Consider the following 72,089-nt stretch of genomic DNA (forward strand, 5'->3'; position numbering starts at 1 on the left):
ATTTGAAAATATGAGAATGCATAACCTTAAAATGAGAATTTTGAAAGAATGGCCGAAGCCATACCGCACCTGGGCCTCAGACAAGACCGCACCCACGGTGTATTATTCAGAATTTTGAAGTTTGGCCGTAGCATTACCGCACCCGCGGTAAGAACAAGACCGCACCCGCGGTCGATCAATTTCAGAAAATGAAATGCTGCCAAAACATGAGCGCACCCGCGCTAAGAAACTTAGCGCACCCGCGGTGCTGCATGCGAGAATGCCACCCTTGCTTCTTAACTTGACACATTGTAATGCCCGGAAATTTAATCCTAATAATCTGTAATTATTGAATTATAATTTGATATGATTATGAAAGGATTAATCGGGACACGCAATACAAGTACGTGTGAAAAGTGTGTGCATGTGTGAGAAGGACTCACGCACTTGCGCGAGCCAATGCGCGCACATGCGCGGACCAGGCAATAGGCTTCGCGCATATGCGCGGAGTGACTGCGTGCATATGCGCGAAGGAGGCAGTAGCATGCCTACATTTCGATTGACCTCGTGCATATGCGCCGATAGTGTGCGAGCATATGCGCGAGCCAGTGTGCAAGACACGCGCGGATATTTTGTTCTCGCGCATATGTGCCGCAATGAATCGCGCATATGCGCGAGACGTGCAATAGGCACACTCGGCCACTTGGATATATATATATATATATATATATATATATATATATATATATATATATATATATATATATATATATATATCGCACATGCAAAATGAATCTTCAGAAATGAAATAGGAAGGAAAACAAGAATCCAGGGAAAGCTTCGACTTTTGTTAGGAGAATTCGATTCGCGAGAAATCCGTCCGTCCAAATCGTAATCCGACTTCGACACGGTAATCCAATTGACGTAGGCTACAAATTGACATAAATTTTGCTACGTTTTGACATGCTTTGAAATTATACTATTGTCAGAAATGAATAGGATTCAGATATGATGTTCTTGATATGTTAGACATCGTATAATCGAAGTCAGATTAAGAAATAGACTGATTATGAAATTGTTATGAATTTTCAGTGTTTAATCAGTTGATCTTGGACAGATATGGATTATGGATTGATTTTAGATTGAATTGGATATGGGTTATAGATTGTAACTGTTATCTGGTGAATTGGTATTGACGGGGATATTGAGATTGTACATTTATGCCGTCAATTTTGAATTAAATCCAGATTGATCAGATTGTTATGGAATTGACTGGTATATTGATATGAGATTATTGATATTGTCAGTACCAGACAGATTGTGAGTTCGGTATTGCGAATGAGCCAGAAACCGACGAAAGAAAGGCATAAGTCAATTTGGTATTGGGAGATGGACTTGAGTCGGTTTAGACTTGGGTTTCCCTAAATCACATACATTACTTTATTGCATTGATATTGCATTGATTGATTGATATACTTGTTTTCTTGAGTTATAGATTACAGGTATTCGAAGAGTAATCTTATGACAGAAGTGCCGTTAGTGGTGGGATCACCACGGGCACATTGCACGATGTCATAAGATTGTGTATTGGCGGATGTGCCAAAGTCTTTCACTGGATGTTTGGCTATCGATGTGGATAGGATGGTGGCTTTTTCTATTACTGTTAATCAGTATTGTATCGATGTGGATAGATTAGTAGGTCTTCTATTACTGTTAATCGATGTCATATCGATGTGGATAGAATTAGAGTTGCTTCTATTACTGTTAATCGGTACTATATTGATGTGGATAGAATAATAGCTTCCTCTATTACTGGTAATCGATACCGTATCGATGTGAATAGAACTGGAGTCTTTTCTATTACTGTTGATCGATAGCATATCGGCGTGGATAGAACTGGAGTCTTTTCTATTACTGCTAGTCGATATATGCATGCCAACTTCTGGAATCGGGATCCCTAGACTAGGACTGAGTCTAATCTGAATGATGTAGCTACGAGTATTGTCGACAGTTTGATATTGATTATGTTTCAGACTTTGTTATATATATCTGTTACCTGATTACATGCTTTATATTGTTTATATGATTGCATGTTTCGTTGATTTATACTGGGAGTATATTCTCACCGGTTTATCCGGCTGTTGTCTTGTCTGTATGTGTACTTGACAACAGGTGGGACAGGATCAGGGTCCAGGAGATGAAGAGAGAGATCGTGATTAGAGTGGTGGCACCGGACTTGGACTAGAGATAGGGCTGAACACTTGATAGTAGTTGTCAATGAAAGCGGACCGGTTACGGTGGCCGGAAACGCAACGGAAGCATAAAAATCAAATTTTTAAGGGAAAATTTCGGCCACCATTAGAAGTTGTGCAATATTTACAAAAATCTCAAAAACATACATAGGGTGTTGAGAAAATTACCTATCAATCACAAGGATTGATTTTATGGCTCCAACTAAGGTGTAAACACCTTAGCTCTTGAATGGCATGAAGATCTACAAGCTCTCCTCCAAAACTTGAAACTTTCCTTCAAAATAAGGCCCACCACTAACTAGGTAAATCCCCTCTTAATTTGCACTAGAAAACTAAGAGGATTTTTCAAAGAAAAGTGTGTGTATTCTTTAACAATTGAAGAACACAAAAATGGAGAAAACTTGGAGAGAATTGGTGTAGGAATTTCGGCCATCATACATGTGTAATGAGGGAGGAGAGACTAGTCTTGGGGTTGCAAAAAGTTGATTCAAAAAGTTGCATGCCAACCATTATTTTAATCAAAAGTATTCCCCAACTCTTCACCTCCCATGCATGCATATTATATAGTTTTTAATCAAATTAAAAACTTTGGACTAAATTTAAATATCTCAAACACATTTGAGACTATTTAAACATTACTTGAATTTACCCAAGTCCCACTAGTTAAATAATTATTTTAATTGAGCTCTACAAGACTCAATATTATTTAATTAATCCAACACTTGAATTAAGTTAATTATTTGGGCTCTACTAGGCCCACTAGTGTTTAATTAATTCAACACTTGAATTAATTTAATTTAGTCCATAATAATGTTTATGAAAATCACAATTTTCAAAAACATTAGTCACTTGGCCAAATTTTAATCTAGGAACACTTCCATAAATTAAAATTTATATTTCTCTCATAGAAGTCATACTTCTATTTTTCTTTACACTTATAAACTCATTTATAAGTCGTTCAACACATTGAACTATTTTCTCCTTTATAGAAGTCATACTTCTAATTTTCCTTACGCTTATAAACTCCTTTATAAGCCGTTCAACACATTGAACTATTTTTACTTCTCATCGGGATTTACAAAGCTAGTACTTGTGTGGCCCTCAATGGTTCATTGATACAACTAGCCGTGGGTTCACATCTCCATGTGATTCGGACTAAACATGTCCTTATTCGAGCATACCCCAATTGCTCCATTCTTACTTATCAACTCCTTGATAGTAAGAACGTCAGAACTCAAGTCTGATAGTACCCAACCAATCACGTTAAACGCCTAGCAGCATCGCTTACGTGATTCCCTAGGTATCACATGATAGTGCCTGCAAGAACCATTCAATTATGGTTAGCGTACAGTACGGTCCCTTCAACTCATATATCCCGATCGATTCGACAACCATTGGTTTATCGAGAGTTGTCCAAGAATCGATACTATGTGTCATGTCGTAGTTGCATCGATGGTGTAATCTATGAAACCCCTTTCATAATTACAACCATACTCTGGCCAGAGATTTCGATCTACATACACATGATAACACATAGGATATCCATACCCGAAGGTAAGCGGTGAATCCCCGACTACAATGCATCGACTCCTATGTGTTTCGACAGAACACCCAACCTTGCCACCTGATGACCCCATGAGAGTCGGTAAACAAGTCAAAGTGTAATTCTAGCACATAGAGTCTCAATGTTGTCCCGGGTCATAAGGACTAATTCTGTACAACCATAAACCAGGACTTTTCCACTCGATAAGTGAGAACCACTTGGAAAGTCCTTTTATGGAGGGTTGTTCAGTGCACTCTACAAGGAGCACCTATCTGCATGTTTGGACATCACAATGTCCCCTACCAATGAAACATGGTACTCACATCGCAGATACTAGTCTCTAACTCGAGCGGCCTATATCCTTCTTAGTGGCGGCTGAATCGACTAGGAACCGTTTAGAATATACAGTATTACAAATATGAGTTTCATGATACTCATCATATGAGCATCTCATATTCTTTCTACTATTCGTATATTCAAGGGCTTTATCTATGCAGCTAGCATGGGTATACAGATAAAGATTTGCCAAAATAATAATTTCAAATATTATTAAAATAAAGATTGCTTATACATAGAGTTTCATTGTGAACACTCGGCCAACACTTGGCTCGACGGGCACCTACTCTAACAATCTCCCACTTGCACTAGAGCCAACTACCCATATGCTTAAAACCCATTGATTCGCGATGCTTGTCGAATAATGGTCCAGGTAAAGGCTTAGCTAGTGGATCAACAACATAATCTGCGGAGCCGACTTTGTCAATAGACACTACTCTTCTTTCCACAATCTCTCCGAGGATGTGGTACTTTCTCAATACGAGTTTGGATTTCTGATGAGACCTTGGCTCCTTTGCTTGAGCTAAAGCTCCCGTGTTGTCACACAACACCGGGATAGGAGCAACTCCATTAGGAATGACGCCCAACTCTTGGACGAAATTCCTTATCCAAACAGCCTCTCTTGCTGCATCTGATGCAGCAATGTATTCGGCCTCTGTGCTGGAATCCGTAATATTGTCTTGCTTGGAACTCTTCCAAGAGACAGCAGCACCATTGAGCATGAATACAAAATAGAGGTTGACTTCGAGTTATCGATATCGCTTTGGAAGCTAGAGTCGGTATAGCCTTCCAATTTCAGTTCTCTACCCCATAGACCAAGAACAACTTATTGGTCCTTCTCAACTGCTTGAGGATGTCCTTCACAGCTTTCAGGTGTGGAAGACCAGGGTTCGATTGATATCCTTTCACTACACATAGTGCAAATGCCACGTCAGGACGTGTAGATATCATCCCATACATGATATTACCAATTTCCGAAGTATACGGAATGCGTGTCATCGCCACTATCTCTGCATCTGTCTTGGGAGACAGACTTGGATATGGACACGCCATGACACACAGGTAGACGTCCTCTCACGGACTCATCCATCGAGAACCGCTTCACGATGGTATCATGTATGTGGACTGGGTGATACCAAGCCATCTTTTCGATCTATCTCAATAGATCTGTATCCCAATACAAAAGATGCTTCACCCAAGTCCTACATCGAGAACTCACTCGCTAATCATATCTTAGTTGATTGCAACATTCCTACATCATTCCCAATGAGTAGAATGTCATCAACATAAAATACCGGGAATGTCACAACACTCCCACTGACCTTCTTATACACACAGGGTCTCTCATGATTCTTAGTAAATCAAACTATTTGATTGTACTGTCGAATCTGAGGTTCCAACTCCTAGATGCCTGCTTTAGATCATAAATAGATCTTTGAAGTTTGCATACCATATGCTCACTTCCGATAGATGTAAACCCTTCAGGTTTAGACATGTAAATAATTTTCTTAAAATCCCCATTTAAGAAAGTTTGTCTTGACATCCATCTGCCATATCTCATAGTCATACTATGCAGCTATGGCTAATAAAATCCTTATGGACTTGAGCATTGCGATTGGGAAAAGGTTTCCTCAAAGTCAACTCCTTGTCTTTGAGTACACCCTTTTGCCACCAATCGCGCCCTGAAGGTCAACACCTTCCCATCCTCCCCAAGTCCCTGTGGGAACAGTTCCCTCAGGTGGATCCACAAGATCCTACACTTGGTTCGAATGCATGGAATTCATCTCAGATTCCATTGCTTCAAGCCACTTGGATGAATCGGCATCAGATAACGCTTTCTTGAAGGTCCTTGGATCACATCCATGGTTAGGCTCATCATGGCCCTCTTCAAGAAGCAGACCATACCTCATAGGTGGTCTCGAGACTTTCTCGTATATGCTAGGAGCTTGTATCTCCTCTCTTGGCTCATCGGGTGTGGGTTCTATAATTGTGGGTTTCTCTCGAACCTCTTCGAGTTCTATCATCTGCCTTTTTCTATCCAATAGAAAATCCCTTTCCTAAAAGGTTGCATTCCTAGAAACAAACACCTTTGTTTCTTGGGGATGATAGAAATAATATCCAACTCAATTCCTTGGATATCCCACAAAGTAACATAAAATGGATCAACAATCCAATTTATCTCCCACTTTCCTGCTTCACATAAGCAGGGCTCCCCATATTCTAAGATAAGAATATTTGGGAGGCTTACCCATCCATATCTCATATGGTATTTGCCTTTGAATGGACATTTAGTAGAATATCTTTTACTTTTAAGTTATGGAGATCGTTTTTCAAGTTCTCAAGTACCAATTAAACATTCATTCTTGTAAATGTTGCAAACACCTTTGCTAAATAAACAAGAATATCCATTTTTATCATAATAGAAATGGAAACAATGTTTTACAAAATTAGGTACAAACAAAACATCTCACAAAATTAACTTAAACTATTGTTCAACAATAAGTAAACATCCTCAATAGCCTTGGCAGCAACTCTTGCTCCATTGCCCATTCTCAAGAAGGTCACACCTTCCTTAAGCTTCCTACTTCTTCCCATCACCTGTAACCCATTACAGAGATGTGAGTCACAACCGGTATCTAATACCCAAGAAGTAGAGTTAATTAAAATGTTTACTTAAATCTAGAACATACCGTTTCCAGAACACTTCTGGGCAAGATATTCTTTGCAATTTCGCCTCCAATGTCCAGGCTTCTTGCAGTGATGACATACATCATTAGTCTTGTCAGCCTTAACTGGTCTGGCTGCCTCAACAGGGTTCGGAGATTGCCTCAACAGGGGCACGTTCTTCTCGGGACGTTGGAAAGAACTCTTCTTTCCCTTCCCATGTGGATCAATCTTCGTACCAGATGAAGAACCCACATAAAGAACCAACTTCTCTTTCTTGATGGTGGATTCAAACGTAACAAGCATGTTCACCAACTCCTCAAGGGTCGGTTCCATCTTGTTCATGTTGAAATTCACCACAAAAGGATCAAATGAGCTAGGCAGCGATAACAGCAACACGTCGGTGGTCAACTCCGAAGGCAAGATCAAATCCATGCCAACGAGCTTGTCCACGAGCCCGATCACCTTTAGGCCATGCTCATGGACCGAGGCCCCATCTCGCATGCGCAAAGTGATCAGCTCCTTGACGGTTGCATGCCTAAGAGGACGCGTTTGCTCTCCAAAGAGCTCCTTGAGGTGCAAATGAATGTCAGCAGCATTCTTTGCACCCTCAAAACGCCTCTGTAGCTCATCGTTCATAGAAGTCAGCATATAACACCTAGCTATCAAGTCATGGTCACACCATTCCTCGTAAGCCTGCAATTCCTCAGGAGTGCAGTCAGTCGGAGCCTCAACAGGGGGCGACTGAGTCAGTGTATATGTTACCCTTTCCGAATTTAAGACTATTTTCAAATTTCTTAGCCAAGTGAGGTAATTAGGTCCAGTTAATATGTGTTTGTCGAGTATTATAGATATCGAATTGCGCATCGAAGACATTGTTGATTTGTACTGAAAAGTAAAAACAGATAAATGTTGATGACTATTTAAAATATTTGGTAAGATATAAAGTATGGACTTTAACTTTATAAATTTTTACTCCCACTGTTTTAACATCTTTCACTACCCTCTAGTGAAAACGGGAAACTCTTTCCTCAGTAGGTACGTAAGGTCCAATTAGCGAATTGTGATCCCGAATAATATCGGCCATCACAATTCCTAAAAGGTAGTTTCCAATTGCATCGCCATGCAACCCTCTACGTATACTTTTGTCTCACGTTTGATTAGGACCCAATAATATGACGTCGTTCATCTTTACGTGTCAAGCCTAACCCATCGATATTGAACCTTAATGGACGGTCGCCATGAGTTCCCTCAATAATATGAGCCGAAATCATGGGAGTTCCACGTAGTTCACATCACCATGTCAATGGATGTCACAGCTTTCCGGCACCCAGGGCCCCCTCAATAATATGAGCCGAGCCCCGAGTACGGGTAGCGTACATCATGCACCCATTGTCGATGGAAGACAAGGAAATTATAAACAAATTTATAATTCCCCTTTTCGGGCTTGATATTAATTTTGAATCTTATTCAAAATGAGGGTTTTTAATTTTGAAAGGTCTCATCATTAATTTTATTTTAAAAGCTCGCCATGTTTGATCGTATGTTTGCCGGATTCATGCAACTTTGTTATTATAATAATAATAACGCACATACTCATTATTTATAACATATCATGCATATATTATAAATAGAAAACAGTACAAGGATTATCAATCGCCCCAAAACTAATGGCCCGTGTGAGCTAAACACGGGCCTAGGTCCAATCCTAGGGTAAATGCACGGGATGCAAATGCAACTATATTATTACATTAGCATCCAATATTACATGTCTTCGATCTTCATAATCACCAAGGCCACCATCTTCCAATCTTGATCTTCCACTATTCTAATATTTACAATTAAATATCCATGGCACATAGGGATACATCTCATGGGGTGGGAACGGGCCATAAACCAAGCCCACTTTAAATTGATAATTATTACAATCATACAACACAAATATCCTAGCATACACCTAGCAAATTGGGCTTGGGCTTTTGATCATCCTTCATGCATAATATCACATATCATACACCATCAATTAATTATCACTATAATTAATTGATCCAATATTATATATCTTGATCCAATCACTAACCGCCACAATTATAAATTAAATTAACAAAGTATACAAACACCTTTGTCTACTTTCAAATTAATTTATTTATAATCGAATTTCTTGTAAATCACAATTTACTATAAATAATTAAAGTCCTACTTCAATTATTTATTTTATGAGAAAATATGTGCAACAATTGTAAATTTAAACTTAAGGGCCCAAAAACCATTTTACACCAAAAATATTTTGGCCCATTTAAATTTCACAAATTATGTTGTCCATCCAATGGCCCAACATCTCAAGGCCCATGACACTAAGATTCACCAAAACACTTTTGGAAACCCTAGCCGTCATCGCCGTCGCCGGAGCTCCGTCGCCGGATTCCGGCAACAACAAAAAAATTTTTTTTTTTATTTTAAAAAGACATTTCGGGCAGCCCCTTGGGCTGCCCCTCGGCTGCCCGAAATTTTCGGGCAGCCCCTTTCGGGCAGCCCCTCGGCTGCCCGGAAAAACATTTTTTTTTTTTGTTTTCTTCAAAAATTCGGCCTTGATGATTTTCTTGCACAAAAAATCTCAAACGGTTAGAAATCGATCTCAACATAATATTATGCAAATATTACACAAAATCCGTAACCTAAGCTCGGATACCACTTGAAAGCGGACCGGTTACGGTGGCCGGAAACGCAACGGAAGCATAAAAATCAAATTTTTAAGGGAAAATTTCGGCCACCATTAGAAGTTGTGCAATATTTACAAAAATCTCAAAAACATACATAGGGTGTTGAGAAAATTACCTATCAATCACAAGGATTGATTTTATGGCTCCAACTAAGGTGTAAACACCTTAGCTCTTGAATGGCATGAAGATCTACAAGCTCTCCTCCAAAACTTGAAACTTTCCTTCAAAATAAGGCCCACCACTAACTAGGTAAATCCCCTCTTAATTTGCACTAGAAAACTAAGAGGATTTTTCAAAGAAAAGTGTGTGTATTCTTTAACAATTGAAGAACACAAAAATGGAGAAAACTTGGAGAGAATTGGTGTAGGAATTTCGGCCATCATACATGTGTAATGAGGGAGGAGAGACTAGTCTTGGGGTTGCAAAAAGTTGATTCAAAAAGTTGCATGCCAACCATTATTTTAATCAAAAGTATTCCCCAACTCTTCACCTCCCATGCATGCATATTATATAGTTTTTAATCAAATTAAAAACTTTGGACTAAATTTAAATATCTCAAACACATTTGAGACTATTTAAACATTACTTGAATTTACCCAAGTCCCACTAGTTAAATAATTATTTTAATTGAGCTCTACAAGACTCAATATTATTTAATTAATCCAACACTTGAATTAAGTTAATTATTTGGGCTCTACTAGGCCCACTAGTGTTTAATTAATTCAACACTTGAATTAATTTAATTTAGTCCATAATAATGTTTATGAAAATCACAATTTTCAAAAACATTAGTCACTTGGCCAAATTTTAATCTAGGAACACTTCCATAAATTAAAATTTATATTTCTCTCATAGAAGTCATACTTCTATTTTTCTTTACACTTATAAACTCATTTATAAGTCGTTCAACACATTGAACTATTTTCTCCTTTATAGAAGTCATACTTCTAATTTTCCTTACGCTTATAAACTCCTTTATAAGCCGTTCAACACATTGAACTATTTTTACTTCTCATCGGGATTTACAAAGCTAGTACTTGTGTGGCCCTCAATGGTTCATTGATACAACTAGCCGTGGGTTCACATCTCCATGTGATTCGGACTAAACATGTCCTTATTCGAGCATACCCCAATTGCTCCATTCTTACTTATCAACTCCTTGATAGTAAGAACGTCAGAACTCAAGTCTGATAGTACCCAACCAATCACGTTAAACGCCTAGCAGCATCGCTTACGTGATTCCCTAGGTATCACATGATAGTGCCTGCAAGAACCATTCAATTATGGTTAGCGTACAGTACGGTCCCTTCAACTCATATATCCCGATCGATTCGACAACCATTGGTTTATCGAGAGTTGTCCAAGAATCGATACTATGTGTCATGTCGTAGTTGCATCGATGGTGTAATCTATGAAACCCCTTTCATAATTACAACCATACTCTGGCCAGAGATTTCGATCTACATACACATGATAACACATAGGATATCCATACCCGAAGGTAAGCGGTGAATCCCCGACTACAATGCATCGACTCCTATGTGTTTCGACAGAACACCCAACCTTGCCACCTGATGACCCCATGAGAGTCGAAAAACAAGTCAAAGTGTAATTCTAGCACATAGAGTCTCAATGTTGTCCCGGGTCATAAGGACTAATTCTGTACAACCATAAACCAGGACTTTTCCACTCGATAAGTGAGAACCACTTGGAAAGTCCTTTTATGGAGGGTTGTTCAGTGCACTCTACAAGGAGCACCTATCTGCATGTTTGGACATCACAATGTCCCCTACCAATGAAACATGGTACTCACATCGCAGATACTAGTCTCTAACTCGAGCGGCCTATATCCTTCTTAGTGGCGGCTGAATCGACTAGGAACCGTTTAGAATATACAGTATTACAAATATGAGTTTCATGATACTCATCATATGAGCATCTCATATTCTTTCTACTATTCGTATATTCAAGGGCTTTATCTATGCAGCTAGCATGGGTATACAGATAAAGATTTGCCAAAATAATAATTTCAAATATTATTAAAATAAAGATTGCTTATACATAGAGTTTCATTGTGAACACTCGGCCAACACTTGGCTCGACGGGCACCTACTCTAACAGTCAAACCCTAGTTTGAATAAATGTTTGTGATACAGGAATTGTATTTTATATACTAATATGTATATATGGTTTGATTTCACTACGTTCCTCATTTTAAAAAGAAAAATTTTTAGCCCCTGTTTTATAATTGATTAATTAGTCCCAAAGATGATTAAGAACTTGATTAGCGTTCGGGTCCCCACAACAGGTGGTATCAGAGCGATAGATCCCTTAGATTGAGATAGAAGCTAGTGAGCGGGGTAGATTGATTTTCTTTCCTGCTTTTGATTGCTAGCATGATTCCTGTTTTAATATATGCTACCTGAATTATCTGATATTGATATGGTATTGTATATTATTGGAATGGATCAGCTGTAAGATGATCCGAGGAGGATTGAAACTGGTAAGTGGTATTTGGAATTACTAACCTCTTCGATTATCAGATATGCCTCCGAGAAGGATACCAGAACAGGGAAGTACATCGAATCCTCCTATGGATGTGACCCCTACTCCAATGGAGCAATTGTTGAAAAGATTTCAGTCATTCCATCCACCGACTTTGAAAGGGACGGAGAATTCCGTGGAATGTGAAAGTTGGTTGGACGAGATTGAATCGTTGTTCGAATCATTGGAATATACTGAAGAAAAGAGAGTGAAATTGATCGGACACCAGATGCATGACGTTTCTAAACACTGGTGGAACACGACAAGACGGGCTTTGGAATTACGAGGTACGGCCATTACCTGGAATGTGTTTAAGACTGAATTTTATCTACGGTTCTTTCCAGTTTCAAATAGGAAGGACAAGGGAGCCGAGTTTGCAAACTTGAAACAAGGCCAGTTAAACATTGAGGATTATGTGGCTAAGTTCTCTACTCTGCTCCGATTTTCCCCTCATGTGGCTGGGAGTGATGAGGCCGTTGCAGACCAGTTCATAAATGGTCTAAATCCTGAAATCTTTACCATGGTAAATACCGGAAGGCCAAACAATTTCACTGATGCTCTGAATCGAGCCAAGGGAGCTGAAGCCGGATTGATAAGACAGAAAGAGGCTTCGTTTGTGCCTTCAGTACCGATTTCACAGATGCCTCCACCATTTCCTCGATTTGAGAGCGGCGGTGGAAGTGGGAAGAAAGAATTCCTGAAAGCTAAAGGGAGGAAATTCAAGAAAGCTGGAAGTAGCTCCTCTAGTTCGAGTGGCTCTAGAGAGACTGGTCAGGGTCAGAGTTATACCAGACCTTACTGTAGCACTTGTGGAGGGAAGCATTCCACTGAACAGTGCAGAGGAGTGTTCGGCAACTGCCGCATCTGTAAACAGCATGGACACTTTGCTCGAGTGTGTCCACAGAGAGGTGCACAGGGATCACAGGCAGCTGAGTCATCTGGATCAGTGGCCCAGACAGGGAGACGACCCTCTGCCGTTCATTCCTTTCAACCAGCACCGTCTACTCAGTCTCAGCTGAGGCCAGGAGGGGGCCAGACAACGAGCCAGCCTCCTCGACAGCAGGCCCGACTATTTGCTTTGACTGAGGAGCAAGCACAGGATGCACCTGATGATGTCGTGGCAGGTAACTGTTTTATTTTTGTTTATCCTGCATATGTACTGATTGACACTGGCGCATCGCATACTTTTATTTCCGAAAGATTTGCATTGAGCCATGCATTACCTATTGAGTCATTGTCTGCGGTAGTGTCTATTTCTTCTCCGTTAGGGACAGGGTTGATGTCTGTGAAAAATGTTAAACCTTGTAGACTGCAGTACGATGGACATATGATTGAGCTAGACTTTATTGTGCTTGGTTTATCTGACTTTGATTGCATTATCGGTATCGATATGTTGGCCAAGTACCGAGCTACAGTCGATTGTTTCCACAAGATTGTTCAATTCAGACCTGAGATGGCTGAAGAGTGGAAATTTTATGGTAAGGGTTCTCGTTCTAGAATTCCTTTGATATCTGCAATGAATATGACTCGATTATTGCAGAAGGGAGCGGATGGATTCCTGGTATATTCAGTTGATTTACTGAAGAAGAGCCCATCATTGGCGGATTTGCCAGTGGTGTGTGAATTTGCTGATGTCTTTCCAGATGAGATTCCTGGATTACCTCCGATTCGAGAGATAAACTTCAGCATTGAGTTAATGCCAGGAACAGTTCCGATTTCGAGAGCTCCATACAGGATGGCACCGATCGAATTAAAAGAGTTGAAAGAACAGTTGGAAGATTTACTAGCCAAGGGGTATATCAGACCGAGTGTATCTCCTTGGGGTGCTCCAGTACTGTTCGTGAGGAAGAAAGACGGGTCGATGAGACTTTTTATCGACTACCGGCAACTGAACAAGGCAACGGTAAAGAATAAATATCCCTTGCCTCGTATTGATGATCAGTTTGATCAGTTGCAGGGTTCATCTGTGTATTCCAAGATCGATCTGAGATCTGTATACCATCAACTGAGAGTCAGGGACTCTGATATCTCAAAGACTGCATTTAGAACCAGGTATGGACACTATGAATTTATTTTCATGCCATTTGGTTTGACGAATGCACCGGCGGTATTTTTGGGATTGATGAACCGTGTCTTCCAGAAATATTTGGATGATTTTGTTATCATATTCATTGACGATATATTGATTTATTCAAAGAATATGATTGAACATGCTAATCATCTGAGGACTGTGTTGAGAATTCTGAGGGCTGAAAAGTTGTATGCGAAACTGTCAAAATGCGAATTTTGGTTGAAACAGGTAGTGTTTTTGGGTCACATTATATCAGGAGATGGTATATCTGTTGATCCTAGTAAGGTTGAAGCCGTGATTGGTTGGCCGAGACCTACGTCTGTACCAGAAATTCGCAGTTTTATGGGTTTGGCAGGGTATTACCGACGTTTTATCCAAGATTTTTCGAGTATTGCCAAGCCTATTACACAGTTAACTCAGAAGAATGCTCCGTTTAATTGGTCTGAGGAATGTGAGACCAGTTTTCTTGAGTTAAAGAAGAGATTGACCAGTGCGCCTGTGTTGACGATTCCTTCAGGTACTGGTGACTTTGTTGTTTATTGTGATGCATCTCACCGAGGATTGGTTTGTGTTTTGATGCAGATTGGGTTGTGTTTTGATGCAGCGAGGACATGTAATTGCTTATGCCTCAAGACAGCTGAAACCCCATGAAACTCGTTACCCAATTCATGATCTTGAATTGGCAGCCATAGTCTTTCCATTGAAGATATGGCGACATTATTTATACGGTGAGAAATTTGAAATCTATTCTGATCATAAGAGCTTGAAATATCTGTTTTCGCAATCAGAGTTGAATATGAGACAGCGGAGATGGCTAGATTTATTGAAAGACTTTGATTGTGAGATTAAATACTATCCGGGAAAGTCAAATGCAGCAGCTAATGCACTAAGTCGAAAGGTATGTGCACTATCCTTGTCGACTATTGGTGTTTCGAATTTAATTGAAGACTGCAGTTTGTCTGGATTAGTATTTGAGACAGATTGGAGACCAATAAGATTATATACTATTCAAGCTGAACCAGAGCTGATTTTGAGAATTAAAGCAGCTCAGAAAGGTGATCAGAATATACAGAAGTCGATTGCTATGGTCAGAGCTGGACATCGATCGGAATACCAGGTTCAAAATGGTATTTTGTATGTGAATAATCGTCTTGTTGTGCCAAATGTTTCGGATTTGAGACAGTGAATACTGACAGAAACACACAACAGTCGTTTTAGCATTCATCCTGGTGGCAGAAAAATGTATAATGATTTAAAGACATAGTATTGGTGGAAACAAATGAAATCTGATGTGACTGAATTTGTAGCCAAGTGTCTGAATTGCCAACAAGTGAAAGCTGAAAGAAAGAAACTAGGAGGATTGTTGCAGAGTTTGTCCATTCCTGAATGGAAATGGGATCACATTTCCATGGATTTTGTGACGCAGTTATCGAGATCCTCCCGAGGTTGTGATGCGATTTGGGTCGTGATTGATCGATTGACCAAATCAGCATGTTTTATTCCATACAAAATGACTTACAGATATGATCAGATGGCCGATATTTATGTTCGAGAAGTGATTAGACTGCACGGAGTGCCAAAGTCGATTGTTTCAGACCGTGATCCTCAGTTTACTTCGCACTTCTGGCAAAGTTTGCAGCAAGCTCTAGGTACAAAGCTACATCTAAGTACCGCATATCATCCACAGACTGACGGACAGTCAGAACGAACGATTCAGACATTGGAAGATATGTTGAGAGTTGTAGTGCTTGATTTCAGCACTAATTGGCAAGATGCATTGCCACTTTGCGAGTTTTCGTACAATAACAGCTATCAAACGAGTATTGTAGTATCCCGATGCCTAATTTGAGTTAATTATTGGATTAATTATATTTCGATGGGATCGGAAAGACCGAACAGAGTTCGGATTGTCTGAAGAGGGTTTGGATCGTCCGATCAGGGTTCGGATCGTCCGAAGACAGGTGGCTGGACACGTGGAAGACATGCAGAGTTTGGATCGTCCGATCAGGGTTCGGATCGTCTGAAGACAGGTGTCTGGACACGTGGAAGACATGCAGGGTTCAGATCGTCCGATAAGGGTTCGGAATGTCCGAAGTGGTCAGTATTCGGATCGTCCGAAGTGGATCGGATCGTCCGATCGTTGTCTATAAATAGAGGCGCGAGGCTTCACTTTTTACTCGCCAATTCCGAGTGTTCCAGAGCGTTTTATTCGTTTCTGATGGGTTTCTAGTCTTTTCCCGAGGTTCAGGCACTAGCGGGGAGCTACTGGTTTTGTAGCGGAGCTGTGCTCTAGTTGGGAGCTAGCGGCATCAGTGGGCTGATTACGGACGCAGGCTTGATTCTAGGGCTGATTGCTAGGATCTACTGGTTTGAGGTACGAAAGTACTATCCGAGATAGCAGGATTGAGTATGCTTTACTATGTGTTGCATGTTTATATGTTGCATTATTATCTGTCATATGATGCATGGTTTATTATGCGGCATTTGCATAATCATGTTGAGCCTGATTATCTTTGAGATAGCCTGTTGAGAGGGTGCTCAGCCCTCGTTTGTTGTGGATGGTTGGACCCCGTTGGCCGACGGTGGTCAGGTCACCGGTATATCCACAGGTTTATTTTGGTATGGGAGCCACCTCCTGGTGCGACGGCGCAGAGTGCTACATACCTTGACGTCATTTACCTGAGCAGTATTTCGTTATACCCAGATCCTGGTATCCAGTACATTTTGCATACATGCATGTCATAGTCTTGTATACTCATGCTTTCGGTACTGAGCGTTTTATGCTCACGTCCTCGGTTTATCTCTGTTTTGGACACCCTATTCGATGGGGCAGGTCTCAGGTTGGACGGTCCAGGAGGGAGTGGACAGAGAGCTAGCAGAGGTTGACCTGTAGTGGTTGGTATTTATTATTGGATTTTAGTTCGATCTGGTTGTTTAAGTATTTTTGTACTTACAGATTCGATTGGGTTGTATTTCCGCTGTATTATCTGATTCAGTTTAAATGTTAATTTTTGCATGCTTAAGTTCTGATTAGTAGGTGATTCTGGAACGGGTCACTACAAGTATTGAGATGGCTCCTTTCGAAGCATTGTACGAAAAGAAATGCAGATCCCCATTGTATTGGGATGATATCTCTGAAGTTCCTGAGACTGGACCTGATATGATCAGAGATATGACTGAGAAGGTAAAGCTGATTCAGAAGAAAATGAAGGCAGCTCAGGACCGACAAGCCAAATATGCCAACCTCAGACGACGGCCGTTGGTATTTGAGGCTGGAGACCGAGTATTTTTGAAAATTTCACCTTTCAGAGGAGTTGTCAGATTTGGCAAGAAAGGAAAATTGTCTCCACGATATGTCGGACCCTATGAAATTCTCGAAAAGATAGGAGATCGTGCCTATCGACTTGCGTTGCCGCCTTCATTGTCAGGAATACACGATGTCTTTCATGTATCAATGCTGCGGAAATATCTCCCTGATGATTCACATGTTATTCAACTAGACGAGACTGAGCTAGATGAGACATTGAGTTATGTCGAGAAACCGATCCGGATTATCGATCGTAAAGAGAAACAACTCAGAACAAAGATGATTTCTTTGGTGAAAGTTCAATGGACTCGTCATGGCACTGAAGAAGCTACGTGGGAGACTGAATCTGATATGAGACAGGAATTCCCAGCATTATTTCACTGATGTAATTTTATTCGGTTTGAATTACATACCTTCTTAATGATATGATTTGATTATCGATGATTTCGAGGACGAAATCGTATCTTAGAGGGGGAGAAATGTAATGCCCGGAAATTTAATCCTAATAATCTGTAATTATTGAATTATAATTTGATATGATTATGAAAGGATTAATCGGGACACGCAATACAAGTACGTGTGAAAAGTGTGTGTATGTGTGAGAAGGACTCACACACATGTGCGAGCCAATGCGCGCACATGCGCGGACCAGGCAGTAGGCTGGGCGCATATGCGCGGAGTGACTGCGCGCATATGTGCGAAGGAGGCAGTAGCATGCCTACATTTAGATTGACCTCGCGCATATGCGCCGATAGTGTGCGCGCATATGCGCGAGGCAGTGTGCAAGACACGCGCGGAGATTTTGTTCTCGCGCATATGCGCCGCAATGAATCGCGCATATGCGCGAGACGTGCAATAGGCACACTCGGCCACTTGGCTCATTGCATGTGCGAGATATATATATATATATATATATATATATATATATATATACATGCAAAATGAATATTCAGAAATGAAATAGGAAGGAAAACGAGAATCCAGTGAAAGCTTCGACTTTTGTTAGGAGAATTCGATTCGCGAGAAATCCGTCCGTCCAAATCGTAATCCGACTTCGACACGGTAATCCTATTGACGTAGGCTACAACTTGACATAAGTTTTGCTACGTTTTGACATGCTTTGAAATTATACTATTGTCAGAAATGAATAGGATTCAGATATGATGTTCTTGATATGTTAGACATCGTATAATCGAAGTCAGATTAAGAAATAGACTGATTATGAAATTGTTATGAATTTTCAGTGTTTAATCAGTTGATCTTGGACAGATATGGATTATGGATTGATTATAGATTGAATTGGATATGGGTTATAGATTGTAACTGTTATCTGGTGAATTGGTATTGACGGGGATATTGAGATTGTACATTTATGCCGTCAATTTTGAATTAAATCCAGATTGATCAGATTGTTATGGAATTGACTGGTATATTGATATGAGATTATTGATATTGTCAGTACCAGACAGATTGTGAGTTCGGGATTGCGACTGAGCCAGAAACCGACGAAAGAAAGGTATAAGTCAATGTGGTATTGGGAGATGGACTTGAGTCGGTTTAGACTTGGGTTTCCCCAAATCACATACTTTACTTTATTGCATTGTTATTGCATTGATTGATTGATATACTTGTTTTCTTGAGTTATAGATTACAGGTATTCGAAGAGTAATCTTATGACAGAATTTCCGTTAGTGGTGGGATCACCACGGGCACATTGCACGATGTCATAAGATTGTGTATTGGCGGATGTGCCAAAGTCTGTCACTGGATGTTTGGCTATCGATGTGGATAGTATGGTGGCTTTTTCTATTACTGTTAATCAGTATTGTATCGATGTGGATAGATTAGTAGGTCTTCTATTACTGTTAATCGATGTCATATCGATGTGGATAGAATTAGAGTTGCTTCTATTACTGTTAATCGGTACTATATTGATGTGGATAGAATAATAGCTTCCTCTATTACTGGTAATCGATACCGTATCGATGTGAATAGAACTGGAGTCTTTTCTATTACTGTTGATCGATACCATATCGGCGTGGATAGAACTGGAGTCTTTTCTATTAATGCTAGTCGATATATGCATGCCAACTTCTGGAATCGGGATCCCTAGACTAGGACTGAGTCTAGTCTGAATGATGTAGCTACGAGTATTGTCGACAGTTTGATATTGATTATGTTTCAGACTTTGTTACATATATCTATTACCTGATTACATGCTTTATATTGTTTATATGATTGCATGTTTCGTTGATTTATACTGGGAGTATATTCTCACCGGTTTATCCGGCTGTTGTCTTGTCTGTATGTGTACTTGACAACAGGTGGGACAGGATCAGGGTCCAGGAGATGAAGAGAGAGATCGTGATTAGAGTGGTGGCACCGGACTGTTAGAGTAGGTGCCCGTCGAGCCAAGTGTTGGCCGAGTGTTCACAATGAAACTCTATGTATAAGCAATCTTTATTTTAATAATATTTGAAATTATTATTATGGCACATCTTTATCTGTATACCCATGCTAGTTGCATAGATGAAGCCCTTGAATATACAAATAGTAGAAAGAATATGAGATGCTCATATGATGAGTATCATGAAACTCATATTTGGAATACTGTATATTCTAAACCGTTCCTAGTCGATTCAGCCGCCACTAAGAAGGATAAAGGCCGCTCGAGTTAGAGACTAGTATCTGCGATGTGAGTACCATGTTTCATTGGTAGGGGACATTGTGATGTCCGAACATGCAGATAGGTGCTCCTTGTAGAGTGCACTGAACAACCCTCCATAAAAGGACTTTCCAAGTGGTTCTCACTTATCGAGTGGAAATGTCCTAGTTTATGGTTGTACAGAATTAGTCCTTATGACCCGGGACAACATTGAGACTCTATGTGCTAGCGTTTCACTTTGACTTGTTTACCGACTCTTATGGGGTTATCAGGTGGCAAGGTTGGGTGTTACGGTGAAACATATAGGAGTCGATGCATTGTAGTCGGGGATTCACCGCTTACCTTCGGGTATGGATATCCTATGTGTTATCATGTGTATGTAGGTTGAAATCTCTGATCAGAGTATGGTGGTAATTATGAAAGGGTTTCATAGATTACACCATCGATGCAACTACGACATGACACATAGTATCGATTCATTGACAACTCTCGATAAACCAATGGTTGTCGAATCGATCGGGATATATGAGTTGAAGGGACCGTACTGTACGCTAACCATAATTGAATGGTTCTTGCAGGCACTATCATTTGATACCTAGGGAATCATGTAAGCGATGCTGCTAGGCGTTTAACATGATTGGTTGGGTACTATCAGACTTGAGTTCTGACGTTCTTGTTATCAAGGCGTTGATAAGTAAGAATGGAGCAATTGGGGTATGCTCATATAAGGACATGTTTAGTCCGAATCACATGGAGATGTGAACCCACGGCTAGTTGTATCAATGAACCATTGAGGGCCACACAAGTACTAGCTTTCTAGATCCCGTTGAGAAGTAAAAATAGTTCAATGTGTTGAACGGCTTATAAAGGAGTTTATAAGCGTATGGAAAATTAGAAGTATGACTTCTATAAAGGAGAAAATAGTTCAATGTGTTGAACGACTTATAAATGAGTTTATAAGTGTAAAGAAAAATAGAAGTATGACTTCTATGAGAGAAATGTAAATTTTGATTTATGGAAGTGTTCCTAAATTAAAATTTGGCCAAGAAAATAATGTAATTGAAAATTGTGATTTTCATAAACATTATTATGGACTAAATTAAATTAATTCAAGTGTTGAATTAATTAAACACTAGTGGACCTAGTAGAGTCCAAATAATTAAATTAATTCAAGTGTTGAATTAATTAAATTATATTGAGTCTTGTAGAGCTCAATTTAAATTAATTATTTAACTAGTGGGACTTGGGTAAATTCAAGTAATGTTTAATTAGTCTCAAATATGTTTGAGATAATTAAAATTTAGTCCAAGGTTTTTAATTTGATTAAAAACCATATAATATGCATGCATGGGAGGTGAAGGGTTGGGAGACTACTTTTTGTGTTTTCAAAGCATGGCATGCAAAAAAGTGATTCTACCTTTTTCAACAACCAAGGCTAGTCTCCCCCCCACTCCATTCTCTCCCTCATGGCCGAAATTCCTCTTGCTTTTCTCTCCATTTTTCTTCATTTTTGTGTTCTTCAATTTGTTGAAGAAAACACTATCTTCTCTTTGAAAAATCCTCATATTTTTCTAGTGCAATATATGAGGGGATCTACCTAGTTGGTGGTGGGCCTAATTTGAAGGAAAGATTCAAGGACTTGGAGGAGGAGGCTTGTAGATTGTCTACCTTCAAGAGCTTAGTTGTTTGACAACTAAGTTGGAGCCATTACATCAATCTATAAGATTGATAGGTACATTTCTAAACACACTATGAATGTCATTTTTGTGTTTTTGTATTTTCTACACAGGATTCATGAGGTGGCCGAAATTTTGATACAAAATTTTGATTTTTTTGAACTTCCGTTGCGCTTCCGGTCACCGTAACCGATCCCCTTTCACGGACTTGGACTAGAGATAGGGCTGAACACTTGATAGTAGTTGTCAAACCCTAGTTTGAATAAATGTTTGTGATACAGGACTTGTATTTTATATACTGATATGTATATATGGTTTGATTTCACTACGTTCCGCATTTTAAAAAGAAAAATTTTTAGACCCTGTTTTATAATTGATTAATTAGTCCCAAAGATGATTAAGAACTTGATTAGCGTCCAGGACCCCACACACATGGCATATATATATATAGAATTTCGAAATGAGTCATTCTTTCTTCATTCCAGCAGATGAGAACCGAGGAACTCTCCATAGCTTCAAGATCTTTGAGAATAAAAGCAAGATTGTGCAACTTTTATCCATCTAAATTTTGATATAAGTAGAGGTTATTGGTCCTTGCATCATTGGCTACAAGAGGATGTAAGTTTCTTATCGTTTCAGCATGTCTCGAAATATACATGTTGGGGAAATGTTGATATGATTATGATTATGTGTTCTTATGCTCATGGTGAGGGTAGAATTGCTACCGGATCGATTTTCAGATACCGTATGACATTGTTTCGATTTTTCAGCATATTTATTGAGTTGAGATGGAATAATTTCAGTATGATATTGTGTTTTGATGAGATTATGAATTGTTGATATTGAGCTTAGTATTGTTGAGTTATCGGTATCGAGAAATCACGCCGTTATGCCGTCAAATTATATTGAAACCGATTTCAGCTTTGTATATTGAGTTACTTGAGATATATATTGATGAAGTCCATATTGATTATGCCATTTCAGATTTGTATTGGCTATTGTGAACTTGAGATTTCGACTACGACACCGACTATTCGACAAGAAAGGTATAATTCATGTGGTCATGGGATTGCACAACTCGATTCAGATTTGATACGAGTTTCCCTAAATCACATACTAGATTGTTATTACATTTGATTATGTAATGTCTTGTTTATTGATTTATATTCGAATCCTGAGATAGGAGATATTGGCAGATTGGCCAAAACTAGACGTTTCGGTGTATCGACGCATAGGAGAAGATTTATTCTATGTGTAGACCCTCGATACAGAGTTGACCGAAGTCTAGGAATAAGATGTACCGTCACCCCGAGTGGTTGGGTAGGTGACAGACCGTCTTATTCACACCGGGATCCCTAGATTAGAAACGAATCGAGTCAAGAATTTGATGTTGAATACAGACTTGTATTCCTTTACATGTTTAGATTTTGATTCATGTTACTTGATATATGCTATCTTTTTGTACATGATTATTACACTGCATGCATACATGTTTTATACTGGGATTTGTTCTCACCGGAGTTATCCGGCTGTTGTCGTGTCTGTATGTGTGCATGGCAACAGGTCGGGCGTTGAAGATTTCTATTGTTTTTCTATTAGACTTGTACTAATTATGTTTATAGTCGGAATCTGAACACTAGTGTATGATTGTACTAAACAGACTTGTATGTACATGATGTTGTTTAATTACTATGGAGACAGATTATGTTTTAGTTAAACATTTGAATTAATGTTAAAAGCAAAATTTTGACCCACATTTTCGAGCAAAGATCCAATAAATCCCACCAAGAATTGAGTTAGAGCCCGGTCCCCACAACAGGTGGTATCAGAGCAGTAGGTTCTGTAGACTGAGATAGAATAGAATGAGCGGGGTAGATCGAGTCATCTTCCTTGCTTTTGATGTGCTAGCATGATTTATTGCTTTCCCTATTATATGTTGTTGTATTATCTGAATTGATTTACAGCATTTTAAGCCTGAATCAGAACCGATTCTCGATCAGAGGTTATGATCAGAGGAGGGCTGAGACAGATGATATCGATTATGTACTAATCAGTTTGATAATCAGATTTATGCCGCCTAGACGTATATCACAGCCAGAGCAGGGTAGCACATCCGGTGCACAGATGGATGTCACCGCTACGCCGATGGAGACCTTACTGAAGAGATTTCAGTCTTTCCATCCGCCTACCTTGAAGGGCACAGAGAGTGCAATATAATGCGAGAGCTGGCTTGATGATATCGAGATGTTGTTTGAGTCTTTGGCATATACTGATGAGCGACGTGTGAAATTGATAGGGCATCAGCTGCAAGAGGTTGCAAAGAGCTGGTGGTTGACTGCGAAGAGAGCCTTGGAGCACCGAGGCATTGATATCACGTGGAAAGTCTTCAAGGATGAGTTTTATCAGCGCTTCTTCCCCGTCTCCTACCGAAAAGATAAAGGAGCTGAATTTGCGAATCTGAGGCAGGGACAGTGGAACATTGAGGAATATGTTGCTAAATTTTCTGCATTGCTTCGATTTGCACCTCATGTGGCATGGAACGACGAGGCAGTGGCCGATCAGTTCATCAATGGGTTGAATCCAGATGTCTTTACCTTGGTAAACACTAGGAGACCCAATACTTTTTCCGAGGCACTCAACCGAGCGAAGGGAGCAGAGGCTGGCCTGATCAGGCAGCGAGGCACTTCTTACAGTGTTCAGGAACAGAGACAGCCACAGCCTACCGGCGTTCAGTTTCCACCACCTCCTCCTCGCTTCGATAGTGGATCTAGTAGTAGTGGTAAGAAGGAATTTCTGAAGGCTAAGGGCAAGCAGTTTAAGAGGTCTGGGAGTAGTTCATCGAGTTCGAGTGGATCTTGACAGAGAGGTCAGGGTTCAGATTACAGTGGTGCGTATTGCAGTTCGTGCGGAGGGCGACATGCCACGGAGCAGTGTCAAGGAGTTATGGGACGCTGCAACGTCTGTAGGCAACAGGGACACTTTGCCAGAGTTTATCCCTTGAGAGGTGCACAACGATTCCAGAGTACAGGGTCATCAGCACCAGCGCCACAGATGGAGAGACAGGCATCCTCTGTACACTCTTTCCAGCCACCATCTACACAGACCCAGCAGAGACCAGGAGGTAGTCAGACAGTGAGTCAACCTCCTAGACAACAGGCTAGGGTGTTTGCGCTGACAGAGGAGCAGGCGCAGGAGGCACCAGATGATGTCATTGCAGGTAACTGTTTCCTTTGCGGTTATCCTGCATATGTGTTAATAGATACAGGTGCATCTCATACATTCATCTCTGAATGTTTTTGTGGGGACCCGGGCTCTAACTCAATTCTATTGGGATTTAATTGGATCTTTGTTCGGAAATGTGGGTCAAAAAAATTGCTTTTAACATTAATTTAAATGCATAATAAAAGCATGATATATCTTTATAATAATTAAACAACATCAGATACATACAAGTATGTCTAGTACAACCATACAACTAAGGTTCGAATCTCAAGTACAAGTAGTTCAAATCTAAACAGAAACTACTAGTAATCTGCTGCTACACCCGGCATCACCACACTATCAACTCTCTCTTCCTCGTCGTGACCCTAATCCTGCCCCACCTGTTTCCATGCACACATACAGACACGACAACAGCCGGATAACTCCGGTGAGAACATATCCCAGTATAAAACATGGATGCATGCAATGTCATAAATCATGTACAAAAGCATAGCATATATCAATTAACATGAATAAAATCTAAACATGTAGAAGAATACAAATCTGTATTCAACATTTAAATCTTGACTCGACTCGTTTCTAATCTAGGGATCCCGGTGTGAATAAGACGGTCTGTCACCTACCCAACCACTCGGGGCAACGGTACGTCTTATTCCTAGACTTCGGTCAACTCTGTATCGAGGTCTGCACATAGAGTAAATCTACTGCTATGCGTCGATACACCGAATCGTCTAGTGTTGGCCAATCTGCCAATATCTCCTATCTCAAGACTCGAGTATAAATCAATAAACAAAACATTACATAATCAATGTAATAACAATCTAGTATGTGATTTAGGGAAACTTTTATCAAATCTGAATCGAGTTGTGCAATCCCGTGACCACATGAATTATACCTTTCTTGCCGAATCGCCGGTGTCGTATTCGAAGTCTCGAGTTCGCAATAGCCAATACAAATCTGGAATGGCATAAACAATGTGCACTTCAGTCATATACATCTCAAGAAAATCAATATACAAAGCTAACATCGGTTTCAATGCAATTCGACGGCATAACGGCGTAATTCTTTGATACCGGTAACTCAAGAACATCATACTCAATCACAATCAACTCATCATCTCATCTAACATCTATATACATGCTGTAATCTGTATATTCTCAATCCAACACATGCTGGAAAATCGAACGTATAGCATACGGCGTCTGAAATTCGATCCGTTTACGTTTCTACGATGCTTAGTATATCAAGAACACATAATCTATGTCAAATCTGAATTCTTCCAACACATAATTTTCAAAACATGCTGGAATTGAACAATACTTACATCCTTTCGTAGCCAACGATGCAAGGAGCACAAATCTTAACTCGGAATATAAATCGGATGGCTAAATCATTCAAACTCCCAAGTTAAAGATCAAAAGGATGAAAGCTCCTCCCTCTAAGCTCTCTCTCGGTTCTTGAATCTGAATGAAGGAGGAAATGAAGACACATATCAAATATTGCATGCAAAGGGACGAGTGTTATGTTTTCCAAGTGACACGCACTACCGCGGGTGCGGCAGTGTAAGGGCGCGGGTGCGCTGAGCTTTCGGCAGCCATGCCATTTTCTAAATTTCACTCACCGCGGGTGCGGCTCTTGCATCACCGCGGGTGCGGTTTTGCTTCGCAAAATCTCCCAACTTTCTATCACCCACACCGCGGGTGCGGTAGTCTTAGCACCGCGGGGGCGGTGTAGCTTCGGCCATGCTTCAAAAATTCCACTCTAAATGTCATGCATTACCATAGCTTCGAGTCAACATCAATGACAACAGATAATTCTCGAGCCTTACAGTTTTGCATTATTGCATTCTTTGTCTGTAGAGTCGATGTCTACTGTAGTGTCTATCACATCTCCGTTGGGAAGTGGTCTGATATCTGTGACTACTGTTAGACACACTATGCTTCAGTTTGAGGGGCATGAGATTGATCTAAATTGTGTAGTACTTGGGTTAGCTGATTTTGATTGTATAGTTGGCATAGATAAGTTAACCAAGTACAGGGCCACTGTCGATTGTTTCCACAAGATTGTCAGATTCGGACCCGAAATGACAGATGAGTGGAAATTCTACGGAAAGGGTTCCAGATCACGGATTCCCTTAGTATCTGCTCTGACCATGAGTAGATTGCTTCATAGAGGAGCAGAGGGCTTTCTCGTATATTCAGTAGATCTACTGAAGTCGAGCCCAGCATTGGCAGATCTGCCAGTAGTTTGCGAGTTTGCAGATGTTTTTCCTGACGAGATACCGGGGTTACCTCCAGCCCGAGAGGTTGATTTCAGTATAGATCTTATGCCCGGTTCTGTTCCTATTTCGAGAGCTCCGTATAGGATGGCACCGATAGAGCTGAAAGAGTTGAAAGCACAGTTAGAAGATCTTCTGTCCAAGGGATATATCAGACCCAGTGTATCACCTTGGGGTGCTCCGGTGCTATTTGTTCGAAAGAAAGATGGTTCGATGCGATTGTGTATTGATTACAGACAGTTGAACAAGGCAACAGTGAAGAACAAGTATCCTTTGCCGCGCATCGATGATTTATTTGATCAGTTACAGGGATCTTCTGTATACTCGAAGATTGATTTGAGATCAGGGTATCATCAGCTCAGAGTTAGAGACGTTGATATTCCGAAGACTGCATTCCGAACCAGGTATGGACATTACGAGTTTGTTGTTATGCCTTTTGGTTTAACGAATGCACCAGCGGTATTTATGAGTTTGATGAACCGCATCTTTCAGAGATATTTAGATAATTTTGTGATTGTGTTCATTGATGATATTTTGGTATATTCAAAGAGTCTGACTGAGCATGCAGATCATCTGAGGATTGTATTGCAGATTTTGAGAAAAGAGCAGTTATATGCCAAACTGTCCAAGTGCGAATTCTGGCTGAAACAGGTTGTCTTTTTGGGGCACATTATATCTGGAGATGGTATTGCAGTAGATCTGAGTAAAGTTGAAGTTGTGATCAGTTGGTCGAGACCGACTTCTGTGCCGGAGATACGCAGTTTCATGGGTCTAGCCGGGTATTATCGTCGTTTTTTTCGAGATTTCTCCAGTATAGCGAAGCCTATCACCCAGTTGATACAGAAGAACATGCCATTTGTGTGGTCCGAAGATTGTGAAACCAGTTTTGTAGAGTTGAAGAAAAGGCTGACTAGCGCGCCTGTCTTGACGATTCCTTCAGGTACAGGTGAGTTCATTGTATACTGTGATTCATCTTACAGAGAGCTAGGGTGTGTTCTTATGCAGCGAGGGCACGTGATAGCGTACGCCTCTAGACAGTTGAAGCCGCACGAGACCCGTTATCCGATTCATGATCTTGAATTGGCGGCGATTGTCTTTGCACTCAAGATCTGGCGCCATTATCTGTACGGCGAGAAATTTGAGATCTATTCTGATCATAAGAGCCTGAAATACCTCTTTTCTCAGTCAGATTTGAACATGAGGCAACGACGATGGCTTGATCTGCTAAAAGATTTTGATTGCGAGATCAAGTACTATCCAGGGAAGTCGAATGCAGCGGCAGACGCCTTGAGTCGAAAGGTATGTGCTCTTTCCTTGTCGACAGTAGGTGTATCGAATTTAGTAGAGGATTGTTGCTTGTCTGGGTTGATATTTGATACCGAGAGTAGACCGTTGCGACTTGCTGCGATTCAGATTGAGCCAGATCTGATTTTGAGGATCAAAGAAGCACAGAGAACTGATCCGAGCATTCAGAGATCGATTGATATGGTCAGAGCTGGTCATATATCAGAGTATCAGGTTAGAGATTCTATTTTGTATGTGAATAACCGTCTAGTAGTGCCAGATGTTCCCGATTTGAGACGACAGATCATGGCAGAGGCACACGGTAGTCGGTTCAGTATTTATCCTGGTGGCAGAAAGATGTACAATGATCTGAAGACACAATTCTGGTGGAAGCAGATGAAGACAGATATTGCAAACTTTGTGTCTAAGTGCCTGAATTTCCAGCAGGTGAAGACAGAAAGAAAGAAGCCCGGAGGTTTACTTCAGAGTTTGTCTATTCCTGAATGGAAATGGGACCACATTTCCATGGATTTCGTGACGAAGTTACCTCGATCTTCGCGGGGCTGTGACTCGATTTGGGTCATCATTGACAGACTGACCAAATCAGCGTGCTTAATTCCGTACAGAATGACCTATCGACACGATCAGATGGCAGAGTTATATGTCAGAGAGGTCGTCAGACTGCACGGTGTGCCGACGTCAATCGTATCAGATCGTGATCCACGATACACTTCTCACTTCTGGCACAGTTTGCAGCAGGCTTTGGGTACAACTTTACACCTGAGCACTGCTTATCATCCTCAGACAGACGGACAGTCAGAGCGGACTATCCAAACTTTAGAGGACATGCTGAGAGCTGTAGTACTAGATTTTGGTACTAGTTGGCAAGATTCATTGCCGTTGTGTGAGTTTTCATACAACAACAGCTATCAGACTAGCATTGAGATGGCACCGTTCGAAGCTTTATACGGAAAGAAGTGCAGATCTCCGTTGTACTGGGATGATAACTCTTAGGTAGTGAGATGACCGAGAAAGTGAAGATCATTCAGAAGATAGACAAGCGAAATACGCCAATGTCAGACGTAGACCGTTGATATTTGAACAGGGAGACAGAGTATTTTTGAAGATTTCACCCTTCAGAGGCGTTGTCAGATTTGGCAAGCGGGGGAAATTGTCTCTTAGATACGTCGGTCCGTATGAGATCCTTGAGAAGATTGGCGATCGAGCTTACAGACTTGCTCTTCCTCCTTCTTTGTCGGGAATACATGATGTTTTTCATGTATCGATGTTGCGCAGATATATGCCAGATGATTCTCATGTCATTCAGCTGGACGAAGCCGAGCTAGATCAGACTATGAGCTATGTTGAAAAACCGATACAGATTCTTGATCGGTAAGAGAAACACCTCAGAATAAAGATCATTCCGCTTGTAAAAGTTCAATGGATTCGTCATGGCATCGCAGAAGCGACTTGGGAGACAGAGTCTGTTATGAGGCAGAAACATCCCGAGCTATTCATATGATGTGAGTCTTCCTTTCAATTTTGATTATACTGTTTTGTATATACTTGCATGATTACTTGTTTACGAGTTCGAGGAAGAACTCCTGTCTAAGAGGGGGAGAAATGTAAGGCTCGAGAATTATCAGTGGTTATTGATGTTAGATTTGAAGATATTAGAATGCATAACCTTAAAATGAGAATTTTGAAAGAATGGCCGAAGCCATACCGCACCTGCGCCTCAGACAAGACCGCACCCGTGGTGTATTATTCAGAATTTTGAAGTTTGGCCATAGCATTACCGCACCCGCGGTAAGAACAAGACCGCACCCGCGGTCGATGAATTTCAGAAAATGAAATGCTGCCGAAACATGAGTGCACCCGCGCTAAGAAACTTACCGCACCCGCGGTGCTGCATGCGAGAATGCCACCCTTGCTTCTTAACTTGACACATGGCATATATATATATATATATATATATATATATATATATATAGAATTTCGAATTGAGTCATTCTTTCTTCATTCCAGCAGATGAGAACCGAGGAACTCTCCATAGCTTCAAGTTCTTTGAGAATAAAAGCAAGATTGTGCAACTTTTATCCATCTAAATTTTGATATAAGTAGAGGTTATTGGTCCTTGCATCATTGGCTACAAGAGGATGTAAGTTTCTTATCGTTTCAGCATGTCTCGAAATGTACATGTTGGGGAAATGTTGATATGATTATGATTATGTGTTCTTATGCTCATGGTGAGGGTAGAATTGCTACCGGATCGATTTTCAGATACCGTATGACGTTGTTTCGATTTTTCAGCATATTAATTGTGCTGAGATGGAATAATTTCAGTATGATATTGTGTTTTGATGAGATTATGAATTGTTGATATTGAGCTTAGTACTGTTGAGTTATCGGTATCGAGAAATCCCGCCGTTACTGTGACACCTTGACCCGTTACAATTAAAATAAAGCGGAATTTAAAATTTTCTTTCAAATGGAAGGAGTTTCAAAATATATTTCCAAATATCATCAAAAGTATTAACATGATCAACTAAATGATACATCAAAATACAAAACAATCATTTTAATGATCATGTACAAAATGTTGCTAGCAAAACAAACTTCTTCCTTCCAATCCTCGTATGCATATGACCCCAATCCACAGTCAACGTCCTGGCCCGTCGCTCTTATCTGCATCACATGAATAAACTGAAATGAGTATAAAACTCAGCAAGTGGAACTCTTACATAACAATGATCATATCATACTCTGAAAACATAGCTTTGAAATCATTAAATACCATCAACTCTGAAACAAGAATATCATAGCAATAGCATAACAATGAGATGGTATTTCTCTTTACTCTGGTTGGATTGATATCAATAGTAACTCTGTCTGTGGTGCTCGTATCCCATCGATATAAATCGACAACTCTGAGGGATATAAGCCTATGGGCGTTGATCAACTAATTGCATGCAATCTCTGACTATGTATCTATCAATCCATAAATCAATTTGAACTCTCTCTTTGACATTTCATCAAACACTTTGAAAGCATTAATCTCTTGTATTCCCTTTTCAATAATTGAGACATAAAATGCCTCCAATATGTATAACAAGTGTATCAATACATAACCATTAATCGAATGAAGGGAATAACACTTTAAAATCATTAGAACACCATACATATAATATCATGTGAGCACAAAGGATGAAATTCCACTTACAACCAACATGAACACCTTCAACTAATCTCTTGGTTGAATTCCTACAACAATAAATCATATATAACACCATCAAGAACCCAATAATCCCACAATCAAACCATTTAATCCAAAATACCAACACAATCAACAAGCCCATATTATCTCTCATACCAAAACCAAGAATAACTAAACCAAAATGCTTACCTTATCTCCTTGAACCAAAGATAACTTAGTTCTCTCAACAATAATCCACCAAGAGACTTGAATCAAACAAAGGAATTGAAAGGAAATGAGGAAACCCTAGCTCCAAGGAGAGAATTTCGGGAATGAGAGGAAAGACATGAGGGAAATGACTAACTTATTGGCTTAGAAACTCTTAAAAACGTGTTTTCTACGCCCCCGACACGGACCACGTGCCTCCCTCCGTGTATAGGTCCGTGTACACTTTGAAAATCATCCATTTATCCTGACCAGACCCGGACCCCGTGTAGGGGTCCGTGTGGGGTCCGTGCACCCTCGGTCCAAGGGCCAAAACTGCCCTTTTTCTTCCGAATTAGCCAAAGTGGTAAACATGAAAGTTGTATCCCTATGTCTTGTCTTGAATCCCTCCGAATTTCAGATCATTTGGAGGTCTGAGTGAAAAGTTATGCCCATTCTCCCAACATGTGTCACTGGAGGAACGACGAAACGCTCGACACACTTCGGGTCTCTTTTGGCTTATCATCCACAATGATTTGAACAAAACTCAAAATAAGAAAGTTACACCCCTATGTCTTATCTAATCACTCCAATTGGCCTCATACCAATTGGCTCAACATACGAATTATCATGAATTTAATCGTAATGCCGCTACAATAGCACTACACATCATCTATAACCAACCATACTATAAATCCTAAATCGAAACTCATAACATCCAAACTATACTTAAATTTGACCAAGTAGTCAATAAAATTATGAAAACTTAAACCATACCGTACACCAAGCTCGGCTATTACAGTTACGCCGTCAAATTATATTGAAACCGATTTCAGCTTTGTATATTGAGTTACTTGAGATATATATTGATGAAGTCCATATTGATTATGCCATTTCAGATTTGTATTGGCTATTGTGAACTTGAGATTTCGACTACGACACCGACTATTCGACAAGAAAGGTATAATTCATGTGGTCATTGGATTGCACAACTCGATTCAGATTTGATACGAGTTTCCCTAAATCACATACTAGATTGTTATTACATATGATTATGTAATGTCTTGTTTATTGATTTATATTCGAATCCTGAGATAGGAGATATTGGCAGATTGGCCAAAACTAGACGTTTCTGTGTATCGACGCATAGAGCAGATTTATTCTATGTGTAGTCACTCGATACAGAGTTGACCGAAGTCTAGGAATAAGACGTACCGTCACCCCAAGTGGTTGGGTAGGTGACAGACCGTCTTATTCACACCGGGATCCCTAGATTAGAAACGAATCGAGTCAAGAATTTGATGTTGAATACAGACTTGTATTCCTTTACATGTTTAGATTTTGATTCATGTTACTTGATATATGCTATGCTTTTGTACATGATTATTACACTGCATGCATACATGTTTTATACTGGGATTTGTTCTCACCGGAGTTATCCGGCTGTTGTCGTGTCTGTATGTGTGCAGGGCAACAGGTGGGGTAGGATCGGGGTCTCGAGCTAGATGAGGGATTGACGATAGCGTGGAGATCTTGGGCGTTGAAGATTTCTAGTGTTTTCCTATTAGACTTGTACTAATTATGTTTATAGTCGGAATCTGAACACTAGTGTATGATTGTACTAAACAGACTTGTATGTACATGATGTTGTTTAATTACTATGGAGACAGATTATGTTTTAGTTAAACATTTGAATTAATGTTAAAAGCAAAATTTTGACCCACATTTTCGAGAAAAGATCCAATAAATCCCACCAAGAATTGAGTTAGAGCCCGGGTCCCCACATGCTCTGCTCTGATTATCGAAATCAAGTGCTGAACATTCTGATCAAATTTCTGAACTACTGTAACTCTCGAATTCAGCTCTGCTTCAGTTGTAACTGTATATACTCTCACCGGCTCACAATAATCTGTATCAAATACTGATTCAAAATAACAATAGTATTAAATCAGATTCAGACTATAAATAATCTATACTAATCTAGTAAGTTCAATAAACTTATAAAACTGCAATTTCTGGCAATAATATCAATTCTGATTAACTGATCACATCTTCTGACTATCTATATCAAGTGCTATATCATCTGCAGATATAATATGCCCCAAACAATACAATCTGTATCAAATACTGATCTAGAAGCAAACAATTCTCAAGTAGTTCAAAGCACAATCAGATCAGATAATATGCCAACTCAGACAAAATAAATTTCTGACATCTTTTAATTTCTGATATCGGTGTTGTTCTCAGCCACTGATCACAATCTAAACTGTATCAAAATCAATCAGTATACTATCTTCAGCAGCCACTGATCACAATCTAAACTGTATCAAAATCAATCAGTATACTATCTTCAGATATCTCACATTCTGAATACAATCTGTTTCAAGCAGGATTCATATCTGAATAATATCTCTGAACACAGGATTTATCAATCTATAGAAAGAACTGAACATTTCCAAGAGAAGCACTAAATCCGATGTAACTATTGGCCAGTACTCTTCTATTGATCTTTCAATTCACTCTGTGTCATTCTGTACATTCAATATCATTCTGTACAGAATTCTGATAAACGAACAGTACCTAATCTCAATTCAATTCTGAAGTCTATCTTTCAATTCTAGGCAAATCCAGAATCTCATCTGGACAATCATCAGCCAACTCGTACATCATTGGTAAATCTGCCAATGCTATGCTCGATTTCAGTACGTCTACTGAATACATAAGGATGCCATATGCTCCTTTCTGTAATAATCGAGTCATAGAAAATATAGATATCAAAGGAATTCTTAATCTAGAATCCTTACTGTGAAATCTCTACTCATCGACCATCTCTAGTCTGAATCTTACCATTTCTGGAACAAATTCTACAATATTTCTGTCTTTCTGTACTTGATCATTATATCACCAATATCAATAATGCAGTCATATCAGACAACACAAGTACATCACAATCTAACTCGATCTCATTCTTATCTTACTGTAGTATACACTATTTCACAAAAATATCCGATATCAACATTTCCCCAAAGGTAAGGAAATTAATACTACAGTAAAAACAGACCCAACAGATACAGCATATCTCCATGCAACTCAGTAAAAAAAAACACTTTTCATAACGAATGCATTAGTATATATCAATACATATGCAATATAGTCATAAAAGAAAGACCAGTACCTGCCACTATATCATCAAGTGCCTCTTGGGTCTGTTCCTCAGTCACTACTACCAGATGGTCCTGATACATGAAATCTTCGGGAATCTCTCTGTGGACAAACTCTAGCAAAATGTCCCGACTGTCTACAGATATTGCATCTACTAAGTACTCCTTGACAGTGCTCCGTGGGATGTCTTCCTCCGCAAGTTCTGCAATATACTCCAGTATAACTTGGACTGGAAACACTGGAGCTAGATGAACCACTCGGTTCATTTCCCAATTTCTTAAACTTTTTCTTCTGAATTTTCAGCGATTCTTTCTTTTCACTACTGCTGCTGCCAATCTCAACTCTGGAAGGCAGTTGTTGTGAACTCAGTGCTGGAAGGTCACATGATGCTCCCTTTTGTCCTATCAGAACTGTTTATGCTCTTTTGGCCCTATTCAATGTATCAGCAAACCTAATAGATCGTTTCAAATTCACCAATGTACGTATCTCTTGATTCAATCCCTGAATAAACTGACTAGATATAGCATCATCATTTCTAGCCACAAGAAGGGCAAAACGTAGCAAGGTGAAGAACTGTGCCAAGTACTCCTCAATACTCATCTGACCGTGTCTCAGGTTTGCAAACTCTTCACTTCTGTCCTCTCTATACGATACGGGGAAAATTTTTTGATAGAATTCAACCTTGAAAATTTTCCACGTAATCACTGAACGACTCTGTTCTAAGGCTCCTTTGGTTAGTAACCACCATCTTCTTGCAGTCTCTTGCAACTGGTTCTCAATCAACTTGATTCTATAATCATCTGTGAAATCAAGAAATTCAAATAACATTTCGGTGTCCTCAAGCCAATTCTCACAATCTACTGACGTCTCAGTACCCTTCAGAATCGGCGGTTGAAACGACTGAAATCTCTTCAACTGTGTTTCCATCTGAGTTTCGGACATATCTGTCTGTTCACTTGAAGTATTACCTCTTTCCGGAATTCTTCGGGGAGGTATATCTGATTACCAAAAGCATTAGTAACCCAATACAAAAAATCTGTTCTAATCTTTCTCTGATCATCTTACTGCTGATCAAGAATCAAATCTGATTCATATTCAGTGATACATAATACCAATTCCAATCAAATAATCAGGTAAACATGTATCTCAAAGCAATAACACATAGTTTCATGCTAGCACACATGTAAGTCAACACGATAATAAATCACATGCTAGCAATCACATGCAAGGAAAGAAAACTCATCTACCCCGCTCATTCTCTTCTATCTCAATCTAACTCAGTCAAAAGGATCTATCGCTCTGATACCACCTGTTGTGGGGACCCGGGCTTTAACTCAATTCTGTTTGGGATTAAAATGGATCTGTGAGAAAATGTGGGTCAAATTTTTCGCTTTTCAACATTAATTCTAATGTATATAAATAAGCATAAGGTCTTTAATTATTTAACAAACATACAACCATGTCTTGTTTTAATACATCAATACAACTAGTGTTTAATACAAAATACCAAAATACAAGTAGTCCAAGTTTAATAAAAGCCACTAGTCATCTTCTTCGCCCGTAGTCACCACGCTATCTCGAACTCATCTCTGTCGTGACCCAGATCCTGCCCCACCTGTTGTTATGTACACATACAGACATAACAACAGCTGGAAACTCTGGTGAGAACAAATCCCAGTATAAAACATGTATACATGCATATGCATAATAAAATCATAAAACACCATATCATGCATGTAACATAAATCATGGGTTCCATAATCTATGAAACCAATATATAAAAACATGCTGTCTAATTCAAATCATGTCTAGACTCAGTTCGACTCTACTCTAGGGATCTCGGGGTGAATAAGACGTCACTGTCTGTTACCTACCCTCCCAATCGGGGTAACTGTACGTCTTACTCCTAGACTTCGGTCATGTCTGTATCGAATGTCTACAATCGGAGGAAGTCAGCTCCTATGCGTCGATACACCGAACGTCTAGTTCTGACAAGTCTGTCAATGACTCTCCTATCTCAATGCTTGAAAATAAATCTATAAACACAGCATTATCATATCAAGAGATTTGAATATAATTCTATTAACAATTCAAAACATATCAAAAGATACAATAGTAAATCTAGTATGTGATTTTGTTGGGAAAACTCCAATCAAATCTGATTCGAGTCGTATCTTCCCCACAGTCACATGAATTATACCTTTCTTGTTGTTGCAACAAATCGAAGTCTCGAAGTCGATATCACATCTGTCAATCAAATCTGAAATGGCAATGATCAAAGTGCATTCTATCAATTTCTAGTCCACAATACTGCATATAGAACAAAATATTCAATCTGAATACAATTTAACGGCACAACGACGTGATTTCTCAATACCGATATCTCAACAACAACATAATCAGTCACAATCAACTCATACTCCCATCAAAACACTAATATCTACTCTGAAATCTGTACATGTTAAATCATATATATGCTGGAATTTCATACGAATCGCATACGACATCCGATAATCAATCCGTTTACGATTCTACAACATTTATAATTCCAAGAACATATTCTAGAACTCAAATCATGATTCCTCTCATATCTGAATTTCGAAATATGTTGAAAATGAATCGTACTTATGTAAGGTCCGAGATTATAGAAATGATATTATTTTAAACCGAGATTATTGAATTAGAGAATTATGGAGTGTTGAATTATATTCCAAGATGTTTGAACTTATTTAGGATTGAAATTGAATCGAAAAGATTGAGTAGGGGCCAAATTGCAAATAGTGGAAAGTTGAGGGACTAAAGTGCAAATATGGAAATTTTGGTTGGACACTTTTCTTGCCAAGCTTATTAACGTGTAACCCTTCATCCTTGTCACATTTTTCAGCATGAAATTCAAAACTCCATGGATGATATCTCCAAGTTTTGTTGTTTTTATCATAGAAAATTGATTTTGCAAGATCCGGCCTCCGATTTTCGATCCGAGCATAGTTCTGCGCTCCTCTCATCAAGAGCTACTAGAGGATATAAGTTTCATTGAATTCCAACATGTTTCGAAATCTAGATGTTGGAGGAATTGTGATTTTATTATAGATATGTATTCTTGAGTAGCTAGAGATCATAACACCGTAAACGGATTGATTATCGGATGTCGTATGCAATTGTTGAAAAATCCAGCATGTTGGCCGAAATTACATGGTGCTGAATTATCGTGTTTTGGATGGGTATTGTTGTGGATTATTAGTTGTTGATGTTAGTGGATTGTTGTTTGAGTTATCGAGATACCGAAATTGCGTAGTTATGTCGCCGAATTTGATATAGAATGAAGTTAATCAATTTCATGTCTTGAGTTGAGGTTGATATTGATAATGTGAAGTTCGAATTGTGCTTGTTCAGAATTGGTGATGAAGATTCGGACTTGAGATCGTAGCTTCAAAACCCGAAGAAAAGGAAGGTATAATTCAATGTGGTATTGGGAGATGGACTTGAGTTGGTTTGGACTTGGGTTTCCCTAAACCACATACTTTACTTTATTGCATTGATATTTGCATTGATTGATTGATATACTTGTTTTCTTGAGTTATAGATTACAGGTATTAGAAGAGTAATCTTATGACAGAAGTGCCGTTAGTGGTGGGATCACCACGGGCATATTGCACGATGTCATAAGATTGTGTATTGGCGGATGTGCCAAAGACTGTCACTGGATGTTTGGCTATCGATGTGGATAGGATGGTGGCTTTTTCTATTACTGTTAATCAGTATTGTATCGATGTGGATAGATTAGTAGCTCTTCTATTACTGTTAATCGATGTCATATCGATGTGGATAGAATTAGAGTTGCTTCTATTACTGTTAATCGGTACTATATTGATGTGGATAGAATAATAGCTTCCTCTATTACTGGTAATCGATACCGTATCGATGTGAATAGAACTGGAGTCTAATTATTTCTGTTGATCGATACCATATCGGCGTGGATAGAACTGGAGTCTTTTCTATTACTGCTAGTCGATATACGCATGCCAACTTCTGGAATCGGGATCCCTAGACTAGGATTGAGTCTAGTCTGAATGATGTAGCTACGAGTATTGTCGACAGTTTGATATTGATTATGTTTCAGACTTTGTTACATATATCTGTTACCTGATTACATGCTTTATATTTGTTTATATGATTGCATGTTTCGTTGATTTATACTGGGATTATATTCTCACCGGAATTATCCGGCTGTTGTCTTGTCTGTATGTGTACATGAAAACAGGTGGGACAGGTACAGGGTTGAGGAGATGAAGAAAGATCGTGATTAGAGTGGAGATTCCGGACTTTGAGTATGATGTATAATAGGGTTGGAACACTTGACATTAGTTGTTAAACCTTAGTTTAGTTGAATGTATGCAGTACAGGACTTGTATTTTATTTTATACTGATATGTATATTAGTTAGATTTCACTACGTTCCGCACTTTAAAAGGAAAAAAATTTTAAACCCTGTTTTATAATTGATTAATTAGTCCCAATGATGATTAAGAACTTGATTAGCGTCCGGGTCCCCACAACAGGTGGTATCAGTGTAGAACCCAATTTCGTACACGCAAAACCCATGCATTTATTTAAATTATTTAAGCATTTAATTTATTTTGAAAGAGTTTAGTCATGCATAATTTATTTAAATGCACTATTTTAAATTAAATTATGTTATGTGATGCACGTTAAAATGTTTTTCGAGTTTCATGTTTCAGGCGATCATTCGAGGCGGGATTGAGGAAAAGACCCGGGGACGATTTTTGGCAATTTTAAGGATGGTATTTTATTTTAGTTGAGTTTGGGGGTATTTTAAATAATTTATTGAGTTTTAGCATTTTTAAGCCTAATTTATGTATTTAGTAATTTTAAGACTTTAAAACTTTTAAAAGTTTAACAGTTGTGCACTTTATTTTATTAGGGGATTTTATTTAAAGATGAGTATAGTTAATATTTTAACTAATTTATTATTTGTGTCAACCTTTTTAATTAGCATTTGATTAGCATGTTATTTATTTTAATTAAGCAAAACAAATTCCCTAATTTGAGCACAAAACTCACGCCTACACACACACACACACTTTTACACATACTAAAAATCGTTTAACACACACACACTTTCACAAAATCAGATTTTTTATCATTTGGAGAAAAGAAAACTAGGGTTCTTCATTAGCATAGCAGCCGTCCACCCCCTCTTCAAATCCCAGCATTCTTTTAGCAAACGTTTATTGGATGATGGAATATTTTAACGATATTTATGTGAATGTTGGGTGACGTCCGTACAAACGTTTTATTTGAATAAAATTTTAAATTTTTCCGCAAATTCCAAGTAGTTAAGTACGGTACGTTACAGTTGGTATCAGAGCGGTGTTCTTGTAAAGGGTTAGGCCTACTGCCAGTCGCAAGAAGCTCTCAAAGTCACACCTCAAGTCTGTAAGTTTTAAAAGTTTTGAGTTATGCTATGTACTATGCATTAAGTCATGATTTCAGCATATATATGTTTTAAGTTCAAATTACGTGCATCTTTTGTCATTGGCATTATAATCATGCATGTTGGGTTTACGTGTTGGGTAAATTATGTGAAACAGTATGCCTCCTAGACGTGAGATTAACCGGGAAGGTAGGGAGGAGGACAGAGAGCCTCGAGGCGAGGAGAGAGCCAATCCTCCACCACCTCCACCACCCGACATGCAGGCCCAGATGATGGCCGGAATGACTCAGTTCTTTGCCCAGTTTATGGGTAACCAGACAGTGGCTGATGCAGGGGCGAGACCCAGAGCTGAGGCTGTCTATGAGAGATTCAGCAAGATGCACCCAGACAAATTCTCAGGGACGACGGACCCATTGATAGCAGAGGGATGGGTTAAATCCATCGAAGTAATCTTCGATTTCATGGAGTTGCAGGATACTGATCGAGTGAGGTGCGCTATCTTTCTACTTCATGGGAGTGCAAGAGTTTGGTGGGAGAGCGCATCCGTGATAGTTAACCTACAGACTCTCACGTGGAAAGGGTTCAAGGAGGTGTTCTACTCCAAGTACTTCACTGAGGAAGTGCGTACAAAACTGATTGGAGAGTTCATGACACTACGACAGGGAGATAGCAGCGTAGCTGATTATGTGCAGAAGTTTGAGAAGGGTTGCCAATTTATGCCCTTGATCGCTAATGATGCTCAGGCCAAGGTGAGACACTTTCTCCTTGGGATGCGGCCGATCTTGCGCCGTGACGTGAAGGTAGTAGGGCCTATGACCTATGAGGTCGCAGTAGCGAGGGCGTTGGAGGCAGAGCAGGACATGAGGGAGATTGAGAAGGACCGCCTGGGCAAGAGGCCCTTTCAGGCACCGCAACAGCAGCAACAGTATCAGCAGCGGCCACCATTTAAGAAACCTTACCAGGGGCAGCCTGGAAAGAAACCTCACCATGGCCCACAGAAGGGCAAGGGTCCGATGCAACAGCAGGGGGCGCCTCAGAAGCCCGCCGCTTACCCAATATGTCCTAAATGCAACCGCCAACATCCAGGACCATGCTTGTATGGATCAGGCAAGTGCTTCAAGTGTGGTGCAACCGACCACATGCTTAAGGAGTGTCCGCAGTGGAAGCAACCAACCCAAGGGAGGGTTTTTGCCATGCATGCTCAGGAGGCAGATCCAGACACGACTTTACTGACCGGTAAACTTTTCTACCTAAGCTCAGTAGTATTTTGCCTTGCATGTGGAATTTTACTTGGGATTATTAGGATGCTAGTGTTGTTTGGATATATTTGGGTTATTATCTTGTTAGCATTTTGGGAATGACATAGGACATTGAATTTTATTATGCGTAAGGTTAACGTTAGTATTTTGGATATAAGTCGTGTTGTGCTAACGTATCTCAGGGAACATTTTTATAAAGAGATTAGCTACCACTGCACTGATAGATTCAGGAGCCACTCACTCCTTTATATCAGAGACCTTTGCTAATCACCTGGACATCAAGTCCATCGGTCTAGACTTGAACTTCTCAGTGACAGTCCCATCAGGGGAAGAGTTGTTAGCTACCAGTGTGATCAGGGATATCGATCTAGAACTACAGGGCCACCTAGTGTATGCCGATTTGATCGTTTTGCCGATGCCAGAGTTCGATATCATTTTGGGTATGGACTGGCTGACTAAGAACAGAGTTCTAATCGATTTTCAGAAGAGGTCAGTGTTGGTCAGACCGCTCGGTATGGAGCAGTTTTTATTCGAGCCGGTTAGATGGAGAAGTTTTCCTCGTATGATTTCGTGCATGCAGGCGAGGAAATTACTTTCAAAGGGATGTCAGGCTTTCTTGGCCAGTGTTATAGCAGCGCCTGACGTGCCCACTCCTTCTATTTCGGAAGTGCCAGTAGTCAGTGAATTTCCAGACGTCTTCCCAGACGACGTCGCAGGCCTTCCACCAGATCGAGAGGTGGAGTTTTCCATTGACCTCATGCCAGGTACAGTGCCCATCTCTAAGGCACCGTACAGATTAGCTCCAGCAGAGATGCTAGAACTCAAACAGCAGATTCAAGAGCTCTTAGACAAGGAGTTTATCCGCCCGAGCTTCTCACCGTGGGGCGCACCAGTACTCTTTGTGAAAAAGAAGGATGGGAGCATGAGACTGTGCATCGATTACCGTGAGTTGAACAAGGTAACGATCAAGAATAAGTACCCGTTGCCTAGGATCGAAGATTTGTTCGATCAGTTGCAGGGAGCTGTCGTGTTCTCCAAAATCGATCTTCGATCAGGGTATCACCAACTGAGAGTAAAGGATGCAGATGTGCATAAGACAGCTTTCAGGACCAGATACGGGCATTACGAGTTCTTAGTGATGCCGTTTGGATTGACCAATGCTCCAGCTATTTTCATGGATCTCATGAACCGAGTATTCCAGCCGTTCCTCGATCAGTTCGTCATAGTGTTCATTGACGATATCCTCATATACTCGAAGAGCCATGAGGAGCACGACCAGCACTTGAGGACAGTTTTGCAGACTTTGCAGAGCCGTAAGTTGTATGCAAAATTCAGTAAGTGCGAGTTCTGGTTGCAGAAAGTCGCGTTTTTGGGGCATATAGTGTCTAGTAGAGGGATTGAAGTGGATCCAGCCAAAGTGGCAGCTGTCAAGGAATGGGTAGAGCCAAAGAGTGCATCAGAGATCCGCAGTTTTTTGGGTTTAGCGGGTTACTACCGTAAGTTTATTCGGGGATTTTCGTCTATAGCAGTGCCACTCACTTCACTAACCAAGAAAAATGCTAAATTTGTGTGGAGTGATGAATGTCAGAAGAGCTTCGACACCTTGAAGCAAGCTCTCATTTCAGCACCGGTGTTAGCCATGCCATCAGGGCAAGGGGACTATGTGTTATACACCGATGCATCTAAACTCGGTTTAGGAGCAGTGTTGATGCAGCAGGGTAGAGTTATAGCTTATGCTTCCAGGCAGTTAAAGGTGCATGAGAAGAACTACCCGACTCACGATTTGGAATTAGCCGCCGTTGTCTTTGCATTGAAGATTTGGAGACATTACTTATACGGCGAGAAGTGTCAGATTTTCACCGATCACAAAAGTCTCAAATATTTCTTCACGCAGAAAGAGCTGAATATGAGACAGAGACGGTGGTTAGAACTTGTGAAAGACTATGATTGCGAGATTAGCTACCATCCGGGAAAAGCTAACGTCGTAGCAGACGCTTTGAGCAGAAAAGTGGCATTCATAGCACAATTGTCAGTTCAGAGACCTCTTCAGTCTGAGATTCAGCGGTTTGGTCTAGAGGTTTATCATAAGGGCAGAGCTCCTAGACTGTCTAATCTGACAGTCAAATCTGACTTACTAGACCGCATCCGAGCAGGACAGTCCTCAGATGAGCAACTACAGAAATGGAGACTGAAGGACGAAGCTAAGGGCAGTGTTTTGTACACAGTGTCAGATGGTATCGTGAGATACAGAGGCAGGATGTGGGTGCCTAGTGTTGATTCGATCAGACAGGATATTCTGACAGAGGCACACGCGTCTCCGTATTCTATTCACCCAGGAGGTACCAAGATGTACAAAGACCTGCAGATTCTGTATTGGTGGCCAGGGATGAAGAGAGACATCCGCAGATTTGTATCTGAGTGCCTCACATGTCAGCAGGTAAAGGCAGAGCATCAGAGGCCAGCAGGTTTGCTTAAGCCCCTCCCTATCCCAGAGTGGAAATGGGAGAAAATCACTATGGATTTCGTCGTTGGGTTACCTAAGTCAGTCAGAGGTTTTAATTCTATTTGGGTTATAGTGGACCGACTCACTAAGTCAGCGCACTTTCTGCCAGTGAAGACGACTTTCTCCATAACGCAGTATGCGGAGCTTTATATTAAGGAGATAGTCCGTTTGCATGGCTTCCCAGTTTCAATTGTGTCCGACAGGGACCCAAGGTTTACATCGTCCTTCTGGAAGAGCTTGCATGCCGCCATGGGGACGAAGCTACTGTTTAGTACGGCCTTTCACCCGCAGACAGATGGCCAGTCTGAGCGAGTGATCCAGATTCTGGAGGATCTGCTAAGAGCCTGTATGATTGATTTTCAAGGAACTTGGGAGTCTAGACTACCTCTAGTGGAGTTCACATACAATAACAGTTTCCAAGCATCTATTGGTATGGCTCCCTATGAGGCGTTGTATGGTCGGAAGTGCAGATCACCAATTCATTGGGATGAAGTTGGTGAGAGAACAGATCTAGGTCCCGAGATAGTTCAGCAGACTGCAGAAGTGGTAGTCAAGATCCGTGACAGAATGAAGACTGCCCAAAGCCGTCAGAAGAGCTATCCGGATAAGAGAAGAAGAGAGCTCGAGTTTGTCGTTGGGGATCACGTATTTGTCAAGATAGCACCCATGAAGGGTGTTATGAGATTTGGGAAAAGAGGCAAGTTGAGTCCGAGGTTTATTGGACCGTTCGAGATTTTGGACAGAGTTGGAACATTAGCTTATCGTGTAGCCCTTCCGCCGAATCTGGCCGGGGTGCACAATGTGTTCCACGTCTCGATGCTGAGGAAATATTTAGCTAATCCTTCGCACGTCCTGAGTTATGAGCCTTTGCAGCTTACTCCAGATTTGTCTTACGAGGAAAGACCGACTCAAATCCTCGACCGACAGGAGCGCAGACTCCGGAACAAAGTGACTAAGCTAGTCAAAGTTCGGTGGTTGAACCAATCTGTGGAAGAAGCCACTTGGGAGTCAGAGGCAGACATGAGACTTCGCTACCCGGAGTTGTTTGGTAAGACTTAATTTCGAGGACGAAATTTATATAAGTGGGGGAGGAACTGTAGAACCCAATTTCGTACACGCAAAACCCATGCATTTATTTAAATTATTTAAGCATTTAATTTATTTTGAAAGAGTTTAGTCATGCATAATTTATTTAAATGCACTATTTTAAATTAAATTATGTTATGTGATGCACGTTAAAATGTTTTTCGAGTTTCATGTTTCAGGCGATCATTCGAGGCGGGATTGAGGAAAAGACCCGGGGACGATTTTTGGCAATTTTAAGGATGGTATTTTATTTTAGTTGAGTTTGGGGGTATTTTAAATAATTTATTGAGTTTTAGCATTTTTAAGCCTAATTTATGTATTTAGTAATTTTAAGACTTTAAAACTTTTAAAAGTTTAACAGTTGTGCACTTTATTTTATTAGGGGATTTTATTTAAAGATGAGTATAGTTAATATTTTAACTAATTTATTATTTGTGTCAACCTTTTTAATTAGCATTTGATTAGCATGTTATTTATTTTAATTAAGCAAAACAAATTCCCTAATTTGAGCACAAAACTCACGCCTACACACACACACACACTTTTACACATACTAAAAATCGTTTAACACACACACACTTTCACAAAATCAGATTTTTTATCATTTGGAGAAAAGAAAACTAGGGTTCTTCATTAGCATAGCAGCCGTCCACCCCCTCTTCAAATCCCAGCATTCTTTTAGCAAACGTTTATTGGATGATGGAATATTTTAACGATATTTATGTGAATGTTGGGTGACGTCCGTACAAACGTTTTATTTGAATAAAATTTTAAATTTTTCCGCAAATTCCAAGTAGTTAAGTACGGTACGTTACAATCAGAGCTATAGATCCTATAGATTGAGATAGTCAGAACTGATAGATCCTTTAGACTGAGACAGAAGAGAATGAGCGGGGTAGATTGAATTTTCTTTCCTTGCATGTGATTGCTAGCATGAGAATTATTTCAATGTTGAATTACATTGCGTGTGCTAGCATGATTTATTGCTTTCCCTATTACATGTTGTTTGTTATCTGAGTTGACTACAGCATGTAATTACCAAGACTGAATCAGAACCGAGTCTGAATCAGAGATATATGATCAGAGAAGAGCTGAGACGGATTATATAGATTGTTTATTGATTGGTTTGATATTCAGATATACCGCCTCGGAGATTTCCAGAAAAGGGCAGTAATTCGAGTGAATAGATAGATGTATCAGAAGTTCAGATAGAAATGCAGTTGAAAGAGTTTCAGTTATTTCAGCCGCCGATTCTGAGTGGTATCGAGACGTCTGAAGATTGTGAGAACTGATTTGATGACATAGAAATACTGTTTGGTTTACTTGGTTATTCAGATGAACAGAGAATTAAACTGATATTTCACCAGTTACGAGAGACTGCCAGGAGTTGGTGGATTACCATTAAAAGAATGTTAGAACAGAGAGGTACAGTGATTTCGTGGGAAATATTCAGAACTGAATTTTATCGAAGATTTTTCTCATTTTCGTACCGAGTGGACAAGAAAGCAGAATTTGAGAATTTGAGGCAAGGTCAACTGAATATTGAAGGGTATGTTGCTAAATTCTCTACTTTAATGCGTTTTGCTCCTCAGGTAGCTGGGAATGATGAAGCTGTAGCGGATCAATTCATCAGAGGATTGAACTCAGAGATAGTTGCATTGATGAACATACAGCGACCTCACCATTTTGCTGATGTCTAGAGTAGAGCGAAGAGAGCGGAGGCGAGTTTGATTAGACAATTAACAAAGTTGTGTGTGAAGCAACCCCAAACACAGCAATCCCCTCTTCGAGTTGATCGTGGAAACACGAGTGGAAAGCAAGATCTGCTGAAAGCTCAAAAGAAGCCATTCAAGAAGTTAGGGAGTGGTTCATCTAGTTATAGTGATTCTAGTTCGAGTTACACTGGAGTGTACTACAGAACTTGCGGAGGAAGACATCCCACAGGACATTGCCAAGGAGTGCTTGGTCGTTGCAATATTTGTAAACAACCAGGGCATTTTGCTAAGGTTTGTCCACAAAGAGGTCCCCGAAGATCTTAGAGGGCTGGACCATTTGGATATGTGATTGAGGAACAAACCCAGGGCACACTTGATGACATAGTGACAGGTACTGATCTTTTATGATTATGTTGCATATGTATTGATATCTACTAATGCATTTCTTAAGATTATCCTGGAATGAGTTGCATGGAGATATGCATTATCTGTTGGGTCTGTATTTGTGGGGACCCGGACGCTAATCATCTTCTTAATCGTTTTTGGGATTTAATTATCTGTTCTGATAACCAGGGTCTAAAAATTTTTCTTTTTAAAATATAAACGCGGAAGGTAATGGCATTTAAAAATATACACATCTGTATAAAATACATTTCAGTATTAAAATACAATAATCTAGTCTAAGGTTCAACTACTAAAGTCAAGTAATAAAACCAAGTCTACTGTAAGTCCGAAATCACCACGCTAACTCGTCTTCTCTCATCGTTATCTCGACCCTGATCCAGCCCCACCTGTTTTCATGCACACATACAAAACAAGACAACAGCCGGATAACTCCGGTGAGAATAAATCCCAGTATAAGACATGGTACGCATGTATATAAACAAACTAATTCATAAAACATGCCATCATGTATAAAAACAATAACGATGGGCCCCATGATCTAGGAACCACATCCATGTAAGCATGCAGTCCTAATCAAATCATATCTAGACTCGACTCAATCTATAACTGTGGGGACCCGGACGCTAATCATCTTCTTAATCATTACTGGAATGTAATTATCTATTCTGATAAACAGGGTCTAAAAATTTTTCTTTTTAAAATATAAACGCAGAAGGTAATGGCATCTAAAAATATACACCTCTGTATAAAATACATTTCAGTATTAAAATACAATAATCTAGTCTAAGGTTCAACTACTAAAGTCAAGTAATATAACCAAGTCGACTGTAAGTCCGGAATCACCACGCTAACTCGTCTTCTCTCATCGTCATCTCGACCCTGATCCAGCCCCACCTGTTGTCATGCACACATACAAAACAAGACAACAGCCGGATAATTCCGGTGAGAAATAAATCCCAGTATAAAACACGGTAAACATGTATATACATAAAAGACTTCATGAAACATGCTGTCACGAATACAATCAAAACCTTAGATTTCATAAGTTATGAAATCTAATCAAAACAAGCATGCCCTTCAAATCAACTACACATGCATATAATCAATCTAAATCATAAAACATGCTAGCACAACTAGAAGCAATAATGATGGGTCCCATGATCTAGGAGCCACATCTATATAAGCATGCAGTCCTACACAATCATGTCTAGACTTGACTCGATCTAAAACTCTAGGGATCCCGGTGTGAATAAGACGTCACTACCTACTCACCAATCGGGGTAATGAACATCTCATTCCTAGACTTCGGTCTGAGCTGTATCAACGGCGGCAATAAGAGTAATGCCTACTCCTATGCTGAGATACACCGAAACGTCTAGATATTTGACAATGCCTGTCAAAGACTCTCCTATCTTAGATGCAATGAATATCAATATGTAAACAACGTATAATCATATTCATAGCTGAATATCACACTGATCATACCTGCTTGAATACAATTCTGAAATCAAAGCATAAACATGTCAAAATATAAAGAACAAGCTAGTATGTGATTTTGTTGGGAAACTCAAATGAGATTTCATCTGAGTTGGGACTTCCCGACTATCACATGCATTATACCTTTATCTTCCTGGTCTGAGGAAGATGAAGTCTCGAAGTCAAACTTGTCCATCCCTGATCTGAAACGACAATAACAAATACATTGTGTCAAAGTGTAGTTCAAATCACAATCTGTTCTGAACAATACCCAATTCAGTATTAATCGGATCAATATCTGAACAAACTACAATCTGATCATATCAATACTATCACAACATAACATAAACCAATACTGAATCTGATCAATCTGCGCCAACTGATGTTTAGACGGCATATCAATATCATGTCGATAACCCGACAACCTCAACATCACAAATAACCTATCAGAACTCGGAGTCAATACCATAATATCATTCTTCTAATTCCAGCATATGAATGTCTAACAAATGAATCTTCAGAAATGCTGAAATATATAATACAGACATACGGTATTATTTCCTCTATCTGACTTCACATAACTACTGAATAACCTATCCAGACCCATAAGACTAATCCTCTATTCACCATTAAATCAAGAATACTACCATTTAGTTTGAATTCTCAGTCAATACCTTCGAAAATTCATAACAATTGTATAATCAATCTATTCTTAAATCTGTCTTCGATTATACAATATCTACGGTAGTAAAAACACCATATCTGAATCATATACAGTTCTAACAACATCATAAATTCAATTCTTGTCTAAACGTAATAAAACTTACGTCCTTGCGTAGCCTGCGTTGATAGGAACACGGTACCGAAGTCGGATTTCAATTCAAATAGCCGGTTTACTCGCAAATTGATTTCCAAATTGAAGAACAAAGTTCCCCCCCCAAAGTCTCGATTTTCTTCTGAAAATCTGAAGGGGACGAGTTCTATATATATATTTTCCGTGCATGCAACACAAGTGGCACACCCTTTGCATTCCACGTCTCGCGCTCGGGCGGTCAAAAGTTTCCGCCCGGGCGAGTAACTCTCGGCCCTCGCCAATCCAAGCCACCTCGCTCGAGCGGTCAAAAATGTCCGCCCGGGCGAGTGATTCTCGGCCCTCTCCTCCTAGACACTCTCGCTCGAGCGGTCAAAACTGTCCGCTCGGGCGAGTGATTCTCGGCCCTCTTCTCCTAAACACTCTCGCTCGAGCGGTCAAAACTGTCCGCTCGGGCGAGTCACTTTCGCCCAACAATTTACAAAAATCAAATTTTGAATCTCCAAAATGATCTGGTTGCATTCATATCTACTCAACATCGATAATCTCAAACTATCGTGTTCTAAAATCATTCGAGTTCGTATAATCTCTATCATGATATTTAATCAATGTCTGATTAAATAATCAAATCTCGGGCATTACATTTCTCCCCCTCTTAGATCTGAGTTCGTCCTCGAACTCTCAACCAAGTGATCCAAGTCTATCAGCAGAACTGTAGAGTAGCGTTTAATATCCAAACTTATTCTAGCCGAATCAATCCCATAGTACTGGCTATACAGCATCCGCATATGCCAATTGCACTCTATACCAATGCAATACTACCTATAGTTGCTATCCCATCTGTTTATCCCAAATCAAGGACACATTCCATCTTCGGTTTCAAGCACCAATCGTCATCATCAACCGACATTGGTTTTTTGTTAAATCTACCCATTCTGATCTATCTCCATAACTAGTGTTAACATCCAGTACTAGAGTTCTATCACTATCTTTCAATGTCTGACTACTACACGCTGACTACTTATCAATTTGTGAATAATCCGCGAGGGAGAGCTCATGATATCTCCATCATAAGTACAACTCCATCAAAATCACAATTTGATATCATCTAATTCACTAATCTAGTCAATCTGGCAATTTCCTTGACATTGATATATGTCATCTGGTTCTGTTTGTACGTAATCTGGTACAAACTGATAGCTATAGATTGAGTATTCTGTCAATCATAATCTTATCATATCATAAGTTGTAGAATGGACGGTACTTTTATCCCGAAAGCCATATTCACATTTCTTATTCAGAAATATACTAAGTCGGTAATCATCTTCTGATTCCTATCTTTCTGGCTTCTTTTGTTATCAATTCAAATATATCAGTACCATTTCTACCAACCTTATAACATAATTTGCTGTCCCAACTGATCTCATCTATCTATATCACATTATCTGTTCGAATATCCTACATTCTAAATCATCTGAATGATAAACTGAGTCCACCCCAGTGCAGTTCTGACACTACCTGTGACTTCAGATTCGAACTATGCTGTACAAAAGCAGTTAATAACATAAAATAAAGAAGAAATACCTACCTGGTATTCGGCTCTGACTATCTATATCAAAAGCTGTAAACAATTCTGAAACATTTTGATATCACACGATAACCAAACCCATACAAAACACCATTTACATAGCTGTTATACTGATCTGATCAACAAAATACATGTCTGAAAATTCTGATCACCGTTTAGGACTACTGTGTTTCCCACAAACAATTCTGATACAATTGGAACTGCATAGTATCACACACTGAGTAATAATTACAATAACATCAAATCAAACTCAGAATAGAAATATCCTATGCTGATCTAGTGAGTTTAAGGAAACTCATAACATAATAGATTCTGGCTGGCTGACCAATCTTCATACTGTCCAGATCAACTGCTATATATCATCTGCAAATAGGATATACTCCCAACCAATATAAGATGTCTCAAATACGGATTAAGAATCATAACAATACTCAGCAGATGTAAAGCAATACAAGAAGAAGATAATCAGAATACGATAATCTGTCCAAATCAGAGAAGAAAGATCTGACATATCTGACATTCTGCTCATTCTGACATTCCTGATACCATACAGTCTGAATATAAACCTGTATCAGTAACTGCATACCGGATTCATACCTGACCCATTGCTGTATACAATAATCACAGTTCTTGGAATATTTAACTCAGTCTTCAAATATTCAATAAGAACAATCAGATGCTGTGGATATATCCCGGAATCATAGATATAACAAGCATAATTCTTCAAAATACCCCTGAACACATAATCTGTCAATCTAGCAACCAAACTAAAATGTCTTCCAAAGAAATACACCATCAACTGGATTCCTTAGCCCATACTTTAATCTGTCAATTCTTTCTGTTCATTCTGATATAAAACATATCTGACATCCTATTTTAGGCCAACACCAGTCAACTATTAGCTTACTAGCCCATTTGTTACTGCTAGACTCGATTTCAGTGGCTCTACTGAATACATAAGGATACTATCTATTCCTTTCTGTACTAATCGAGTCAAAATCAGTACAATGATCTAAGGAATTCTGGAGCTAGAATCCTCATTTATCAACTATTTCTAGAACACATGCTATAATATTTCTGTACTTGTTTAGTAGTACATATCAATACTGAGATCAAAATCATATAACACAAGTACATCATAATCTAACCCAGTCCCGGTTTCACTCTACTGTAGTATATAACATGTCACAGAAATCTCTGATATCAACATATTCCTCCAAACAGTAAGGAAATCAATACTACAGCACAAACAGACCCCATAAATATAGCATATCACCATGCTACTCAATCACAGATACTCATGAAGAATGCATTAGTATATATCAATACATCTGCAATATAATCATAAAGAATAGTACCTGTTGTAGTTTCTGGGTTGTTTCTCAGTCATTACCATCAATGACTCTGCTCTTTAAGATCTTCTAAAAGGTCTCTGAGGACAAACTTTAGCAAAGTGTCCCGTCTGCTTACAAATATTGCACTTACCAAACACTCCCTGACATTGTTCGGTGGAGTGTCTTCCTCCACAAGTCCGGCAATATATTCCAGTATAGCTCGGGCTGGAACCACTGGAACTGGAGGAACCACTGCCTAACTTCTTGAACTGTTTCTTCCGAGCTTTCAGCAAATCATGCTTTCCACTCGTGCTGCCACGTTCAAATCTCGAAGGGAATTGTGGTGTCTGGGGTTGCTTCACACACAACCTTGCTAATTGCCGAATCAGACTCTCTTCTGCTCTCTTTGCTTTACTCAAGACATCAGCAAAGTGATAGGGTCGCTGTAGATTCATGAATGCAACTATCTCCGAATTCAATCCTCTAATGAATTGATTCACTACAGCTTCATCGTCCCTAGCCATATGAGGAGCAAAACGCAGCAGAGTAGAAAATTTAGCAGCATAATCATCAATATTTAATTGACCTTGACTTAAATTCTCAAATTCTGCCTTCTTGTCTTCTCGGTACGAGGCGGAGAAAAATCTTTGATAGAATTCAGTCTTGAAGACTTCCCACGTGATCACAGTACCACGTAGTGCTAATACTCTTTTGATTGTAGTCCACCAACTTCTGGCAGTCTCTTGTCATTGGTGAAATACCAATTTAACTCTTTGGTCATCAGTACAATCCAGTAGATCAAACAATATCTCTATGTCCTCCACCCAGTGCTGACACGTTTCAGGCGTCTCTGTACCACTCAGAATCGGCGGCTCAAATAACTGAAATTCTGCCAACTTAGTTTCCATCGGAGTCGCTGACACATCTATCTGCGGTTCTGGTATATATGGCTGCTCATACGAAGTACTGCCTGTTTCTACAATCCTTCGGGGAGGTACATCTGATTACCACAACATTAGTAACCCACTAATACAAATCTGTGCCAATCTTTTCTGATCATGATCATCTTACTGCTGATCATGAATCCTATCCGATTCATATTCAAGAATACAGAATACCAATTCAAATCATATAATCAGGTAAGCATGTATCTTAAAGCAGTAACACATATAGCCTCATGCTAGCATCACAATGTCAATCAACATGAAAATCAATCTCATGCTAGCACAAACATGCAAGGAAAGAAAATTCATCTACCCCACTCATTCTCTTCTATCTTAATCTAAGTCAATCTAAAAGATCTATCAGTTTTTACTATCTTAATCTAAAAGATCTATCTCTAAAGGAACTATCGGCTCTGATACCACCTGTTGTGGGGACCCGGACGCTAATCATCTTCTTAATCATTACTGGGATGTAATTATCTATTCTGATAAACAGGGTCTAAAAATTTTTCTTTTTAAAATATAAACGCGGAAGGTAATGGCATCTAAAAATATACACCTCTGTATAAAATACATTTCAGTATTAAAATACAATAATCTAGTCTAAGGTTCAACTACTAAAGTCAAGTAATACAACCAAGTCTACTGTAAGTCCGGAATCACCACGCTAACTCGTCTTCTCTCATCGTCATCTCGACCCTGATCCAGCCCCACCTGTTGTCATGCACACATACAAAACAAGACAACAGCCGGATAACTCCGGTGAGAAATAAATCCCAGTATAAAACACGGTAAACATGTATATACATAAAAGATTTCATGAAACATGCTGTCACGAATACAATCAAAACCTTAGATTTCATAAGTTATGAAATCTAATCAAAACAAGCATGCCCTTCAAATCAACTACACATGCATATAATCAATCTAAATCATAAAACATGCTAGCACAACTAGAAGCAATAATGATGGGTCCCATGATCTAGGAGCCACATCTATATAAGCATGCAGTCCTACACAATCATGTCTAGACTTGACTCGATCTAAAACTCTAGGGATCCCGGTGTGAATAAGACGTCACTACCTACTCACCAATCGGGGTAATGAACATCTCATTCCTAGACTTCGGTCTGAGCTGTATCAACGGCGGCAATAAGAGTAATGCCTACTCCTATGCTGAGATACACCGAAACGTCTAGATATTTGACAATGCCTGTCAAAGACTCTCCTATCTTAGATGCAATGAATATCAATATGTAAACAACGTATAATCATATTCATAGCTGAATATCACACTGATCATACCTGCTTGAATACAATTCTGAAATCAAAGCATAAACATGTCAAAATATAAAGAACAAGCTAGTATGTGATTTTGTTGGGAAACTCAAATGAGATTTCATCTGAGTTGGGACTTCCCGAATATCACATGCATTATACCTTTATCTTCCTGGTCTGAGGAAGATGACGTCTCGAAGTCAAACTTGTCCATCCCTGATCTGAAACGACAATAACAAATACACTGTGTCAAAGTGTAGTTCAAATCACAATCTGTTCTGAACAATACCCAATTCAGTATTAATCGGATCAATATCTGAACAAACTACAATCTGATCATATCAATACTATCACAACATAACAGAAACCAATACTGAATCTGATCAATCTGCGCCAACTGATGTTTAGACGGCATATCAATATCATGTCGATAACCCGACAACCTCAAAATCACAAATAACCTATCAGAACTCGGAGTCAATACCATAATATCATTCTTCTAATTCCAGCATATGAATGTCTAACAAATGCATCTTCATAAATGCTGAAATATATAATACAGACATACGGTATTATTTCCTCTATCTGACTTCACATAACTACTGAATAACCTATCCAGACCCATAAGACTAATCCTCTATTCACCATTAAATCAAGAATACTACCATTTAGTTTGAATTCTCAGTCAATACCTTCGAAAATTCATAACAATTGTATAATCAATCTATTCTTAAATCTGTCTTCGATTATACAATATCTACGGTAGTAAAAACACCATATCTGAATCATATACAGTTCTAACAACATCATAAATTCAATTCTTGTCTAAACGTAATAAAACTTACGTCCTTGTGTAGCCAGCGTTGATAGGAACACGGTACCGAAGTCGGATTTCAATTCAAATAGCCGGTTTACTCGCAAATTGATTTCCAAATTGAAGAACAAAGTTCCCCCCCCAAAGTCTCGATTTTCTTCTGAAAATCTGAAGGGGACGAGTTCTATATATATATTTTCCGTGCATGCAACACAAGTGGCACACCCTTTGCATTCCACGTCTCGCGCTCGGGCGGTCAAAAGTTTCCGCCCGGGCGAGTAACTCTCGGCCCTCGCCAATCCAAGCCACCTCGCTCGAGCGGTCAAAAACATCCGCCCGGGCGAGTGATTCTCGGCCCTCTCCTCCTAGACACTCTCGCTCGAGCGTTCAAAACTGTCCGCTCGGGCGAGTGATTCTCGGCCCTCTTCTCCTAACCACTCTCGCTCGAGCGGTCAAAACTGTCCGCTCGGGCGAGTCACTTTCGCCCAACAATTTACAAAAATCAAATTTTGAATCTCCAAAATGATCTGGTTGCATTCATATCTACTCAACATTGATAATCTCAAACTATCGTGTTCTAAAATCATTCGAGTTCGTATAATCTCAATCATGATATTTAATCAATGTCTGATTAAATAATCAAATCTCGGGTATTACAATAACTCTAGGGATCCCGGTGTGAATGAGACGTCACTACCTACTCTCCAATCGGGGTAATGTACATCTCATTCCTAGACTTCGGTCTGAGCTGTATCAACGGCGGCAATAAGAGTAATACCTACTCCTATGCTGAGATACACCGAAACGTCTAGATATTTGACAATGCCTGTCAAAGACTCTCCTATCTTAACTGCAATGAATAACAATCTGTAAACAAAGCATAATCATATTCATAACTGAATATCACAATTATCTTACCTGCTTGAATACAATTCTAAAATCAAAGCATAATCAGGTAACAATATAAACAATAATCTAGTATGTGATTTTATTGGGAAACTCAAATTAATCTAATTTGAGTTATGCTTCCCGAATATCACATGAATTATACCTTTGTCTTCCTGATCTGATGAAGACGACGTCTCGAAGTCGAATTTGTCCATATCTGATCTGAAATGACAATAACAGATACATTGTGTCAATGTGTAGCTCAAAACACAATCTGTTCTGATCAATACCCAATTCAGTACAAACTCTGATCACATCAACAATATCACGAGATAACAGAAACCAATACTGAATCTGATCAATCTGTACCAACTGATTTTTAGACGGCATAACACTACATTCTTGTAATCCCGTCAGTCTTAACATCATAATTACACTACCAGAATTCCTAATAAATCTCAGTACAATCTATAACTTCAGTATCTGTACCCTGTAAAATGAATAACAGCATAATTCTGATATCAATCTCAATCAAACCAACTCTAAAATTCATAACAATTCCATAATCACTCTGTTTCTAAATCTGACTTCGATTCTACAATATCTACGGTAGTAGAAACGCTATATCTGAATCATATGCAATTCTGACAATATCATAAAATCAAATCTTGTCTAAACGTAATAAAACTTACGTCCTTGCGTAGCCTGCGTTGATAGGAACACGGTACCGAAGTCGGATTTCAATTTGGATAGACGGTTCGCTCGCAATCAATTTCTAAAATCAAGAACAAAGCCTTCCTCCTAAACCATCGATTTCCTTTGCTTATTCTGAGTAAGAAACGCTTGTTATATATATATATATATATATATATATATATATATATATATATATATATATACACCATGCATGTAGAAAACGTGGCGTACTTCTTTACGTAGCACGTCTCTCGCTGGGGCGGACAAAAGTTGCCGCCCGGGCGAGTCATTCTCGGCCTCGCCCATTCCAGCAGCCTCGCTCGGGCGGTCAAAAACATCCGCCCGGGCGAGTAATTCTCGGCCCTCTTCTCCTAGGCACTCTCGCTCGGGCGATCAAAAACGTCCGCCCGGGCGAGTCACTTTCGCCCAAATTGTATAATTTCCTATACTTGCTCAAATCTTATCTCGAACTGGCCCGGTTATAATTACATCACTTCATAGTCACTAAATCATACCAGATTACAATAATTAAATTCTCGGGCATTACATTTCTCCCCCTCTTAGAACTGAGTTCGTCCTCGAACTCACCAATCATCAACCCAAATCTATCAAAAGAACTGTAGAACAGAGTTTAACATCCAAACTCATTTCACTAGCCGACTCAATCCCATATTACTGGCTATACAACACCTGTATACGCCCATTGCAATTTATAACAAAGCAATACCACCTGTAGTTGCTATTCCATCTTCGGCTCCCAATACCAATCGTCATCATCCGACATTGGTTTCCTACATCTATTCCTTCTGCACTATCTCGATAACTAGTGTTAACATCCAGCACTAGAGTTCTATCAATATCTGAATACTACACGCTGACTACCTGTCAATCTGTAACAAGTCTGAGAGAAAACGCTTATGATATGATATATCACAAGTGCAACCTTCATCACAATCACATCAATCGAATTATTTCTTTGACAGTGATCTCTGTCATACAGTTCTGTTTGTACATTATCTTATACAAACTACTAGATATAGATTGAACAATCTATCAATCACAATCATCTCATATCTCTATCTGAAGAAAATAGCGGAAATTTTATCACAAAAGTAATAGAAATGTACTCCCATTTCTATTCAGGAATATACTAAGTCGGTAGTCATCTTCTGATTCCTAGCTTTCTGACTTCTTTTATTAGTTATTCAGACATATCAGTACCATTTCTACCAACCTTACAACAAAAATTGCTGTCCCAACTGATCTCATCTGTCTATACCAACATTATCTGTTCGAATATCATGTATTCTGAATCATCTGAATGAAAACTGAATCCCCTACGGTGCATTTCTGACACTACTTGAGACTTCAGATTCGAACTATCCGGTATAAACAACTAGTTACTAATATAAAATAATGAAAAATACCTACCTTGCTTTCGGCTCTGACTATCCATATCAAAAGCTGGAAACAATTCCGAAACATTCTGATATCACATAATAACCAAACCCATAGAAAACGCAAAATCATACAGATGTTATATTGATCTGATCAACAAAATACAGGTCTGAAAATTCTAATCACTGTTCGGGACTACTGTATTTCCCACAAACAACTTTGATACACTTGGAACTGCATAGTATCACACACTGAATAATAATTACAATAACATCAAATCAAACTCAGAATAGAAATATCCTATGCTGATCTAGTGAGTTTAAGAAAACTCATAACATAATAGATTCTGGCTGGCTGACCAATCTTCATACTGTCCAGGTCAACTGCTATATTTCATCTGCAAATAGAATATACTCCCAAACAATATAAGATGTCTCAAATACTGATTTAGAATCATAACAATACTCAGCAGATGTAAAGCAATACAAGAAAAAGATAATCAGAATAAGATAATTTGTCCAAATCAGATAAGAAAGTTCTGACATATCTGACATTCTGCTAATTCTGACATTCCTGATACCACATAGTCTGAATATAAACCTGTATCAATAACTGCATTCGGATCCATACCTGACCCATTGCTGTATACAATAATCACAGTTCTCGGAATATTTAACCCAGTCTTCAAATATTCAATATAAACAATCAGATGCTGTGGATATATCCCGGAATCATAGATATAACAAGCATAATTCTTCAAAATACCCATGAACACATAATCTGTCAATCTAGAAACATAACTAGAATGTCTTCCAGAGAAATACACAATCAACTGGATTCCTTAGCTCATACTTTAATCTGTCAATTCTTTCAATTTTCTCTGATAGAGAACCCATCTGACATCTTATCTAAGCAAACACCAGTTAACTATTATATTACTATCAAATTTTAGGCTCGATTTCAGTGGATCTACTGAATACATAAGGATGCCAACTGTTCCTTTCTGTAATAATCGAGTCCTAAACCCTACAATTTTCTAAGGACTTCTGAATCGAAAATCCTCATTTATCAACTAGATCTGGTCTTAATCTTACTATATCTGGAACTCATGCTACGATATTTCTGTACTTGTGTAGCATTACATATCAATACTGAGATCGAAATCATATAACACAAGTACATCATAATTTAGCCCAATCCCGGTTTCATTTTACTGTAGTATATAACATGTCACAGAAATCTCTGATATCAACATATTCCTCCAAACAGTAAGGAAATCAATACTACAGCACAAACAGACCCCATAAATATAGCATATCACCATGCTACTCAATCACAGATACTTATGAAGAATGCAATAGTATATATCAATACATCTGCAATATAATCATAAAGAATAGTACCTGTTGTAGTTTCTGGGTTTGTTTCTCACGCATTGCCACCCGATGGTGCTGCTCCCTAGAATCTTTGGGAACCCTTCTGAGGACACACTCTAGCAAAATGCCCATGTTGTCCCAAGAAATTGCATCTACCAGTCACTCCCTGGCATTGTTCGGTGGGATGTCTCCCTCCACACCTAGCGCAATAAACTCCAGTATAACTCGGACTGGAACCACTGGAACTGGAGGAACCACTGTGAAACAACCCACTCCCATGGCAATTAAATTAACTAATTAACATATGCGGAAGCCTTAGCATTTACGAGGGAAAGTACAATATATCATTTACATTATAAACATTATCCATACTAATATACATGTTCGTTCGCAAAATAACATCCAACACCTAACCATAAGTCAACATATTCCATTATTCATATAACAAACTACAAAATACTTAAAAACATCACAAGTTCATTCCACCCAAAATAAAATGACATGATAAAAAGTTTTCCCCCATTGCTTTCTATATGACTTCTCCTTCCTCGGACAATCCATTTCAGTCCTTTTTATCACCTGCATCACATGATATTAACTGGAATGAGAATAAACTCAGTAAGTAAGAAGCTGTACATAGCAATTACATATACATAACTTTGGCTTAGAACATGGCTATGGCAATGGCGATAAAGAATGAATCATAAATCTCAAATCAATGTAAAGGGTATCATAACATGAATTAAAGGAAGGAAATGATAGTTCTATGACCTGTGACCTGTGACCTGTGGCAAGTATCTCTTTGATATATAAATATACCAAAACTGTGAGAGATACTTCATAATCATGTGATTGGCCAATGACATGCATGAATTACTATCATTCCTTGACTTTAATCATAGGGACTTTCATTGAGGCATTACATCAAACACTTGATGAACACAAAGGTTTATTAGCTCCTTGATCAATGAATTCAATGAAAATACTTGAACAATGAATATATAATAAGATATAACTCAAGTATACACCAATGAAAAGGAGCTAATTATCAATAAACATGGCTTTTATACATATAAATATCATGTGAGCAATTGAAAGAGAACTTCTACTTACAACCAACAAGTAAATGATGGCTATGAGACCTTGATTGAATTCCTACAAGCATCAACACAATGATAACCAACAATCATCAACATGAATCCAAGAAATTAACAATTTAACTTAACATCTCATTACTTCAAACCCTTCTAAACTCCAAGAATAGAATTCTTACCTTAGAGGAGTTTGAAACCTTGGTTGAGGGACTTAAGAACTTCACTTAAATACTTGATTTGAGGTAAAGAAATATTGGAGAGAAACTTTGAGAAAGAAAAGCAAGAACCGATGGAGAAGAAAAAGAATGGAAGGAAAATGAGTAGAAACATCTATACTCATCCATAAATAAGCCTTCCAATACACCAAAAACGTGTTTTCTATGCCATAGACACGGACCCCGTGCCCCCCTCCGTGTATAGGTCCGTGTACAAACTGTAAATCCCTTATTTTTCGTGGCAAGACCCGGACCCCGTGTAGGGGTCCGTGTAGGGGTCCGTGTACCCACTGCCAGGGGCCAAAACTGCAATTTTCCTTCCGAATTAGCCAAAGTGGTAAACATGAAAGTTGTAGCCCTATGTGTTTTCTTTAACCCCTCCAAATTTCAGGTCATTCGGAGGTCTGAGCAAAGAGTTATGCCCATTCTACCAACATGTGTCAGTGCAGGAACAACGAAACACACGACACACTTCGGGCCGCTTTTGGCTCGTCTTCCCTAAGGATTTGAACAAAACTCAAAATAAGAAACTTATAGCCTTATATCTTATCTTTCTAATGGAGGTGGCCTCATATCAATTGGATCAATATACAAAACATTATACTAAAAACCACAACTACCGCCACATTTGTCATACCCTTTATGCACTTCCATTTTCTATTTGGCTCAAGATCAACTTTCTATTCTACCCATTCATTTCCATAACTATCACCAACTATGAACATAATGTCAAAACAATAACCGTTTCAATAAATATATCCATGTACGATAACCATTCAACATAATCTCAACCAGTAAAGCATAAAACATGATCATAACAATAATAAACCATAAGGATTAACATAATAAAAGGTTGGGCTATTACAATCTCCCCTCCTTATAAAAATTTCGTCCCCGAAATTTGCTTACCGTCGAATAAATTGGGATAACGATGTTTCATTTCTTCCTCGGGTTCCCAAGTCGCCTCTTCAATCATATGATTCCGCCATAAAACTTTTACTATACCAATCTCTTTGTTTCTTAATACTTTTACCTTGCGATCAAGAATTTGAATCGGTACTTCTTCGTAGCTTAGGTTAGGTAAAAGATCTAATGATTCATGTCGAAGAACATGAGATGGATTGGGAAGATATTTGCGTAGCATAGACACATGAAAGACATTGTGCATTCGATCCAAGTCTGGTGGCAATGCAAGACGATAGGCTCGGTCTCCAATCTTGTCAAGAATTTCAAACGGACCAATGTATCGAGGACTTAGTTTACCTTTCTTGCCAAATCTCATAACTCCCTTGAGAGGAGCTATTTTAATAAACACGTGATCACCAACCTCGAATGCCAATGGCCGTCGTCGTACATCAGCGTAACTTTTCTGTCTAGACTGAGCGGTCTTCATTCTTTCTTGGATCAATGCCACAACATCTGCTGTTTGTTGAACCAATTCTGGGCCCAACATCTTCCTTTCACCTACCTCTTCCCAGTACAATGGAGATCGGCACTTTCTTCCATATAAAGCCTCGTAGGGTGCCATGCCGATTGAAGACTGGTAGCTGTTATTATACGTGAATTCCACCAAAGGTAACTTAGAATCCCAACTTCCCGTGAAATCAATCGTACAGGCTCGTAACATATCTTCGAGAATTTGAATCACCCTCTCTGACTGCCCATCACTTTGAGGATGATATGCTGTGCTAAAAGCCAACTTTGTGCCCAAGGCTCTATGCAAACTTTTCCAGAATTCAGAAGTAAACCTCGGGTCACGATCAGATACAATTGATACAGAGATTCCATGAAGTCTTACAATCTCAGCTACATAGACTTCAGCATACTGGTTCATTGTAAACGTCGTTTTGACGGGAAGAAAATGAGCCGACTTGGTTAACCTATCAACAATTACCCAGATGGAGTTGTAACCCTTTGGTGTTCTTGGAAGTCCTGTTACGAAGTCCATAGTGATATGCTCCCATTTCCACTGAGGTATTGGGAGAGATTGCAAAGTTCCTGCAGGTCTTTGATGTTCAATCTTAACCTGCTGACAGGTTAGACATTCAGAAATAAATAACATGATATCTTTCTTCATACCTGGCCACCAATAAAGACGTCGAAGATCTTGATACATTTTGGTACTGCCAGGATGAACTGAATAAGGCGCTGTATGAGCTTCAATAAGTATATCTTTCCGAATGTCATCACCCCTAGGAACACAAATTCTACCTCGAAAGGTCAATAAACCATCATGATTCAAACCGAATTCAGAAACTCCTGTTAAATCATTTTTATTCTTCCACTCTAATAACTGAATATCCAATTGTTGCTCCTTTAGAATACGATCAATCAAAGTAGAGCGAAGAACTAGTGCAGATAACTGATCTACTGTACCTGGAAATACCAGAGTTATTTCGTTCCTTTGCAAATCGAGTAATAACGGTTTCTGAATCATGGAACCCAATAGATAACTGGATTTACGGCTTAAAGCATCTGCAACGACATTAGCTTTTCCAGGATGATAGCTAATGGTGCAATCATAGTCCTTTACCAGTTCCAACCACCTCCGCTGCCTCATATTCAATTCTTTCTGCGAAAACAAATAACTCAAACTTTTATGATCTGTAAAAATTTCACACTTCTCACCATATAAATAATGCCGCCATATCTTCAAGGCGAATACTACAGCTGCCAACTCCAAATCATGTGTGGGATAATTCTTCTCGTATTCTTTTAGCTGACGAGAAGCATAAGCGATTACTTTCCCACGTTGCATCAACACAGCACCTAACCCCTGCTTTGAGGCATCTGTATACACAACAAAATCCTCAGTACCACAAGGAAGTACTAATACAGGGGCAGAAGTTAACTTATCTTTCAAGGTTTGGAAAGCTTGTTGGCATTCAATTGTCCATTCAAACTTGGTAGTTTTCCGTGTCAAACTTGTCAATGGCAATGCTATTTTCGAGAAGTCTGCTATGAATCTTCTGTAATACCCAGCCAAGCCAAGAAAACTCCGTACCTCTGAAACTGTCTTTGGAATGGACCATTGCTTAATAGCTTCAATCTTGGACGGGTCGACTGCTATTCCTTCTTTTGACACAATATGGCCTAAAAACGCCACTTGCTCTAACCAAAACTCACATTTCTTTAATTTCGCATATAATTGTTTCTCCCTCAATGTCTGTAATACGATCCTCAAATGCTCCCTATGAAGTTCTCGTGTCTTCGAGTAGATCAGAATGTCATCAATAAAAACAATGACAAAAGTATCCAAATACGGCTTAAAGACACGATTCATCAAATCCATAAACACTGAAGGAGCATTAGTTAGCCCGAACGACATCACCAAAAATTCATAATGGCCATACCTCGTTCTAAAAGCAGTCTTCGGTATGTCCTCCGTTTTTACTTTCAATTGATGATATCCGGATCGAAGATCGATTTTTGAAAATACAGTGGCCCCTTGCAATTGATCAAAAAGATCGTCGATTCGAGGTAAAGGATATTTATTTTTAATAGTTACCTTATTGAGTTCACGATAATCAATGCATAACCTCAACGATCCATCTTTCTTTTTCACGAACAAAACCGGAGCTCCCCATGGCGAGGAACTAGGACGAATGAATCCTTTATCTAATAACTCCTGTAATTGATTCTTCAATTCCTTCATTTCAGTTGGAGCCATTCTGTATGGAGTTTTAGAAATTGGGGCTGTACCTGGACTCAATTCAATAACAAACTCTACCTCTCGATCAGGAGGTAAGCCAGGCACATCATCAGCAAATACATCAGGATACTCCTGAACTACATCAATATTCTGAATTTGCACATTACTGTCCCTATTCACATCCGATACTAAGGCAAGAAAACCAGTACAACCCTTATTCAATAATTTCGTAGCTTGGAGACAAGAAATAAGGGAAATACTTAACGAGGAACCTAGCCCAATAAATTCATCACCCTCATGACCATCAGTTACAAACCTCACGGTCTTTTCCACACAGTTGATTACAGCATGATAAGCGTATAACCAATCCATACCCAAAATGACATCGAAAGCAACCATTGGAATTACAATAAAATCAGCATACAACAATCTCGAACCTATCTGTACTGGACATGCCTTAAGAATACTTGTAGGACAAATCTCATCACCAGAAGGCAACATAATATTGAATTGTAAAGGCATGATAGTAGGCTCACGAGATAAGGAGTGCATAAATACTTCAGACATAAAGGAATGAGTTGCACCAGTATCAATCAATGTAAGTGCTTCCTTTCCAGATATTAGAATATTACCTGATATGACTGAAGAATCAGGATTGGCTCCTTCTTTTGTCATCGTAAAGATTCTTCCTTGAACTTTTCCTTTATCAGAGGATAGAGGACATTTCTGTGCTGTATGCCCCATTTCTTTACATCTATAACATCGGCCACTTCCCACTAGACATTCCCCTTTATGTGGCTTGCCACATTTAGGACATAATGGTCGCTCCATCTCTGAAGAAGGCGCAAAAGGTTTATTGCGTTGTTCCATTTTGGCTTTTCCTTTGTGACCACCTCGAGCACTAGTACTTGCCCCTTGCCCTCTCGCTTGGAAAGCTTGCCTTCTTAATTGCCGCTCCTTTTCAATTTCTTGTTCATCGTGCTCAGCAAGTAAGGCTCTTTCAACAATGTCTTGATAAGTGATCACCTTGGCCATATGAACATCCCTTCGAATTTCTGGTTTCAACCCACGAAGGAAATGTTCTCCTTTGTCTTTATCATTTTCAGCAATAAATGGAACAAACACACATCCTTCTTCAAATTTCAATGTATATTCAGCAACAGACAAGGAATCTTGCCTCAACTCAAGAAATTCTTTGACCTTCTTCGCTTTAACTTCTCTTGAAAAGTACTTGGCATAAAATAACTCTTTGAACTCTTCCCATTTTAACTCGGGAACATTGACAGTCACTTTGGTAGCTTCCCACCAGATGCGAGCAGCTTTCACTAGCATAAACACAGTACAGCTCACTCTATCGCGATCAGTGAACTTCAAATAGTCAAATATAGCCTCCAAAGATTTAACCCATTCAAGAGCTACGAGTGGATCGGCACCACCAACAAATTCGAGAGGGTTCATTCGCCTGAATACATCATAAGAACTACCTTCGTTGCTTTCCACTCTACCCTGTCCTCTTCCTTGACCATGACCTTGGGTTGAGGTATGCAGGCTCAACAACTGTTGAATTTGTTCACCATGAACTTTCGCCTGTTCTTGTATTAATTTACTGAATTCATCTACAACATTGGTAGTCCTATCAGTAGTAGGGGTCCTATCATCCCCTTCAGTAACCTTTCGTTTAGGAGGCATTTCCTACACGTAAGCTCACTTTAACATAGATATGAAGGAAATACATCAATAACAATGGAATATGATCAACTCTCAATGTTAAAATCAATAGATGCAGGATCGAAAACATACCGGATTGTCCTAGGTAGAAGAAGTCATATACGGTCCAAGAACTTTCGCTCTGATACCAATTGAAACAACCCACTCCCATGGCAATTAAATTAACTAATTAACATATGCGGAAGCCTTAGCATTTACGAGGGAAAGTACAATATATCATTTACATTATAAACATTATCCATACTAATATACATGTTCGTTCGCAAAATAACATCCAACACCTAACCATAAGTCAACATATTCCATTATTCATATAACAAACTACAAAATACTTAAAAACATCACAAGTTCATTCCACCCAAAATAAAATGACATGATAAAAAGTTTTCCCCCATTGCTTTCTATATGACTTCTCCTTCCTCGGACAATCCATTTCAGTCCTTTTTATCACCTGCATCACATGATATTAACTGGAATGAGAATAAACTCAGTAAGTAAGAAGCTGTACATAGCAATTACATATACATAACTTTGGCTTAGAACATGGCTATGGCAATGGCGATAAAGAATGAATCATAAATCTCAAATCAATGTAAAGGGTATCATAACATGAATTAAAGGAAGGAAATGATAGTTCTATGACCTGTGACCTGTGACCTGTGGCAAGTATCTCTTTGATATATAAATATACCAAAACTGTGAGAGATACTTCATAATCATGTGATTGGCCAATGACATGCATGAATTACTATCATTCCTTGACTTTAATCATAGGGACTTTCATTGAGGCATTACATCAAACACTTGATGAACACAAAGGTTTATTAGCTCCTTGATCAATGAATTCAATGAAAATACTTGAACAATGAATATATAATAAGATATAACTCAAGTATACACCAATGAAAAGGAGCTAATTATCAATAAACATGGCTTTTATACATATAAATATCATGTGAGCAATTGAAAGAGAACTTCTACTTACAACCAACAAGTAAATGATGGCTATGAGACCTTGATTGAATTCCTACAAGCATCAACACAATGATAACCAACAATCATCAACATGAATCCAAGAAATTAACAATTTAACTTAACATCTCATTACTTCAAACCCTTCTAAACTCCAAGAATAGAATTCTTACCTTAGAGGAGTTTGAAACCTTGGTTGAGGGACTTAAGAACTTCACTTAAATACTTGATTTGAGGTAAAGAAATATTGGAGAGAAACTTTGAGAAAGAAAAGCAAGAACCGATGGAGAAGAAAAAGAATGGAAGGAAAATGAGTAGAAACATCTATACTCATCCATAAATAAGCCTTCCAATACACCAAAAACGTGTTTTCTATGCCATAGACACGGACCCCGTGCCCCCCTCCGTGTATAGGTCCGTGTACAAACTGTAAATCCCTTATTTTTCGTGGCAAGACCCGGACCCCGTGTAGGGGTCCGTGTAGGGGTCCGTGTACCCACTGCCAGGGGCCAAAACTGCAATTTTCCTTCCGAATTAGCCAAAGTGGTAAACATGAAAGTTGTAGCCCTATGTGTTTTCTTTAACCCCTCCAAATTTCAGGTCATTCGGAGGTCTGAGCAAAGAGTTATGCCCATTCTACCAACATGTGTCAGTGCAGGAACAACGAAACACACGACACACTTCGGGCCGCTTTTGGCTCGTCTTCCCTAAGGATTTGAACAAAACTCAAAATAAGAAACTTATAGCCTTATATCTTATCTTTCTAATGGAGGTGGCCTCATATCAATTGGATCAATATACAAAACATTATACTAAAAACCACAACTACCGCCACATTTGTCATACCCTTTATGCACTTCCATTTTCTATTTGGCTCAAGATCAACTTTCTATTCTACCCATTCATTTCCATAACTATCACCAACTATGAACATAATGTCAAAACAATAACCGTTTCAATAAATATATCCATGTACGATAACCATTCAACATAATCTCAACCAGTAAAGCATAAAACATGATCATAACAATAATAAACCATAAGGATTAACATAATAAAAGGTTGGGCTATTACACACTGCCTAACTTCTTGAACTGTTTCTTCCGAGCTTTCAGCAAATCTTGCTTTCCACTCGTGCTGCCACGTTCGAATCTCGAAGGGAATTGTGGTGTCTGGGGTTGCTTCACACACAACCTTGCTAATTGCCGAATCAGACTCTCTTCTGCTCTCTTTGCTTTACTCAAAACATCAGCAAAGTGATAGGGTCGCTGTAGATTCATGAATGCAACTATCTCCGAATTCAATCCTCTAATGAATTGATTCACTACAGCTTCATTATCCCTAGCCATATGAGGAGCAAAACGCAACAGAGTAGAAAATTTAGCAGCATAATCATCAATATTCAATTGACCTTGACTTAAATGCTCAAATTCTGCTTTCTTGTCTTCTCGGTACGAGGCGGAGAAAAACCTTTGATAGAATTCAGTCTTGAAGACTTCCCACGTGATCACGGTACCCCGTAGTGCTAATACTCTTTTGATTGTAATCCACCAACTTCTGGCAGCCTCTTGTAATTGGTGAAATACCAATTTAACTCTTTGGTCATCTGTACAATCCAGTAGATCAAACAATATCTCTATGTCCTCAACCCAGTGCTGACACGTTTCAGGCGTCTCTGTACCACTCAGAATCGGCGGCTCAAATAACTGAAATTCTGCCAACTTAGTTTCCATCGGAGTCGCTGACACATCTATCTGCGGTTCTGGTATATATGGCGGATCATACGAAGTACTGCCTGTTTCCACAATCCTTCTGGGAGGTACATCTGATTACCACACACATTAGTAACCCAATAATACAAATCTGTGCCAATCTTTTCTGATCATGATCATCTTACTGCTGATCATGAATCCGATCTGATTCATATTTAAGAATACATAATACCAATTTAAATCAAATAGTCAGGTAGCCATGTATCTTAAAGCAGTAACACATAGTCTCATGCTAGCACACAATGTCAATCAACCTGAAAATCAATCTCATTCTAGCACAGACATGCAAGGAAAGAAAATTCATCTACCCCGCTCATTTTCTTCTATCTTAATCTAAGTCAGTCTAAAAAAAATCTATCAGTTCTGACTATCTCAATCTAAAGATCTATCTCCAAAGGATCTTCGCTCTGATACCACCTGTTGTGGGGACCCGGACGCTAATCATCTTCTTAATCGTCTTTGGGATTTAATTATCTGTTCTGATAACCAGGGTCTAAAAATTTTTCTTTTTAAAATATAAACGCGGAAGGTAATGGCATTTAAAAATATACACATCTGTATAAAATACATTTCAGTATTAAAATACAATAATCTAGTCTAAGGTTCAACTACTAAAGTCAAGTAATAAAACCAAGTCTACTGTAAGTCCGGAATCACCACGCTAACTCGTCTTCTCTCATCGTTATCTCGACCCTGATCCAGCCCTACCTGTTGTCATGCACACATACAAAACAAGACAACAGCCGGATAACTCCGGTGAGAATAAATCCCAGTATAAGACATGGTACGCATGTATATAAACAAACTAATTCATAAAACATGCCATCATGTATAAAAACAATAACGATGGGCCCCATGATCTAGGAACCACATCCATGTAAGCATGCAGTCCTAATCAAATCATATCTAGACTCGACTCAATCTATAACTCTAGGGATCCCGGTGTGAATGAGACGTCACTACCTACTCTCCAATCGGGGTAATGTACATCTCATTCCTAGACTTCGGTCTGAGCTGTATCAACGGCGGCAATAAGAGTAATACCTACTCCTATGCTGAGATACACCGAAACGTCTAGATATTTGACAATGCCTGTCAAAGACTCTCCTATCTTAACTGCAATGAATAACAATCTGTAAACAAAGCATAATCATATTCATAACTGAATATCACAATTATCTTACCTGCTTGAATACAATTCTAAAATCAAAGCATAATCAGGTAACAATATAAACAATAATCTAGTATGTGATTTTATTGGGAAACTCAAATTAATCTAATTTGAGTTATGCTTCCCGAATATCACATGAATTATACCTTTGTCTTCCTGATCTAATGAAGACGACGTCTCGAAGTCGAATTTGTCCATATCTGATCTGAAATGACAATAACAGATACACTGTGTCAATGTGTAGCTCAAAACACAATCTGTTCTGATCAATACCCAATTCAGTACAAACTCTGATCACATCAACAATATCACGAGATAACAGAAACCAATACTGAATCTGATCAATCTGTACCAACTGATGTTTAGACGGCATAACACTACATTCTTGTAATCCCGTCAGTCTTAACATCATAATTACACTACCAGAATTCCTAATAAATCTCAGTACAATCTATAACTTCAGTATCTGTACCCTGTAAAATGAATAACAGCATAATTCTGATAGCAATCTCAATCAAACCAACTCTAAAATTCATAACAATTCCATAATCACTCTGTTTCTAAATCTGACTTCGATTATACAATATCTACGGTAGTAGAAACGCTATATCTGAATCATATGCAATTCTGACAATATCATAAAATCAAATCTTGTCTAAACGTAATAAAACTTACGTCCTTGCGTAGCCTGCGTTGATAGGAACACGGTACCGAAGTCGGATTTCAATTTGGATAGACGGTTCGCTCGCAATCAATTTCTAAAATCAAGAACAAAGCCTTCCTCCTAAACCATCGATTTCCTTTGCTTATTCTGAGTAAGAAACGCTTGTTATATATATATATATATATATATATATATATATATATACTCCATGCATGTAGAAAACGTGGCGTACTTCTTTACGCAGCACGTCTCTCGCTGGGGCGGACAAAAGTTGCCGCCCGGGCGAGTCATTCTCGGCCTCGCCCATTCCAGCAGCCTCGCTCGGGCGGTCAAAAACATCCGCCCGGGCGAGTAATTCTCGGCCCTCTTCTCCTAGGCACTCTCGCTCGGGCGATCAAAAACGTCCGCCCGGGCGAGTCACTTTCGCCCAAATTGTATAATTTCCTATACTTGCTCAAATCTTATCTCGAACTGGCCCGGTTATAATTACATCACTTCATAGTCACTAAATCATACCAGATTACAATAATTAAATTCTCGGGCATTACAGTATTGCTGTAGTATTAATCTTTGTACCTTCTGGGGAAAGAAAGATTGATCTCAGAGATTTCTGTGATATATTGTGTACTACAGTAAGATGAGAATGAGAATCGAGACAGAGTATGGTGTACTTGTATTGTCTGATTTGACTGA

This window comes from Primulina eburnea, chromosome 18 (assembly GCF_022965805.1).
Source record: "Primulina eburnea isolate SZY01 chromosome 18, ASM2296580v1, whole genome shotgun sequence".
In the NCBI taxonomy this organism is placed as follows: Eukaryota; Viridiplantae; Streptophyta; class Magnoliopsida; order Lamiales; family Gesneriaceae; genus Primulina; species Primulina eburnea.